Source organism: Sciurus carolinensis, chromosome 1 (genome assembly GCF_902686445.1).
Source record: "Sciurus carolinensis chromosome 1, mSciCar1.2, whole genome shotgun sequence".
Classification (NCBI taxonomy): Eukaryota; Metazoa; Chordata; class Mammalia; order Rodentia; family Sciuridae; genus Sciurus; species Sciurus carolinensis.
In genome coordinates this window covers 99,526,240-99,596,316 of record NC_062213.1, presented here as the reverse complement: position 1 = coordinate 99,596,316, position 70,077 = coordinate 99,526,240, and the positions used below count along the sequence as shown (strand labels likewise).

General features: G+C 41.2%; 9 protein-coding genes across 11 annotated transcripts in view; 5 read left to right on the top strand and 4 right to left on the bottom strand.

Annotated features, from left to right (window-relative positions):
• Fcgr1a (Fc gamma receptor Ia) overlaps positions 1-13,217 on the top strand; it is a 41,966-nt gene extending 28,749 nt beyond the window's left edge. Inside the window, exons 2-7 of one of the 3 annotated variants that reach the window (XM_047543361.1) lie at positions 5,040-5,101; positions 5,499-5,519; positions 6,297-6,551; positions 10,369-10,620; positions 11,550-11,834; positions 12,790-13,217. In XM_047543361.1, the coding sequence (XP_047399317.1) occupies positions 5,071-5,101; positions 5,499-5,519; positions 6,297-6,551; positions 10,369-10,620; positions 11,550-11,834; positions 12,790-13,055 (1,110 nt within the window). In that variant the 5' untranslated portion in view covers positions 5,040-5,070 and the 3' untranslated portion in view covers positions 13,056-13,217. Of the gene's footprint in view, positions 1-5,008; positions 5,102-5,498; positions 5,520-6,296; positions 6,552-10,368; positions 10,621-11,549; positions 11,835-12,789 lie in introns of all 3 variants that reach the window. The other 2 variants (XM_047543381.1, XM_047543372.1) reach the window with 2 other exon arrangements.
• Positions 13,218-32,872: 19,655 nt separating this feature from the next.
• LOC124979224 (histone H2B type 2-F) lies at positions 32,873-33,615 on the bottom strand. The gene has a single exon (XM_047543710.1). It carries the CDS (start codon positions 33,576-33,578, stop codon positions 33,198-33,200), a length of 381 nt encoding a protein of 126 aa, XP_047399666.1. The 5' UTR covers positions 33,579-33,615; the 3' UTR covers positions 32,873-33,197.
• Positions 33,616-33,619: 4 nt separating this feature from the next.
• LOC124989020 (uncharacterized) lies at positions 33,620-49,563 on the bottom strand. The gene is made up of 5 exons (XM_047558964.1): positions 49,021-49,563; positions 48,416-48,977; positions 40,266-40,388; positions 40,036-40,177; positions 33,620-34,879 (listed from the first exon to the last, which is right to left on the bottom strand). Exons 1-5 carry the CDS (start codon positions 49,426-49,428, stop codon positions 34,465-34,467), a joined length of 1,650 nt encoding a protein of 549 aa, XP_047414920.1. The 5' UTR covers positions 49,429-49,563; the 3' UTR covers positions 33,620-34,464.
• Positions 40,172-40,587, top strand: LOC124979237 (histone H4). The gene has a single exon (XM_047543752.1). The coding sequence runs from the start codon at positions 40,174-40,176 to the stop codon at positions 40,483-40,485; it is 312 nt and encodes a 103-aa protein (XP_047399708.1). The 5' UTR covers positions 40,172-40,173; the 3' UTR covers positions 40,486-40,587.
• Positions 49,564-49,810: 247 nt separating the features above from the next.
• Positions 49,811-51,080, bottom strand: LOC124979208 (histone H2A type 2-A). Its single transcript, XM_047543668.1, has one exon. The coding sequence runs from the start codon at positions 50,993-50,995 to the stop codon at positions 50,603-50,605; it is 393 nt and encodes a 130-aa protein (XP_047399624.1). The 5' UTR covers positions 50,996-51,080; the 3' UTR covers positions 49,811-50,602.
• Positions 51,081-51,310: 230 nt separating this feature from the next.
• On the top strand, positions 51,311-52,646 carry LOC124979222 (histone H2B type 2-E). Its single transcript, XM_047543694.1, has one exon. The coding sequence runs from the start codon at positions 51,355-51,357 to the stop codon at positions 51,733-51,735; it is 381 nt and encodes a 126-aa protein (XP_047399650.1). The 5' UTR covers positions 51,311-51,354; the 3' UTR covers positions 51,736-52,646.
• Positions 52,647-60,555: 7,909 nt separating this feature from the next.
• Positions 60,556-61,045, bottom strand: LOC124979226 (histone H2B type 2-E). The gene has a single exon (XM_047543725.1). The coding sequence runs from the start codon at positions 60,999-61,001 to the stop codon at positions 60,621-60,623; it is 381 nt and encodes a 126-aa protein (XP_047399681.1). The 5' UTR covers positions 61,002-61,045; the 3' UTR covers positions 60,556-60,620.
• Positions 61,046-61,276: 231 nt separating this feature from the next.
• On the top strand, positions 61,277-62,545 carry LOC124979213 (histone H2A type 2-A). Its single transcript, XM_047543681.1, has one exon. The coding sequence runs from the start codon at positions 61,361-61,363 to the stop codon at positions 61,751-61,753; it is 393 nt and encodes a 130-aa protein (XP_047399637.1). The 5' UTR covers positions 61,277-61,360; the 3' UTR covers positions 61,754-62,545.
• A 247-nt stretch (positions 62,546-62,792) lies between these two features.
• Positions 62,793-63,726, top strand: LOC124979254 (histone H3). The gene has a single exon (XM_047543777.1). The coding sequence runs from the start codon at positions 62,928-62,930 to the stop codon at positions 63,336-63,338; it is 411 nt and encodes a 136-aa protein (XP_047399733.1). The 5' UTR covers positions 62,793-62,927; the 3' UTR covers positions 63,339-63,726.
• Positions 63,727-70,077: the final 6,351 nt, after the last annotated feature.

The following is a 70,077-nucleotide window of genomic DNA, read 5'->3' as shown; positions in this document are numbered from 1 at the left end:
AAAAGATGTAGTATTAAGATGATGTAGTATTAGGACAGGGATAAGCAAATTGCTAGTGAAATAGCATAGACTATAGTCAGAATTATATACATATACATGTTTATACATGTATATATATATATAAATACACATGCATACACACATATATGTATATATACATATATACATACATATATATACATATATACATACATATATACATTTATACATACATATATACACACACAAATTGTATATGATATATATAATTACATTATGATAGATCTTATCAGAATTTCTAATTAAGTACTTTAAATGGTGCTGAGACAATTGGTTGTGTATATGAAAAGAAAAGAAATTGGAATCCTGCCTTACCACCATATATAGATATAATTTACAGACAGATTTGAGACTTAAGTGAAAAATAAAAACTTTGAAACTTTTAGGAGAAAATACTTTGACAAGGATTTTTTAAGCAAGACAAAAATACTATCCATAAAATAAAAGATTGATAAATTTGGCTACATCAAAACTAAGAACTTATTGTATATGAAAAGATAACATAAGAAAGTGAAAACAAAAGTTACAAATCAGAAAAAATAATTTCAGTGCAAATAGTCCACAGGGTTTGTATCTAGACTTAAATTTTAAAACTGCTACAAATCAGTATGAAAAAGGCAAAAGTGCACAAATTGAGCAGATAAAAGGTAAAGACATATTTCATTGAAAAAACTACACAGCTAGTGAATAAATATAGGAAAAATTGTTCAACTTCATTAGTAGTCAGGGCAATTAAAATTAAGAGTACTATGAGTCTGTTTTATAACAACAGATTTGGGGGGAGGAACTAAAAGTCTCACTATAATTTAGCAAAATAGAAATCCCTATATTTTCCAGGCACAATGGTGCATGCCTGTAATCCTAGTGAGCCTGAAGCAGGAGGATTGCAAGTCAAAGTTAGCCTCAGCAATTTAGCAAGGCCTGAACCAACTTAGCGAGGTGGTACCAAAAATGAATAAATAAATAAATAAAATTAATGTTAGATATAAATTTCCCTTTTACAATGGTAACTTCTACTTTGTTTTCAGAAATTTTGTGCTGTTTTTCAAAATAATTTTTATGTAAAAAAAAAAGGCATATATAAGAGTGGCATGTTCTGGTCTCCTAAAATAGTTTTCATCAAGTTTGGAAATTTTACACCTTTATTTCCTCCAATACTTTTTCTGTATACTACCCCTCTTTTTTAGGAACTCCAATTATATATATTATACTGTCACCATATGGGGGTTCAAGGAGGTCTCTGTAAGTGTAGAGGAGACCTTTACTCAGACCTTCCAGATTCTTGACACATCACAGAAAATAATTTAAAATGCGTCAGGTTTTAGCAAAGAGGAAGAGCTTTATTAGAAAGTAGAAGGTAAAGAAGATACGCATGCTCAGAGCAGAGGGCAGGATATCTTCACAGGTAGCAGCATTTTGGGATTCTCAGGCTCTCTTAAAGGAGACTTTGTGAGAAATGGCGTGGAAGATATGGGGAATGCTGTCAGCTGGGTGCACTTAATTCTTTGGTCATGGGTCACAAGACATTCATGGTGGTCTGGTCCTCCCCAGGATCTTCAGTTTGACATTATTTCCTCTATATAGATAATGTGTGTAATGTGCCTATGTTAAAATACATCACCTTTGTTTCATCTAATCTGAGAATACATTATATAGGCTAACAGTACACATACACTTTAATCAAACTGCAATTTTCACAAGTGAATTTATAGTAACTCTAAGATTTGTGGATTTTTCAAGAATTTGGGAGTGATTGACCTGGAGGAAAAAACAGGTCTGGGAAAAAAGTCTGATCATGGAGCTTTTGGATTTACACATATAGTCTCTTTTTTCTTCCCTTTTGTCTCCTTTCTATTTATCTTTATTTCTTCCATCCTACCTCAAGGCCAATAGAAGTTGTTCTTCCCCTCACTGATGTTCTTTTCATAATCTTTTTAATTCTGTTTTATTTTGAATAGTTTTGTTTGTTATGTCTTCATGTTCTCTAATTTTTTCATCAGCCTAATCTGCTCTTAATCCCAGCATATTGGTTTTCATCTCTAGAAGTTCTATTTTGGTCTTTTTGTATCTTCCCTGTTTTAATTGAGTTAAGATCCTTCTGTGTACTCTATCACATGCCTCATGAATTATGAGGTTTTCCTTTCCAGCTGTTGGAAATGGGGACTATTTCCAGGTCTCCGTGAGTGCTGGGTACTGTTCTATCTAATTGTTTTAGGTGGTTCTTTCCCAAATCTGAGGTAGCTTTCTCACACACGGACAGTGATCCCTACATTGCTGAATACTTGAGGGAGGCCCTCTATAGATCTCTGGAATTCTGTGTGACTGTTCTCCTTCCAGTTCTTCGGTCTGTGAACTCAAGCTACTTTGGTCTCTCTGGATTCTCAGCTCTGTCTCCTCAATTCCCCACTTGGTTCTGCCCAAATTCCCCTTTCTGTGCCACAACCTTATTTCACTTTTTTTTTTTTTTTCAAAGTAGCAGTTAGAATTTCAAGGAATGGGTTTGGCACTATTGGTGAGAATGTAAAATAAAACAAATTCCCTGGTTTTGAATCCTGCTTCTGTTTTTCTAACTTTGGATGACTTACTGCACTTATCATTGACTAGTTTTCTAATTTGTAAAATGGAGATAATAGTGTCTACTCAGGTTATTGTGAGGTTTAGTGAGAAAAAATATAAAGCATGAGTGCCTGACATATAGTATGTACTCTACAAATATGCAAAGATGATGATAATAATGATAATCTGACAGCATTTATCCAAAGAAAAAATTTATACTTTTTTTGACTGAGCAGTGCTGATTCTAGATATGTGTCCTAAGGAAATAATAAGTCAGATGTTTAAAGGTGTTACAGAGCTGGTCATAACAAAAAAGTTGGAAATATGCTCTATGTCCATGAAGAAATGTTGGTGAAAGAAATTATGGTACATCTACATAGTGGAAAACTTTGGACACAAAATAGTGTAAGAGTTATGAATGTCTTTGAAGGTAAATTTCATTGTTCTGAGGCTTCTCTCATCTCACTCGGAACATCTTGAGTTCCTCTCAGGTCTTCCTTGTTTTCCACTTTTGTCAGTCAGCTATCACTATGTAACACAGGGCCACATGTGCATTGGAGGGTTCTTGTCTCATGTCTCCAAAGAATGAAGTATTCAGACAATGGAGGGTGAGAATTTGGTAGCAGACTTACTAGAAGCAAGCAAGGAAAGCTCCCACAGCATGGGATGGGTACTGTCAGTGGCTCTTTATCTAGGGGTCTTAATATTGTTTTGATGAAGAACTAACCTTTCATTGGAGAGTCCCCCTTGATCTCTTTCTCTGATTCAATTGAAGATATACAATTTTAATTTCTTATCCCCATAATGGGATGATTTAATGTGTTTGCTAATCTGAATTTGTGCTGTGCTTGGTCCTTAAAACAAAATAATTGCTTGGGTTTAAAACAACTCCTTGGGATTGACTAATGTTAGGGTAGTGGGGCCTTCCAGACAGGCAGCTTAAAACCAAGAAAAACAAAAACAAAACAAAACAAAAAACAAACAAGCTTTAGCCAGATTAAAATTTAGGGTTTAATCCTAGGTGGTGGTCCTGTGTCAACTGTAATAATCTTAAATCTCAGTGGCATACAACAGTGAGCATTTATTTCTCACTTGCAAGTTTGCAGAGTAACTGGGGCATCTCTACTTTAGGCTACAATGGCTAGGACAGCTCACTTTACACTATGGGTGGCTAGCCAGAGAATGTTCTCATCATGACAATTCCAGAAGCACAAGGGAGTGAGAGATAATGTGTGAAGCTTCCTTAGAACTTCCAGTTCTTGCCCAGTATAGTGGCACTTGGTTGTGATCCCAGAAACTGAGGCAGTAGGATTCCAAGTTTGAGCAACTTATTGAGACTCTGTCTCAAAATAAAATATAAAAAAAGTCTGGGATGTAACTCAGTGGTAAAGTGCCCCTGAGTTCAATCCTTAGTACCAAAACAAAAATAAAAACAACAAAAAATTTTTTTCTGGTTCTAAGCTAATAGCACAATGTTGTTTCCATCCTCATTTCAGTCTAGTGAAAGTCACACAGATGAGCTCAATCAAGAGTCAGAGAGGTACCTCAGCCTCTCATGAGGCTATGAAGATAGTGTAGACTCAGGGAAAAGAAATCGAGGCTGAAATTAAATCTATAACATTACTTGTCATTATTTTTTATTCCCTGCCAGTGAGATTGCTACCCAAGTCCTTTTGCATTTATCAGCTCATTCTAGTTTCTTTTTATCTCCCTTTCTCTGTTGACAGAATGCCTAAAAACTTCTTTATATCTTTACAAACCTGCCTCAGGAACCAACTCACTTTGGAGGCACAGAGTTTTCTATATCTACTCTAAAGCTCCCTTCTTAGGGATATTTCCTAAGGGCTATAGAGAGGAGTTATTTGTCTTTGCTACAATGTTTACATTAAACATTTAATTTCTTTGAATTTTGCTAAGAGAAACAGTACAAACTCATAATGACTTTCAGAAGATGGCATTTTATGTTTTTTGTTAAAATGGAACATTAATCCTTCCTGTACTCCCCAGAGGAGCAAAAGCTGGCTTTGTGTTTGGGGAACCCTTGAAGATGAGTGACTCTTTGAATGCTTCATGAAAGTTGACATAGGATCTTCTGGGTTCAAATGATCAAAATTAGCGAGGCCTTGAACCATTTATGAAAGTGGAGTTTTTCCATAGTTTAATCCTAAGAAACAGAGGGAGAATAATCAGAATGAACTGTTATTGAAACTTTAGCCCTGGCCCTGGATTCTGAGAGTTCCTAACCCCAAAACCAGAACTTCACACTGAGAGAAATGGACTAAGGAACTTGAGAATGGGGAATGCATGCTTCAAGAATTAGGGACGTATTTACCAGAAAATGGTCATGATGAAAGTGACCATGATGAAAGGCAATTTCCTTCCTCTTTTCTAATCTTGACTCCAAATCCCCCAGTAGAGCCTCTTCAATGTTTGGCATGTTACAGATTTTACTGCTGACACCAGCTTGGAGGTGATATGTGGCTCTTGACAGCTCTGCTCCTTTGGGGTAAGTTGGGTTTAGAGAGGGTGGCTAGAAGCGTGTGGGTTCTGGCTTTGAAACAACATGTTTTGTCTTCCTTGGATAGATTAGGTGAGAACTCATGAGTATATGAAGATAACTTTATATGTGCTTTGATGTTTTATTGGTGCTTATTATATCAAAAAGGTGGGAAGGGGGACCCTGAGATACATTTAGACTGGAAACCCCATATCAAAATAAAGCTTCTTCAATAATCATCAGTTCTGCTGGTACTTGATTTTTGGAACAATGGATATAGAGAATCTCAAGAGACCTAAATTGCCGCCCCCACCCCCCCAATTTACATCAATTCTGTCTCTTCAATTCTTCTATCTCATCATCTCCCACTAACCAACTGATGTCTCTATTCTCTGGTTTCTTGCAGTTCCAGTTGGTGGGCGAGTGGGTAAGTGACCTCTAACTCAGATTCTCTTCTAATGCCACTTTCCTTCTTCCAAAGGATGAGTCCCATTAACCTAAAGAAGAGAGAATAGACAGAAGAAAGAGTTACAAATGGTGTAAAATCCCTGATATTCAGAGTGTAATATGAATAAGACCTTGATTTGTAAGGTTTCTTTCTAAGGTTTTCTGAATGAGCCCTAACTGTGGCACTAAATGCCTATATGGACTTAAAAGAACCGGAATGGCCCAGAATTGCAAAAACACAGATTCAACTATTCTGGGTTTTCCAACATCCCTCTAAGCAATCCGTGTTACAGGAAAGCTAACTCAGTTTCTTCTCCGAGAGAGAGCCAAGCGGGCACTGAAAGCTTCAAAGGGAGCCTTTCCAGTCTCCATTTCCAAAGCAGATGTGGATGAAGTTTTGTGCTTTACCCTCAGAAACAGTATAGCACTGAGGACAAGGAAACTGACTCCAGTCAGTTTGCACTAGTTTAGAAACTTGCTTCATTAGGAGAACTAGGGAGACCTAAATCAGTAATTCCATCCTCAGGAACCCAAAATCTCTAACAACCAGATTAGGATTTAACAATTAAAAAAAAAGCTCTCTCCAGCAGGGTCTGGACGTTCTTAAAGTTTGGCTTTTGTGGGTTCCTGCTTGTCTGTTTTTCTGACAATCTAAATACGCAGTTTTTCCTTGTGCTATCCACAAAACCTCACCAATCACTCAGAGCCCTTCCTTTTACTCCATTTTTTGCTTTGTTTTGGTTTTATCCCCAAACAGACCCCACAAAGGCAGTGATCACTTTGCAGCCTCCGTGGGTAAGTGTGTTCCAAGATGAAAAAGTCACCTTATTATGTGAGGGGCCTCAACAGTCTGGGGACAACTCCACACAGTGGTTTCTCAATGGTACAGCCATTCAGACCTCAACCTCCAGGTACAGCATCACTGCAGCAAGTATCAATGATAGTGGTGAATACAGGTGCCAGACAAGTCTCTCAATGCCAAGTGACCCTGTACAGCTGGACATCCACAGAGGTAAGTGTGGCATGGAACAGGAGGGATGGAAATCACAGGTCTTCCTCTGTGTTTTCTCCTCTGTGGATGCTGTGTGTGTGTGTGTGTGTGTGTGTGTGTGTGTGTGTCTTTATTTAAGTAAAAGTCTGACCTCTAAGCCAGGTGCAGTGTCGAATGCCTGTAATCCCAGCGTCTTGGGAGGCTGAGGCAGGAGTTCAAAGCCATCCTCAGCAAAAGTGAGGTGCTGAGCAACTCAGTGAGACCCTGTCTCTAAAAATTAAAATACAAAATAGGGCTGGGGATGTGGCTTGGTGGTCGAGTGCTGCTGAGTTCAAACCCTGGTACTCCCCCCTAAAAAAGTCTCAGCTCTAAATGCTTACTTACCCAGTGAAATTAAGTCAAATATATTTGAAGCATCACATCAAGATCCTATGCACCAACAGCTATCCAATGGGGCCACCTGTGAGTAGGGTGTCCAGAGAAAAATTCAGACTCTTTAAGATTTTATCATTGGTTGAAATTTATGCCAGCACATAGTAAATAATAATAGTTCAGACAAATGTATAATGATGAACAGTGAAAAACCTCCCTCCCACCCCAAAATCCTAGTCCCACAGTCACCTTCCACTAAAGCAAAACTACTAATATATATAAACTTTTTTTATATGGTACTAGGGATTGAACCCAGGACCTTGCACATGCTAGTCAGTGTACCATTGAGATACACCCTCAGCCCTATATCTAAACTTAAAATTAAAAACTGTGATTGTTAGAATACTCTATGTATTGTCTTATATCTTTTGTCACTTAAAAAGGAGGTCTATTTATATCAATAAAGATGTCTTTTATATGTCTGCTATATGACTGTAATATGATTAATTTAACCATTCTACCTATTAGTACTAAGGTTTTTCCATTCTTCTACTTCTATAAACATACTGTAATAAGCATCTTATCTTATACATATAGTCTGTGGCCCATTTCAAAGTGTAGTTCTACAATAATATTCTAGTCATGGAATTACATGAGACTTTAATGTATAGAAGCAGGAAAATAAACCTGCCACCCTTTTCCATCTATAACTAATTTCTATTTCCTAGAGATGGAGACTATAGTGTTCTTTTGGGAAAAATGTTTCATTACTCAGAACAAAACACTCAAATGTATTATTTAATTAAATCAAAAGCAATAAACTCAAACTTCTATGTAATTGATAATGCCAAAGGTAATACATGCTGGAGGCAGAATTACATTTATGTAGACTCAGTTGTTTTCAGAGGAAATATGATTTAGTTAAGGAAGTATTAAGAATGTCTAGGGTGGGCTGGGGAGATAACTCAGTTGATAGTGCTTTGCCTTGCAAGCACAAGGCCCTGGGTTCAATCCCCAGTACCGCAAAAAAAAAAAAAAAAAAAAAAAAAAGAATGTCTAGGGAAAGCTAGGTGTTCTTGTGTCCCTTAAGAATCCTAATAAGGGAATAAGTTCTTAGGATGCAGATATGAGGGGAGAAGCTAGGGTGCTGACAGAGACATTTTGACAGGAGATTGCAGGAGATTGTGTGTAGTTCAAGCAGAAGAAGTTTCTCCTGAATCAAGTGACCAAAAAAAAAAAAAAGCCTATTTTCTTTCTTTGTATGAAGAATATTCACATATAGCAAACCCTACTCACAGCTTGGCCCTACTGGGCTTCTGTTGGTACACAGGACCTAAGTATACCTTTCAATGAATGTTCACCCATGTAAATGCTGCCCAGAACAAGAAACAGAAAACATTTCCAGAACCAAAGAAACTTCTTCTTGCCCTTTTCTAGTCACTATTCCCCAACACTGACTTCTAACACCATAGTTTTTACCTGTTTTTGAACTTCACATAAATGGCTACATTATTGTACAGAATATACTCTTTTGTGTCTGGCTTCTCAACATAACTGTGAAATTCACACATGTTGTGAAGTTGAAGTTCACAGTTCTTATTACTCATATATTTTTCTAGTACTGATAGATTCTTGGGTTGTTTCCATTTTGGGCCTTTTACATATAGTACTAATGTGGACTTTTTTTTACACGTCTTTTAGTGCAAATAGTATATGTATCTGTTGGAAAATGCCTAATAGTTTATTTGCCGGTCACAAAATATGCACATATTCAATTTTAGTAGATATACTGCTAAAGAGGTTTTTAGAGTCCTTATACCAATTTTTGACTTTGAGAGTATGAGAAGTTTTGTTCCTCTGTCTTCATTGGCATTAGGAGTTTTCTATATATTTCTAAAAAATTTTGCCATCCTGGTGAATGTATAATAACATCACACTATGGTTTTAATTTGTATTTCCCTGATGACTATATATTGACTATTTTTTCACGTTTTTACTTATTTGAATATTCGCTTTTGTAAAGTACCTGATCAGGTCTTTTGCCAATTTTTATTTTGTCTATTTTTTCTTATTGCCTTATGTAGTTCTTTATATATTATGGATTTGAATCTTTCAAGTGTTGTAATTAATCTTCTACCACTCTGTGGCTTGCCTTTTCACTCTCTTTTTTTGTTTGTTTAGTGAACAAATGTTCTTAATTTTAATACCGTACAATACACCAAGTTTTTGGGCTATTGTTCCTTCTGCCTTTTTAGAAAATGTTTTAGCACAATTATTCAACAGTGGAAGATTCAATTACAGTTACATTGATGGTCAGTCACTTCAGTTTAATGTGTGGACACTGAGATCAAGAAAATACAGCTGGTTGGTGGACCCAGGTCCTAACCATGTGGCTTGGAATGAATGTCCTTTTTCTACTCCAAGGTCATCAAAGTGGGGGAATGGTGTTTGAGTAGGAAAATTAGTAGAATATGTCTGCTAAAAACTTCATCCCACAAATTTTTGGTGAAGTGTTCTCAATGTCATATAAGGTTAGAATTTAAAATTTTTCTACTGTGATTTCTTTCTTTTTGTTACTTCTAAATTATTTAGAAGATTTTGGAGGGTAACTTCTTTATTGATTTCCAACTGTATGGCATTTTGGTCAGATTTTGTGTAAAATGTAGGATCAATTCCTTGATATTTGTTGAAAATTGCTTGTTGGCTTAGCACATGCTCAATTTTTAAACTGTTGCATGTGTTTGAAAAGTATATGAATCTTCTCTTAGGTACAGAATTCCACAAAATCAAGTCTATTAATTGTGTCATTCAAGCATTTTCTATTATTACTAGTGTTTTGACAGTTTCTGATGGAGGTGTATCAAAATCTCCTACTATGCTCTGCATATATAAAGCAAAGATGTGTGTTTGGGTAGTGCAGTCATTCAGCACTTCTTAGTTGGGGACAGAAAAAGACAGGAAGAGTGTGATATATTTAGAAACAGTATGGCAGGATCCATGACTGTAATAATCATGCTACATATAGCATTGAAACACCTGCCTTCTATTCTTAGATAAGTTCTAGAGGGTGGAAAGTCCTATTGTCTTTCCTCCTTTGACCCTAAGAATTTCATCTTTATTGAGCCAAACCAACTGTCCTCGGGGAAGGAAAAAAGTAAAGGACGCATTTTTTGGTTATGTGCAGAGGTGTCATCTTAGAATTCTGCCTACTACATAGAATAAGCCGTTTTGTCAATTTCAGATCTGGAAAGGGAAGATAAGAAAGGGCTTTATGTACAACTTCTGGTAAATGTTACCTTTCTTTCTGCCAAAGCTATAGATGTTTGAGGAATGAGACATAAGTCTCAGATTTAGCAGAGGTCTGAAGTTGTAATGTTGCAAAGAGAAAATGATAGGTTCCCAGGGCGAAGATTTGGCCTTGTATCTCCTTCACTATATGCATATATTTGGGATCCACATTTTTCAGATTGGCTGCTACTCCAGACCTCTAGCAGAGTCTTCACCGAAGGAAAGCCTCTGACTCTGAGGTGTCATGCATGGAAGAATAAGCTGATATACAATGTGCTTTTCTACCAAAATGGCAAAACCTTTAAGTTTTCTCCTTGGAATTCTGAACTTACCATTCAGAAAACGAACATGAGTCACAATGGCATCTATCACTGCTCAGGCATGGGAAGACATCGCTACACATCAGCAGGAGTATCTGTCACTGTGAAAGGTACTGTATCTAAATAGTTACAGCAGTATAGTTGTAAGGACCAAAGAGACCATTAAAATCATCTAAAAGTCTCACTTAAATTTGTAAGTGAAAAAACTGAGTTCTAGAGAGGTAAACTGCATTACTGAAGGCCACCCAAGGACCAGTAGCATGGTTAGGACAAGAACTGAGCTCTCAAGGTCCCAGTTCATTGCTCTTTCCAGTATATCACAGTGCCCCATCAATAACTGCAGGAGTTAATGTCAAAGTCAGGGCATAATAAAGATTCATTTCATTAATTTTATTTTAGTTCACTCAAAGTAGCTAAGGGAATTATTAGAAAATAATGCAATGGATCTCATGAATGCTTCACAGAAATGGAAGAGGAAGACATTAGGTATTGGTTAACTTGCCATCTATCTCTCAGGGGCATTGTGGCCCTTCTGCCCCATTTCTCTCTAAACATCTGTAAATGAAACAGCTTCCTCTGTTCTAGTTTGCACATGGTCTTTTAGTATTCATGATCAGCAATAATCTTTCCTTCTGTCTGAAAAAAAAATAGTCCACTCCTGTAGGAAAGAAATTATTGTTCCATATTTTCTTTTGAGTCAGAAACACAAGTACAATTCACTAAACTGTCATGTGAGTGAGTTAGTATCAACCTGGATAGACCATTGCCAAAAGAGTGTGGTTATATTATAAATAAGATGACCATTCAGGGAAGTATGAACTGTGTAGAATATTCTCAACAAGATGTGAGCAAGCTGGCAACTCTAATTATGTATATTAGAAAACCCCAGAATGCCTCTCTGCTAGAAATGGAAAAAAATATGCCTTATGGATGCATTCTCTTGGGACAAGTTTCTCAAGGAGTTGGAGGGTATGTCTTTTGTGAAAAGAACCTTGATGCTGAAGCAGACATCCTTGTCCCCCACCAACCTTCTCTTTAGAGCTATTTTCAGTTCCTGTGCTGACAGCATCCTCATCATTCCCCCTCCTAGAGGGGGAACTGGTCACCCTGAGCTGTGAAACAAAGCTTCTCCCAGAGAGGGCTGACTTGCAGCTTTACTTCTCCTTCTACATGGGCAGCAAGACTCTGAGCGACAGGAACACATCCTCAGAGTACCAGATATTAACTGCTAGAAGAGAAGATTCTGGCTTATACTGGTGTGAGGCAGTCACAGAAGATGGAAACATACTTAAGCGCAGCCCTGAGTTGGAGCTTCAAGTGCTTGGTAAGTGAGAATGATGGAAAGATATTGACACAGGAGAAGGGGCTCCCTTTTCTCTCATGGGAATGAGGCTTATTCAAGGGTTTTTATGACCCAGTCAGAAGGAGGAAAAAGCCCATGGGGTGGGCCTTTCCATTCTTGATTCAGAACTTCACTATTCTCCTCACAAATTTCATTACATTTTCTTTTCTTTCTTTTTTCTTTCCTTCTTCCATTTCTTTCCTTCATCATCTTCTGTTGCCCTCCCTCCCCCTCTCACTCACCTCCGTCCTTCCCTTTTCTGCCCTCCCTTTCTCTATCCCTCATCAACAATATATTGAGTTCCTCCTGTGTACTGTCATAGGTCTGGGGATATAAAGACACTAGGTATGGTTTTTAAAATTTATTTTTGTGGATTGAACCTGGGGGTGCACTACCACTGAGCTACAACCCCAACACTTTTGTTTTTTGCTTTGTTTTGTTTTGTTGTGTTGTGCTGTGTTTTGAGACAGGGTCTTTCTAGGTTGCCCAGACTAGCCTCAAACCTGAGATCCTCTTTCCTGAGCCCACCTGAGTTGCTTTGATTGCAGGCATGTGCCACCACGCCCAGCTTGGAGTATAGTTTTTGAATCAAGGAACTCACATGGTGGATTTATGAAAGAGTGTTGTTTTCCACTGCACAAAACTACCTGTCCAAGTGTTTATTAAACCGAGGTAGAGGGATTGTGAGCTTCAGAACAAAGACTCTTTGGGGGAAAAGTTAATTTTCAAGCATTAAATGGCACAGAGATAGCAGTTGTCTCTGAAATTAAAAAGTAAGTCCACTGACAGGGTTCCTCCAGTTCCTTCCTTCCCCCTGAACTTATCAGTGCCTGTACTGGAGATAGATGTTCCAGGCCTCAGTCATTTTTTTCTTCCACACATAACTCACTCAGACCCCTTTGGTTTCTAAATAGTATCTTTTCTCTTTCTGTTTCAGGACTTCAGTCATCAACTCCTGTCTGGTTTAACATCCTTTTCTACCTCTCAGTGGGAATAATATTTTTGGTGAACACTGTTCTCTGTATAACAATTCATAAAGAACTGCAAAGAAAGAAAAAGTGGAATTTAGAAATTTCTTTGACTTCAGATTATAGGAAGAAAGTAAATTCCTACCTTCAAAAAGATAGAGATTTAGAAGAAGAGGTGAAGTGTCTGGAACAAGAAGAACAGCCTCAAGAAAGAGAACACCAAAAGAATCCCTAAGAAGGAGAGCAGTGGCAACTCAGTGATGGCCATACATCTGGACTGTCCCTGCCCCTTCCTCTCTATGGGAGCACTGAGGCACAAACTTTCAAAAGTTGAAGGACACTAGAACTGTGGGTCCCATAACATATTACTGTTAAATAAAGCAAATACATGAACTGACTTCAACTGAGACATATTTGGAACTTTGGTAATCAGGTGATTTGAATTGAGACCTATCTAAAGAAATCTTTAAATATTTGGAGGTTAAGTTCAATCTGGTTATCCTATGAGATAGTTTGAAAAATAGTATATTTCTGAGAACAAGATTAAAAAGTGAGGTTGTGCTTATGTGCAACAGATTAAGACAGAGAAGAAGATAGAATGAGATAAAGAGGGAAATAGATCACAGAGATGGGGGGTGCGGTTTCAGGGAGACTAGAGGGAATTGTGTAGACTAAAAAGAAGGAAATAGAACTTGCAAATGACTCTGAGGAGCTGTGAGAATGAGAAAGCTCACACCACTGTGTTTGGGATAGTTGCTTCATGGTTTTTTTCTTTTGGTTAGCTAATAGAGAATTTCCAATCATGTTATAGAGATAGAAGAGATGAACATGAAAGAGCTGCCCATGGTGAGAAATGGGTATGTTGTTCATCTGGAAGTTTCTCATAATCTCTTTAAATTCAGAAACACCAGAAGTCCTACCTATCTATTCCTGTCTCCTACCTTATAGGAAGGCAGAATGTAACTCCTACTTTCCTTAATAAATAAACACAGATCTCCAATCATAGTGCTGCAAGAAGTTTCAAAGAGGAAAATCAATGATATTATAAAGTATTGACTTTTGCTACCAGAGATTTATTTTCCCCTTCTGGTTTTCTGGATGATTACTAAAAATACACTGCTCTTCCACTTGGACTAAAGTTTGAAAACAAGACATTTCCCACTACTCATAGCTAACACAAAAATTGAAATATGTGAATAAGACTTTACTAGAAGCTGGGTGTTGGGGGAGTATAACAAGCATAGAAATGTGATTCTAGATCATTTGGTTTTAACAAAATATAGCTTATATGACAAATGCGGATCACCCCTGCCTAACCTCTATCCTGGCTTCACATGGTAGAATTCACCTCAATATCAACAACCTGGTAACATCCCTGTGTTTGCTTTCTGTCACTGGGACGAAATACCTGAGAAAAACAACTCAAGAGGAGGAAATATTTAATTTGGCTCATGGTTTCAGAAGTTTCAGTCCACAGTCAACTGGCTCCATTGCTATGGGCCTGTGCTGAGAAAGTATCATGGTGGAAGGGTGTGGCCAATGTTAGGTCGGGACTTAAGGGGCTACATGGGAGGGAACAGAACAGCTGAGGAAGCGGGCAGCGCACAGAAGAGCAAAGAGTGACCAATCAAACACAGACAGGTAAACTCCGCTGACTCTTACATCCACCTATCACTCAGCAGGACCCCCTGCCTATTCCGGCCTATAAAGACTCTGGGCAGCTGGGGCCACATGCAATTTTTTCTGGCTCCCCACCCTGACCTGTACCCCACAGGGCTGGGAATTTTTCCCGAGAGCCAAATTCCAATAAAGCTTTGCTTTGGCTGTTTCTGTCCACTTTTCTTTGGCTACCAGCCCTCGCCCTGGAGCTTACAGCCAAGAAGAGCTGCTCACCTCATGGCAGCTGAAAGTAAAGAGAGAGGCAGGGGATGGAGGGAAGGGGCTGAAGACAAGATATAGTCCCCAATGTCACATCCTCAAAGATCCACTCCCTTCAACTGGGTCCCACCTCCTGCAGTTTCCACCAGTTCCCAATAGTCCATTCGAATTATGAGTCCATTGGTGAATTTATCTACTGATTGAGGTTAAAGCCCTCATGAACCAATTATTTCCTAAAAGCCCCATCTCGGCACATTGCTGCATTGGGGACCAATCCTTCAGCATGTGAGCCAGATGCTAACCATCGACGATTCCCAAGCAAGTTGGTACTTGAAATAGATGCAACATCACCAGAACCCACTGCTGTAGGAAGCCATCCTTATCTAGCAGAATCAGACAGTTCCCTATCTAGTTTCCCTGAGAGAATGTCTCCCCTAACTCCATCCTAACCTGTCCATCACAGAAGAAGCTCCCCCTTTATCTGTGTGTCTATAAATAAAAGAAAGTTGTAGTACTCCATGTTGTTGTTGTTAAAGGCCAGAGTTGGTATGGCCAGACCCGTCACATCCCCTCTCATTTAAAAAGAGTATTGGCTCTTGTGTGTTTACTGAATAGATAAGATTTGGGGTAATAAACTGGAAAACAACCAACATCCTCCTCTGGCAATTAACCATTTCTTATCCATGCGGGACATGGCAGAGAGGCCCCCCTACACACTGTTTTCCACATCTGTAGACAAAAAGAATATTCTTCCCTTTACCTTCAAAAATATAATAATTATCTCAATAGAAGCACAGTAACTCCAACATTTGTATTAAGAAAATGGTTGCACCGGACACAGTGGTGCACACCTCTGATCTCAGTGGCTCAGGAGGCTGAGGCAGGAAGATTGCAAGTTTAAAGCCAGCCTCGGCAACTTAGCGAGGTGCTAGGCAACTCAGTGAGACCCTGTCTCTAAGTAAAATACAAAAAGTAGCTAGGGATGTGGCTCAGTTGTTAAGTGCCCCTACATTAAATCCCTGGTACCAAAAAAAGAAATGGTTACCTGTCATAGCAGGAGTTTTTTTGGTTGCACATAATATTTGATCTTATGGACTGAGAAAGCAGGAAATTAGAAAAACTGTAGGGAATGAGCACCATAGGAAAGAGTCCCGAAGACTGGCATAGGAACATTCTGCAGGAAACTCTTGCCTGAGAAATTGAGAACTAAAGGGGAACATGATATTCACATGCAGAGGGAGACCCTCTGTCTACCCCCACAGGATGGATAAAATTTCAGAGTAAGAATGGGGGAGGGACAGACCTGAATATAGACAGAGCACTATGACCTGGGGTAAAGCGGGAAGAAGGCCAGTCATTGCAAAATTATAAAGTGCTTTCTCTTTCCCACTCTCTTCTTTTGTGCTTCCTGTCCCAATTTTTCCACACTTCTTTGTTACATTTGTTTTTTGTGATAATTTACTGCTTAAATAGTTTATTTGGTTAAACCAATTTCTATTTTTAAAAAAATATTTTTTAGTTGTAGATGGACATAATACCTTTATTTTATTTATTCATTTTTATGTGGTGCTGAGGATTGAACCCGTGCCTCATGCATGCCAGGCAAGCACTTCTACCACTGAGCCACAACCCCAGCCCTAAACTGATTTCTTAATTGAAAAATTGCTTTCCCGTCTACCCCCTCATTTCTGTCTTACATCTCTATCAGGAATAGCTTCATAGAGTCCCTCATATTAGGACCAATATGCCCATTCCCCAAAACTCAGGACTTGTACCATTTCACATTCTCCAAGTAGGTTCCCAGTCTATCAACTTCCCTACAAGGATTGGATGCCCTCTCATGGCATGCACCCCTCTCTATCTAAGAGCTCGCTTCTCTTTTCTATATTTACTTCATTCACTACTGGAAACATCCATGTCAACTCTATTGGGGAGAAAGACTGAAAGGATCCCGAATTCCTTCTTACTTAACATCTTCCACCTTGGGCAAAGCCTATATATGAGCAAGGGGCTGGTGGTGGTTAACTCCATTTGGGAATATGGAAATCATGGGAAAGAAAGTGGAAGTTTATCTAGGTTTGCTCTAGAGACAGATTAATAAGCACCTGTAGGGAAATTTTACCTTAGGATGTCAATTTTGGAATCACTAAATCTATTTTGTTTCAGATATAAAGACAAGTGCACTGATCAATTGGATTATTCACACCAGTTTTTCAGAGAGAGATGGAAAAATCAGAGGTTGTGCTCACCTGAGCCTTTGGAGTGGGATTCTTGGCATTGTCACTGAGGAAGAGCCAGAGTATTTTGTGATTTGTATGCCACTACTGGTCAGTGCCATATTTCCTCTGCACACACCAGAGGTTGACCAAAAGCCATTTAAAGACCCAGGATGAGTCCTCCAACCAACAAAAAATAGAAGTTAGCAGATAAATATCACCTATTATGTCACCCCTCAATGGAAGCCTAGTGTGTTCCACCCATTCTCTCAGAGGGTCCCCCACAGGAATAAGCCTCAATTCTCAGAGTGTCAGCCTACTTATTAGTGCCTCTTTTACTGACTTCCCTCCCATCCTGTCTCATTTCTCTACTTCTATCATGGTCCATCTTGATTTATTTGCACCCAAATCCTGGTCTTGGTCCTGTTTGAGGGGAACCTAAATTATGACAACTTGGTCCTTTAATTGAACCCATTCAGCAACACCAATGACTGGTTTTTAAGTAATTTTTGTTGATTGTTTTCATGTAATTTCAGTTTGTTTGGTAAAATGAGAAAAAAGGGAGGTCATCTTTAGCTAGTTCCTGGACCTTCTTTCAAGATTTGCTGGACCTTCCATGAAAAAATATTCTCTGAAATTATGTTAAAAATTAATTGGGCAGTCACTACCTTTTCTTTGTCCATGATGTCTGTAAGGGAGAAAAATATGTGACCTCATTATGATTGACTCACAAAACTTAAAAGGATTAATATTGAGAGTGTATAGGTGTTATTTTTGATATTTTTTCTGAGTCAATAAATTATCTATTACAAATTTGAATTTCACATTCTCTTTAAAGGTGATTTTCTATGGTAGACAAAAAGATCCACTGCCTCCATTCCCCAAAGAAAGATCTACTATCAACTAAGGACTACGGTCAGCAGACAGTCTCCAGTCCTCTTTTTTGGCTACTTCAGCTGTGGAAAGCTGCTTCACCCAAGTGTCATTTCTAGGTAGCCTGCATGCATTACCTAAACAGGACAGGGGTTCAAAGGCATTCTAGCCAGATGTGGGATATTCTGGAAAGCAATCCTCACTCAAAAATACCTCACAGGGTTGGCTAAGGCTGTCTTTATCCAACCTGCACTATCCAGAAGTCTGAGTCTAGTAGAGGGCTGGAGTGACTGGCTCAAGTCACAGCTGGAAGTTACAATTAAGGTGCCATTCCCCAGGATGCCATATATTAACTGTCTCCATCAGGAAGACTGCGTGAGTCCAAGAACCAAGGAGTAGATGGTATTCCCATTTACTGTCACTCCTAATGACCCACTGAGGGATTTGTGGATTCCCCATCTCTGCAACTCCTGACTGCAGGGTTAGAGATTCTAATCCCCTAAATGGGTATGACGCAGCCTGGATCCAGTGGAATTATAATCCTTAGCTGATGCCTGAGTACTTTAGGTTTCTTTTATCTAGTGAGCAGAAGGCAAGAGGAGTAGTCACTGTCTTGATAGGGATGATTGATCCTGATCAGCTGGAGGAGACAGACCGCTGTATATAATAGGGATAGAGAGGAATATGTATGCAACCCAAATAATCTACTTGGTGCCTTATATTACTCCCTTGCCCAGTGGTGACTTTAAGTAGACAGGTGCAGCAAATGCAGACTTAGAAGGGCTTAGTGACCAGATACTCAGGCCCCTTAGGGTCTGGGTCATGATACCAGGTTAGCCTCTGAGGCAATAAGTAGCCATTGTGACCCTGAATCCTAGTGCTACAACAGGTGCTGTAGTTTATTGCACTAACCTATTTTCCATCAGGAAGAAAATCCCAGCGGAATTCAGAAAGAGGATCTTCCCAACCATCTGTGAAGTGGATCCAGATGGCACAGGAGTACACAGTGGTCAATGTAGAAATATATTGCCCAAACCCTTCTAAGAAAGGATTTGCTGACTGCTTTAGGAGACAGCCTACAGCTGTTAGCACCTTCAGAGTCTGCCTCAGCTTTCTCTCTGTAAGTCCCACCCTTTGTGGAGCACCCTGTATCTCCTGCCTCAACAAAGCAGCACATTCCTGGGGGCAATAGTTCTTAGAGTTCTTTACCAGGTCGATCAAAGTTTCTTTGGGCTACACTGCATTCTGATTCTCCCTCTTGCCAGTCCTACATCCTTACTCTTCCTTTCACAGGTGTTCATCCCTAGTAAATTCCTTGTGCTCCCAAACTCTTAGCATCTAATTCCAGAGAGTCCAACCTGAAATAGTTCATTTACCACAACAGCAACTTATAGTCTTTGGAGTCTTATAAGACCTCTATGATCAAATAATACTTTGAGACACATTTATTTTAACATAGTACATAAATTGGTTACAGAAAAAAAATGCACACATGGTGCTATTTGGTGTAGGAGAGCAAGCCTGATATTCCTGTAATTCCAGTTTAATATCCTATCAAATCAGATTTTTTTTTTTTTGTACTGGGGATTGAAGCCAGGGGTGCTTTATCACAGATCCACATCCCCAGATCTTTTAATTTTTTTTTTTTTGAGACAGTGTCTCACTAAGTTGCTGAGGATATTGCTAAATTGCTGAGGTTGGTCTTGAATTTGCAGCACTCCTGTCTCAGCCTCCCAAATTGCTGGAATTACAGGCATGTGTCACTGTGCCCAAAGCTTCAAATCAGACCTTTAAAAGTTGGTGTATGATGTAAAATATTTTCCCTCCTTCTAACTGGAAGGGAAAGGGAAACTTTCATTTGCTTCTGATTGTATTTCTGTGAATAACAGACTTGCTTTTTGAAGTCAGGATTTGGAATTTCACTGGTTATCATTTGAAGCAAAATGCAAGACGCTAATTTTACTGACAGAAATCAATAAATGAAGCCCTATAAACTAGAATTAAGTCCTATGGGTTTTCCCATCTTATATTTAGGGACAAAGATAGGTATTAGAAAAGAATATGTTGGCCCATGTTGAGATGTACTGAATGCTAGTGTATTGCAGACATGTGGGACAGAATTCATGACCATTTTAAAGATCTTGACTTTTATTATTAAAAAAAGAAAAAAACCCAACCAAACAAAAACCCACTTGGCTTCCAAGGGAGAGTCTCATGAAAGCAAGGCAAAGATAATGTAAATAAGAAATATTAATACAATTGCACTTTATTTCATCTAAGCAACAAGCTTATCCACAGTCCACTACCTGCTCTATTCACTTGTGAATCAAGCTGTGCCAGGATAGGCTGGGTTATGTTAAGGTAATAAACAACTCCTTAGTCTCAGAAACTTCTGAAAATTGTTTCATTTTATTTTTTCATGCATTATATTTATACATAACAATGGGATTCATTTAGATATATTCACAAATGCATATAAATAGTTTCTCCATTTTCATCTCCAGTACAACCCCCTTCCCTCCCTTCCTCCCTTCGTCCTTTCCTCCCTTCCTCCCTTCCCCTGATCCCTTTCCTCAGCATCTTAAAACATGTTTGTTATTTATTCCTGTTACATCAGAGTCAGCTGAGAGGGCTGATGAAGGCACCATGGTCTGGAACATAGCCAGCTGTATCAGAGAACATCTCAAATCAGGAATTCAATGTTTCGTCCCAGAAGTGACACACAATATTTCACTTTTGACTCATTAGTTAGACTAAGTTACATAACTCAACCTAACCACAAAGAGGATGTAAAATCCTACAGTAGGCATAAAGTAAGAGCTGGAAATACTGTGTGAATGGCATAAATACTATCTCAAGAAACATTTGAGATATGTAAAAGCATGGTGGGAAATATCAGTTGGCTTCAAAAAAGCAGACTCCCTGTTCCTTTCAAAAAAGTGATAGGAGACAGATGCGAATGGTAGGAATATGAGGTTAAGGGAATAATTCTATAAAAGGGGTCCAATATACTGACCCCCATATGATTTCTTTTCCAACAAGCAATTTACCTGCAGCCCTGCCTGGCTTAAGTGGACAGGATATGTCACATTTCTCAGCAAACTACCTGTTATTTGTAGGAGAAATGCAGGCCCAAAATAATATTGATAAGATGAACCCAAGTTACCCTGAAGGGAGAGACTTCTGTGACCTTCTCACAGACCAGATCCCTGAACTCAGGGAGATAAGGATAAGTCCTCCTAACCACAAAACCTACAAGAATTTATGGATAAGAATCCGATTAGAACCAGTTAGGCCACAGTGACCTAGAGTTATCATGGCAGTGGGGACTTGAAAGTCTGATGTCATCCTGCTATCTGTCAAAAGTCAAGAGGTGGACCTGGGTGGGACTTTTTTTTTTTTTTTTCAATTTTTTATTTATTTTTAAAATTTTTTTATTATTGTAAACAAATGGGATACATGTTGTTTTTCTATTTGTACATTGGGTGGGACTTTTTGGAAACTTTTCTGGGACCCCCAATAAAATGAGAGTTGGGGAGAGGCATACATCCTTCTCCTGAGAGGACTCACTCCCGTGAAAGTGTCCCTTTCCCTGTTCCTTCAATAAACTCATGCTTGTAAATCTGAGCAACATGTCTGAAATCTTTCTGACTTGATGACAAGAATCCAGGTTTGAAGAGGGATCTTCACGTTGCCTGGGTTGCGGAAGGTCACAGGCCTGTAACACCGAAATTTTCACCATTCTCTGTAGAGGGAGAATTGGCGTCTCATCCTCACCCATGATTCTATTTCTCTGTTGTATATCCAAGGAGAAGAAAAGATCTTTCAACAGTATAAGTAAAAGGAATGTACTGAAGGTGTTTCATGTTTTCTTATATAATTTAGGAAAAATTGTTTTTTAAAAAAGCACTGGATACTGTAAATCCATATTCATATTTTTTTACTTGTTTGCAGCTGTCATTTACCAATCATTTTTATGTTCCTAAGAAAGATGTGTTAATAGATTCTATTGTAAATAACCTATTTAACGGTCATTAATACACTATTTTGAGTTCAACACTGAGCTAGTGGCTAGAATCCTACTCTGGGAGGGACACATCACTGCCAGGATGCTTCTGTACCAGAAATGGTGCTCAGAACGTGTCACGGAGAGGACCGCTGGTGCCACCTTGTGGTTGCATGTGTACATATGACCTTCACCCATTGCTGGGGCCGAGGTAGCCAGTGCACCAGGACACAGCTGATGGGAAAGCTGACAGGCGATTCTTTTCTACAAACTCTCCCTTAAGCCCCATGAGAAATTTGCTTTCCCAGAACCAGTAGGAGAGAGAAATGAGTGGGTCAGCTGCAGCGGCGGCAGGTGGGTGCAAGACGGCAAAAGGTCATGTGTATCCGACTCGCCTCAGTACCGGGGAGCAGTACCAACTCATGGGTATCACCCAGAACCCAGCACAATATTCATTCGGGGAGGGAAGGTGTGGAAACTAAACCGCAGGGTGCATATATCACCAGAAGCCGGAATGCAGATGGAACCGCAGCTCCCCAAGCATGTGCCTGGCCGATTGATTCCAACTTACTAACCCCCAGCGGCCCAGTGCGGCGCCCCTTGGCGGTCGCCTGTAGAGTTCGCAGCCTCGGCTGCTCCCGGAGCAAGTGCGCCTGCCTGGTGTCGGCTCTGAAGAGGCCTCTGCGAAGACAAGGACTGGAAGATCGGAAGCCACAGGAAGGAGAGAAAGGCTGTGGCAGGCGCTCTAGCTACTCAGCCTACTGAGAGAGACTCAAGAAAAAGGCAGCTGGAGGCAGAGGCGGCAGTGGCAGGGAGGGTGCTGGTAGAGAATGCGAGGCAGCCGCCATCTTCCCAGTCCAGGAACCTCCCTTCTGACTCCATCACCGTCAGAGCCTGGGGGGCACAACCAGCAAGCCGGTATGCAGGGAGCCCCCAGGATCAAGGGTTGCCCCAACATGAATTCGGAAACTGTGAGGTTAGTCCATAAAGATTCAAGATCTATCCTATCCCGCAGAGGGGTTTTCCCGGATTGAGAACCAGTTCCCAAAGGGATCGGATGTAGGACCGGTGTTTTTTGTTTTTTTTTTGGCAGGAGGGGGAGGTAAATGGTGTCTTTCTTCTTTCCAGACTCCCAGAGGCAACACCCAGGGCCACTTGGACCTATGGAAGCTTCACCTGTGAGGGTCTTGGACCTATCCTGTAATCCCTGGATCTTCCAAGCCTATACACAATGTCCCAGAGTGGACAGATGGGGAACAGAACAAGCAACTGGTTAAGAGGAGGTGGGTCAATTAAGGTTAGTTTCTCACCTTCCGGACTTGGTATGGAGAGCTCCAAATTCAAAGACCACGGGAATTTCTGCTACAGGAGTCCAGACACATTTCAGAACACTCTGAGGTTCCTAGCCTGAGAAGTGGACCAACTGGTTTGGGGTAAAACAAATAGATGGGTCCATTCTGGGTCTTCCCTGGCTCAGTGCCTTTAGAATTTAGGGATTTTCCCAGAAAGACGAAGGATTAGCCCAGAGCTATCTAGTGGATCTAGACCTGAGAACAGACAAAATGAAGATACCGCTGGCAGATGCCTAGGAGGGGGCTGACAATCCTCACTGCCATAGGCTTAACTGTAGACAGACCCAGGGGCTACAGAGGAACAACAGTGGAAGCAAGGAAACTATTTAGAAATCCAGGTGAGAGATAATGGCAGCTTGGACTAGCATGAGAGCCTCTAGCAGTGGACCTATTGAGAAGTCACATTTAAAATATGTTTCATAGGAAGTGTCAACAAAACTTTCTGATTAATTAGAGGTAGGGTACATGAGAAAGAGAAGAATGGGGAACAACTCAGATTTTGACCCAGAGCAATAAACATTCCATTGACTGAAATGGGAAGGAGCAAGTTGGTGGAGCAGGGGGGAAAGGTGGAACAAGTTGCAAAAGGTCTGTATTGGACCTATTGTTTAAGATTCCTATTATAGCCCTGCACAGTGGCACAGGCCTATAATCTCAGTGGCTGGGGAGGCTGAGGCAGGAGGATGAAGAGTTCAAGACCAGCTTCCACAACTTAGTGAGACCATAAGCAATTTAACAAGACCTTGTCTCTAAATAAAAAACATAAAAAGGGCCGGGGATGTGGCTCAGTGGTTAAGCCCCTGGGGTTCAATCCCTGGCACACACACACACACACACACACACACACACAAATTCCTTTTAGACATATGAGTAACTGTTAAAGCAATGGCTTATTCTCTAGGGAAGAACACTGGAGCAGAGAGAAAAAACTGACTGACCTCATATATCTATATGTAGATATATATAGAATTTAGAGCCATGAGACTAGAAATGACAGTGTAAAGCACAGATAGAAAAACAAAAAGGGTCTAAGGCTCTAAATTAGAGGCAGAAGTGGTAGCAATGGATGTTGCCAAGAAGTAGCCAGGGAGGTAGGAGGAAAACACAAAAATTGTTTCAAGAAGGAAAAAGCAACCAACTATGTCAAATTCTCATGAGACTATTTGATTTGAAAAGGGATTGAAAATCTGTAGATCTTTTGTTTTTGTGGAGGGAAAGGGAGGGAGAATTGATGTCATCACAACATAGACTTTTCCAATCCAGGAAAAAAGTATAACTTTCTGTTTATTTACGTCCTTGTTAATGTCTCAAAATGGTGTTATAATTTTCTCTCTAGAAGTATTGTTAGATTTATTCCTATATCCTTCATTTTTGTGAGTTATCCTAAAAGGTATAGTTAGAATCTTAAGAAGTGATTATTACCAGTTTCATAACAATAAGAATATAAAAAGTAGCCCTAAAAAAAAATCTGTATATTAGCTGGGCATGGTGGTGTACACCTGTAATCCCAGTGGCTCAGGAGGCTGAGGCAGGAGGATTATGAGTTCAAATCCAGCTTCAGCAATTTATTGAGGCCCTAAGCAACTCAGTGAGACCCTGTCTCTAAATAAAATATTATAAAGGGCTGGGATCTGGCTCAGTGGTTAAGCAGCCCTGGTTTTAAAAAAATATAAAACCCTGTATATTATACTTAGCAAGGAAAGTAGGATATTGTTCTCTCCCAATCCCCACAAAAACAAACAAACAAACAAACAAAAACCTTAATAGGTTGAAAATCTGGGACTCCCTGAAGTCTTTCAGGTGTTTGGGGTATAGACTTGCTAATGCACATTTGCAGTAAAATAGGAGCCAATAAAATTGCTGTCTTCTTTATTACCCATTTCTTGTTTTGTTTCTAAATACGGAATCAGAACCCCCAAAGGGTAAGAAACTCATCTTCCAGTCTTCCTTTTTCATTTCCATATCATCTTCCAGTTTTCCTTTTTCATTTCTATATCACACTAAGCACATACTACTCCTTAGCCCTTAAGACTTAAAAAGGATAAAAAAGAATAAATTGTGGAGAGGCTGCATTGTTAAAGGGAAAGATTGTAGGACATGATGTGGGAGTTAATGGACAAGGAAAATCTCTCTAAGAAAAGCTAGAAATAATTGATTTAAGCCTTCTGGAAAAATAAAGTTCCTTAAATGTGATATTTGCTAAAAATACAATTTAACTTCAAGGAAGCAATTAAGGTTTCAAACAGCACTTATCTGAACCTAGTTGTGACTTTGAAGTCCATTTTTAGAAGGGCAGAGAAAGACCTCCAGTAGAAGAAACAGGCATTTACATAGGCTTACAAGTACCACATTTATTTTGGGAAATAATCGTTTCCTAACTTTAATTCAACCACACAAGCTTAAAATTTCACAAGCTTTGATTATAATAAACTAGTTTTTGTTTTGTTTTGTTTTTGTACCGAGCACTGAACCCAGGGGCACTTGACCACTGAGCCACATTCCCAGCCCTTTTTGTATGTACTTAGAGACAGGATCTCACTGAGTTGCTTAGGACCTCACTAAATCGCCAAGACTGGCTTTGAACTGGTGATCATCCTGCCTCAGTCTCCCAAGCTGCTGGGATTACAGGCATGTATCACCTCACCCAGCTAGAATTCAAATCTTAAACCTATACTTACTAGCTGCTTGAATTGCGATTTCATATCTTTCCTTCTTCTGTGAAATCTATATTATGTATATAATAAAAAATAAACCTTGTTTTTTCAATCCATTAATTGTTTGTCTTACATGGATTATTTCACTTAACCTTCCATGCTGCTGTCATTACCTCACAATATCAGTGGAGATTTTAATCTTTTACTTGATCATTATCTTGATTAATTTGCACAATACATTCTCTTCCCTCAGTGTTTGATAAAACTGTCTGGGCTGGTCCTGTATTTAAGAGTAGATCTTTGATTACCTTTTTAATTCCTCTAATAGTTATAGTTCATTAGTGTGTTCTGTTCTTCTAGGAGCAACTGTGTTAATCTGTAGGGAAGTTAAAACTTTGCTTACATTTGCAAATAAATTCACATAAAAAATATGTATGTTAGCCATGTACACTTGTAATCCCAGTTACTCAGGAGGCTGAGGCAGGAGGATCCCAAGTTTGAGGTCAGCCTCGGCAACTCAATTAGACCCTATCTAAAAACATTGTTTTTAATTTCTTCCATATTTAATGTTACTTGTTATGTGCCTTTTCTCTTTCAATGTTAAATTTACCAGAGAACCCTTTATTTTTCTGAGCTTTTGGTTTTATTAACTTGGTGGAATAGGGAAGTATGACCTATCTCATTGATTCTGCTTTTATTTAAATTTATTCCTCCCACTTTCGTCATGTTTTGTTATTGTTCCTTTATTCGTTTAATTCTTTTTGGGTTTTTTCCTTTTTTTTTTTTTTTTTTAATCAGGGATTGAACCCAGGAGCGCTTAACCACTAACCAATATCCTCAGTCCTCCTCCCCACTTCTTAAACATTTTTTATTTCAAGACAAGGTCTTGCTATGTTGCTAGGGCCTCACTAAGTTGCTGAGGCTGGCTTTGAACTTTCAATCCTCCTGTTTCAGTCTTTAGTTACTTTTTAGTAGTTCTTATTTTCTCTTAAACACATTCTAAAACTATGAATTTTTTCTGCTCATACAGATTGTTACTTATAAAATATAATTTTTATTTTGACATCCCTTTAACCTATGTACTTTCTCTTAAGAGTATAGATTAGGGAGAATATGCTTAGTTGTTTTATTGCTTTATAATCAGTGAATATACCCTACATGGTTTCAGAATTTTGAAATGTGTTGAGATTTAATTTGCCCTCTTGCTCATGGTCAATTTTTGTTAAAATTCCATGTAAATTTGAAAATAGTGCAACTCTCCCTTTTTGAAAACAAAATCACATAGATATGTAAAATTATATCAATCTTATTAACCACATGTATCTGTCAACGTGTATTAAAAGTAATTACTGTGATTTTTGACCTAAAAAATTCTGGTATCCCAGCAGCTTGGGAGACTGAGGCAGGAGGATCTTGAGTTCAAAGCCAGCCTCTGCAAAAGCAAGGTGCTAAGCAACTCAGGGAGACCCTATCTCTAAATAAAATACAAAATAGGGCTGGGGATGTGGCTCAGAGATCCAGTGCCCCTGAGCTCAATCCTCAGTACCAAAATAAATAAATACATAAAATAAAATAAAAATATCCTTGTAACCAGGAGAGTGGTGCATACCTGTAATCCCAGCTACTCTGGAGGCTCAGGCAGGAATATCGTAAGTTTGAGATCAGCCTTAGCAACTTAGCAAGACTCTGTCTCCAAATAAAATAATAAAGTCCTTGTGTGCATATTTGTATGGGTAGATACATGTGTGTGTACTTGTGTTAAAAAGCAAACAATTCATGATCATTCCTTAATGGATTACAGTTTTTATGAATATGAAATACCTTTCTTCTAGCCATATATATATATCTATGTATATATATATATATATATATATATATATATATATATACAATCTACTTTTTTCTAACTTCCATATAATAACATCTCTATCCTTCTGAATACAGCATAAATCTTGCTTTGCCTGTTTCACTTCTCTTCACTCTTGCCCTCCCTGCTGCTTCCCATGTTAATGTCATCTGGAATTTAAATTCCAGGTTTTCTTAATTTTTTTAAAGACTCTAATAGCAATATGTTTTATTAGGTACATGGTCACCTTTACTTCTTGTATACATCATTCCTTGGAATCTTTTAAAAAATTCTTATTGGAGGCTAGAGATGTGGTTCAGTGGTAGAATGCTTGCTTCACATGCATAAGACCCTGGGTTCAATCCCCTGCACTGCAAAAGAAAAAAAAATTTAGTGGACAACAATTCTAGTAATTCTCTTGATGGTCTGAAAAGTTTTTCACACCTAAACAAAATTCTTTTCCCTGTTTGTTTGTTTGTTTGTTTGTTTTTTAAAGATAATGCTTCATTGTCTTATATCCAGTACTGCCCACATATATCTGATATCTTTAGACCTTTCTCTTCAACTTTTTGTTCTGAAATGTTATTACCATGTATCTAAGTAAGGGTCATTTTCATTTCATACTTGTATCTTCAGAATTTAATGGAAACTTGTAGTATAAAGATGTATGTCTATGAATTTAGATCCTGTGAAATATCCTCCTTGACAATCAAAGTCAGGGAAAAGGTAGGGGACGTCACTGGCAAAGATTATAATTTAATTGGTGTTCTGAAGTTGTGCAGTCTACAATCACCAAACCTTATTCGGTATGTCTATATTTTGTTTCTTAAATTTCCTCAATTTCCTCCTTATCAAACTTCTCATTCTATTGGATGAATTTACAGGTATCCGAATCTATTTTTCATGTCGTTTAACTTTTCTTTCATATTTTTCATCATTGTAACTTTTTTTATGGTTTTGAGGGGGCAATTTCTAACTTGATCTTTTATTTTTTCTCATCCATGGAGGGGTATAGGTATGGAGTTTGATTCTGGCTTTGGACCTTAAGTTTTTTTCAATAGTCAAATCTTAAATTTCTAAGATCTTTAGTTAATTTTCTTATGTTATCTTCTCCTACATCTGAGGGTATTAAATATACTTATTTTGAGCTCTCTTCTGTTAACTATTTCTTTGGGTTTTACTCTTTAATGTCTCTGATTTAATAACATAATTCAGATCCATAGTAGCTCAATTTTACTTAGACTCAAGACATTGGATACTACAGCAATATTCCCTTCAAAGTTCTCAATCTACCATTTTATCAGAGACAGGTTTATGATGCAGAAAAACCTCTGCTTTTTTTCAGCTGAAGGAGAGAGGATATTTTACCTTTTAAAATTTATGATGACTCTTGGTTATGTACACATCTTTGTATTGGGGGATTCTTTTTGCTGAAATGTATCTGTGTGTAAAAGATGGCATATGATAATATTGTGTGCTTCCAGAAGCAAGTCTGTTCATGATGGGAACTCCCAGTAACCTGATATATTTTTCTGTCTGTCTGAACCAAGTTTGACTACACTCACTGATGGAACCACTTTTGTGGCTTATTATATTCCCTAGGAAAGGGTAGATATGATAAACCTTACCTGCTATTCCTGCTGTGATACCCAAATGATCATCCTATCAGTTGTCCCAAGACCAACTCTTGTTTCTGGTATGTTTGTTCCAAACAGTGTGGATCATTCTTGGTCCACTCCTATCATCTGCAGAACTCTTGACTTGAATACCATCTGCCATGTCAATTTTCTATCAGTTCTATCAATTTTATGTCAATTTTCTATCGTTTCTAGGAATTTGAAGTGAAAGATGATGTGCTAAAGATGGTGTGTTACTCATCTTTTCATCACTATGACCAAAATACCTGACAAGAACAACTCAGAGGAGGAAAGTTTATTTTGGCTAATGCTTTTAGAGTTTAGTCCGTCTTCAACTACGACAATTATGCTGGGCCTAAGGTGAGGTAGAATATCATGGCAGAAAGGAGGGGTGGAGTGCTGCCTACCTCACAGAGAGCAAGGGGAAAGGGCCATATATGGAAGAACAACCCTTCCAGGGTATGTTCCCAGTGACCCACTTTCTCCAGCCATGCCCCAACTGCCTACAGTCACCATCCAGTCAGTAGGATGGATTGATTAGGTCACAGCTCTCAAAATCCAACCATTTCACCTCTGAACATTCCTGCATTAATGCAGCTTTTTGGGGACACCTCATATTCAAACCACAACAGATAGGAGGAATGCAACATACCTTCAGTACATTATCTAAAATTAGTAGTCATATTCACTTGTGTGTTACAGATGAGAAACTTGCATGACATTCAATAAAACTTCCTTACTGCCAACCTCAACTACCACTAGTTGACATGCTTATTAAGTGTCAAATGTTAGCATTGTTATATATAATTACTCACTTATCCTTCATAAAACATTATGCAGTAAGCATTACTATTACTCCCAGTTTTTAGATGAGGAAACAGATTAAGAAACATGCCCCTGTCATACAATTGAGAAAAAGCCAGGCTGTACACCAGCTAGTTTCTCAATAGCCTGCACCTCTTACTAAAACATTATACAATATCATGCCCAGAAATTTTTAGGAACACATTATCTTCCCATACTGCGAATACTTACTATCAATATAGATATACTTACTATCAATGTAGATGTCACTATATTTCCATCTATCAGTTCCATCTCAATGACTCAATCAATGCTTATAATCATATGTTATTTTCTCATGTCAGGAAAAATAGTCTTTTTTGTTTGTTTGTTTACTTTCCTTTGCTTTTAAAATCTTTCAACTCTACTCCAGCCCCCCCATATAAAAGATTTGCATATACTAATCCAGAAAGATTTCTCAATTATACCTCATTCCCTCTCAAAAACATCTCCACAATCATAAACAACATGAAATAAACTTTCCTTAAACTTTTTCTTACCTTTGTTTTTTTCCTTGAGGCTAAAGATTGGAGTTCAAGTTTTACCTTCGGTAACTCTCCTGCTAAAATTGTATTCTTCTCTACACATACTTGCTATTTCAGCACAGTGGTAGGAGGAATGTCACTTAAGAATACTTCTACTAATACCTAATATGAAAATCAGATATCAAAACTGAAAAAGACAGAAAAAACTATCAACAATAAAACTTAGAGAAACAAAACATTCAATTTTTTATAATGTAGCAGGGAAAAGAGTTAAGAAACCTCAGGAAATAAGCTTGTTTCCTTACTGGACCCAATTCTGTGGTCCAGTAAGCATACTGGATATGTATGCAAGTTAATCATTGTAACTTTCGCCTGTTTTTTAACTATAATATGGATCTTGAATAAGGAGACATGCCAAACTAGATGAAATATAGTTCCATAGATATATTATCTGAGATAAATTTTCATCCTGAGAGCGACACTAATGAAATACTTACCATGTTCCAGCCACTGTGCCAAGTGGATTATATTAGAAGAAAGCTTGAAGATCAATAATTATAATACCTTCATTTCACAGGAAACTAAGAGTCAAATAAATTAAGAAGTCCCAGTGGTCAGTGAATTTAGCACTAAGTTCCTGTAATTATTTAAAGTACTTCAGGGTTCAGCAGCACTGAGTACTCTTTTCACCATTACAGAGGCTAATATAATCTAATCTTCATTGGTTCTGACAAGGTCTCAGTTGAGTCATCTTTCCCTGGCCTCTTGTCTGGAAGTCTTCAGAAAAAGGTCAAGGAATTCTCAAGTGAGAATCTAAAATTTGCAGTGAAAGAAGTCATTACATATGGCACATTTTATGTGACTTTTAATTAGATGTAAATTTGAACTACATTATAAGGTTATTAATAAAATTTACTGTAAGTAGAGAGTTATCCTGAGGAGGACTTATGAAGAATGGCTTAATTTTGCCCTTTCAGTAAATTATAAACTAAGGTTTTCCTATTTTATTTAGTTCAAAAAAAAAAAAAATCCACTAGCTTTTGTCAGGATGTCTTGAGTTATGCAAATTTTTGACTGAGTCTTCAGAGATTCATTCTACATATTAACTATGGCCTTTTGTGTACCATAAATTTCTTCTCCATTCATTCTGAAATTCTTTCCTTTCTCAGAACACTAGTGGACTGGGGATGTAGCTTAGAGGTTGAGTACTTGCCCAACCTGTACAGACCCTGGGTTTGATGCCCACTACTGTGCAAAACAACAAAAACAAAGACCACACACAAGGGCTCTAACATACCCACAGCTTGATTTTAACATTTGAGCACCAATTTTAATATTTGGTGCCAAAACATATTAAAATGCACACACTTGAGAACACTTAAAATCACCTCACCACATCCAACCTGACTGAAATGGGCAAACTGCCAGAGGCACCCGGAAATATGCTTAATGGGCAAGCCATTTTGCAGTTCTTACAATCAGAAATTTGTTACAGAAACCAGCACAGGGTCCTTGTCCTGGAAGTTTTCCTGTGAAAATGATCTGTAAATAGTCAGAGTAAGCCTATAGAATGTTCTGCTTTCAGTAAGTAAAGAGCAGTAACATAGGTTGAGTGGGGTTGAGGGATATATTGTATGACAGAGGTTTTTGGGCCATGGCTTTCAATCTCTGCATAAGAATCAACATTATGGATCAAGTAATTCTTTATTGTGGGGGACTCTCCGTGATTATAATGCACAGCATCATTTTTGGCCTCTTCCCATTAAATACCAGTAACACCCCTCTCATATCATGAAATAAAAAATATCTCCTGATGTTATCTTATGTGAGTGGGTGGCAAACTCCCTGATTGAAGTCAGGGGAGGACGGCAAGGTCAGAATTTATAGATAGGCCAACACACTAAAGCTTATACCTACGTTTCGGAAAGTCTGTGACATGCCTAAAAGGATAAAGACAAATAGGTTAAAAAACTGAAGAACAGTGGAGTAGGGAGTTGGGAAACTTCGCATCTACACAGTAGAGAACAAACCCAGCTTGTTCATTACTCTCAAAAACACGATGCCGGGCGTGGTGGCACACCTAATTCCAGCCACTTGGGAGACCAAGGCCAGACTCTGCAACTTTGATGCGACCTCAAAAAGTATTGTAAGGGGTAGGGATATATCAGTGGTAGAGTGCCCCTGAGTTCAATTCCCAGAAAAAAGAAAAAAAAAAAAAAAAAAAAGAAGAAAAAAGAAAAAGAAAGAAAAAAAGCCCCCCAAACTAGTGAAGACTAAAAACACACTCTTTTGACATTTCTCCGCCTCTTCCCAAAGACTCTTCCAAAGGGTAACCAAACCTTATTTCCCCAGCTATTATACCAAAGCTTCCATCTAGGACTTGGTAGGGACTTTACTGAGACATTCATTTGGGTAATACTAGTTTCCTAATCCTAAACCCAAATGTATTCGTGACTACTGTCACATCGCACCTAAACAAAAGCTAACAACCCCTTTGTGTTTACAGCCATTTTCTCCGATAACTGAAGTGGCTCTGAAAAGAGCCTTTGGGGTAAAGTAGTTGATCTATCGCATTCTTTGTGCACTCTTACTTCGAGCTGGTGTACTTGGTGACGGCCTTGGTACCCTCGGACACTGCGTGCTTGGCCAGCTCGCCCGGCAGCAGCAGGCGCACTGCCGTCTGGATCTCCCGAGAAGTGATGGTGGAGCGCTTGTTGTAATGCGCCAGGCGAGAAGCTTCACCAGCGATGCGCTCAAAGATGTCGTTGACGAAGGAGTTCATGATGCCCATGGCCTTGGACGAGATGCCAGTGTCAGGGTGGACCTGCTTCAACACCTTGTACACGTAAACGGAATAGCTCTCCTTTCGGCTGCGCTTACGCTTCTTGCCGTCCTTCTTCTGTACTTTTGTAACAGCCTTTTTCGACCCCTTCTTGGGAGCAGGAGCAGATTTCGCTGGATCTGGCATTGTTTCTGTCCGCAAAGAAACAACGCACTGGAAAAGAGGTAATCAGCGACTACAACAGAACCAGCTGGTTACGCGCTACTTATAGAGAGGGTATGCAAATGAAGACTCCCACAGTACTGCATTTTTTATTGGTTAATTTACAATAATGTCGTCATAGAGGGGCGGAGTCCATGTAAATAATAGATTCTGGTTGCCCTTCCTTAGTGGTCATTAGAACAAAAGTCTTAACAACCAATCAAAATATTCCATTTCAAATTAACCAGTAAATTACGTACAGCGGTAGTTTCACTTCTTTGGGGTATTTTCAGCTAGTGAATTTTCACTAAACCGTGTATTTCTATGCGGAATTTTCAGAGCACTAGATGAAGTTAACTACCCCTTGCTTTTGCATCGTTTATATTTCGTAGGTCTTAACGATACACTCAACCCCTTCGTTTTTAAAAACCGGCAGGTATTCCTTTCCCAAATTGCTGTTCTGGTTTGCATAGCTTGTATTATACAACAAAGAACCTATCACGTTACAAACCAGCTTCATATAATTCCTAAACACAAATTAAAGAACTCGCTTCCGGTCTTGACCTCAATATTATCAGGCCTCAGGGCATCCCTTGTTTTCGCTCAAAGACTTTCCCTCACACAATAGGAAAAGCTACACCAGCAAGTAAAGGAGGCTTGACCGGTACCAAGATAAACTCCTGTACCCAAAGAACCAGATTACAGGTTGGGTGTTGGGATTCCTCATCCACCACGAGGGAGTTTTCCCTGACTTTACTACTCAAAATATTGGTGTACAGGCGTGGACAGCTTAAAGGCTGGTACAGCTGCTCTTGCTGAAAACGTAGGTGGCTCTGAAAAGAGCCTTTATATTGGCTACTCAGCACATCATTTAAGCCCGCTCCCCGCGAATGCGGCGGGCCAGCTGGATATCCTTGGGCATGATGGTCACGCGCTTGGCGTGGATGGCACAAAGGTTGGTGTCCTCGAACAAGCCCACCAGGTAGGCCTCGCTCGCCTCCTGCAGCGCCATTACCGCCGAGCTCTGGAAACGCAGGTCTGTCTTGAAGTCCTGCGCGATCTCGCGCACCAACCGCTGGAATGGCAGCTTGCGGATCAGCAGCTCGGTGGACTTCTGATAGCGCCGGATCTCGCGCAGGGCCACGGTGCCCGGCCGGTAGCGGTGCGGCTTCTTGACGCCGCCGGTGGCCGGTGCGCTCTTGCGGGCCGCCTTAGTGGCCAGCTGCTTCCGCGGGGCCTTGCCACCGGTCGATTTGCGGGCAGTCTGCTTGGTTCGGGCCATGCTTCACCGGTTTTAGGGAAACAAGGAAGAAGTGTTAGGCAGTCATATTTGTAGACACAGCCGGGCCTTGATTGGGCTGGAAGAGAGGAATTTCTAGACTTGTGATCTCATTGGCTAGAATTCAATCCTGCTTACTGAGAGAAGATTGTTAAACTAACCATTCTTCCCTTATTCCTTCCCTCTTCCTCTACAATTTGTCGACCACGAATATCTTTTTTTTTAATGACCCTTACTTTAAGTTGATGTAACTTTGTAACAATAATTTTTAAAATATTTTGCTCACTTTATATTTAACAGGTTTCTTGCAAAAAAAAAAAAAAAAAAAAAAAAAAAAAAGCATGGGACCAGGTTTCTGCTTGTATCAAGTTACCTGTTACTGTAACTCTCCTCCCATAGCATTTATTTAGCGTTTTTTACTATGTTCAGTACTTAGATGCATTATATCATGATGCTTAACAATTTGTAGTGGAAAGAATAAACAATTATATTTATCTGACTTCTAAACTCGACCAAAGCCTTGTTGATCTTCAGTATGCTGACCAATGTTATATTAAAACTTCCTCCTTCCTTTACTTTTTACCTCCTGGGGATTCTGTCTCCATCCCCACATCAAAGGCCAATTAAGTCCTGCAGATGAAACGCTTTTTGGTCAAAGATAGATAAGACCAGACATATTAGTTTCTCCTTTACAATAGGGAACAGTTTCTAATCAAGTCCTAATCAGCTAGATGACAATTTAAAGTTTCAAAACATTTTATTCATTGATTACTGAGTTGTGAACATTTTCTTCAATGAAGATAAAATGTTTTCTAACCCTTAAAAGTTTAATATTTCCTATAGTCTCTACAAGGACAGTGAAGATCCTTTGCCTTTAGTTAACTCATATGCTTTTAAACTGTTGTTCAGGAAAGTGCATGTCATAAGACAATGCATAAAGGTTACTACCGATAAGGTAAAAGTTGTTAACTAGGTAATACAAAACTTTTAATCTCTTGTTTTATTGAAAAAGCATTACATAAAACTTTATAAAAGCTCAAACCTAACAACAAAAGCAGGTCCAAGATGCTTAAAACTTACCTTAATGGTGTCAGTATGAATTATTTTGTCCCTACTGATATCAAAGTCAAAGTGATTTTAAGGGGGTTTTCTGAATGTTACACACAATGTACAACTTGTTGGTTTAATCTCTTCATGAATCCCTCATAGGTAGCAACCTCCTTAGGGAGATCTAAAATGACATCCCAAAGTGTGACTAATGCGAATAAATGTTATTCCTGTGGTGATTTTGTAATGACTTACAATACAGTGAGTGCTACTCCATGTTTAAAAATTATTCTATCTATACTATATTATTTAAACTCAACTGTGAAATAACACAGAGTTCAATGGACACTTTTAAGATACACTGGATGGTTTGATTGCATGAGGATAAGAGGGAACTTATTTTGAAATACAGAATCCAAGAGTCATGGGATTTAGTTTACTTTTTGCGGGGGTGGTACCAGGGATTGAAGTAAGGGGCACTTGACCACTGAGCCACATCCCCAGCCCTATTTTGTATTTTTTTAGAGATAGGGTCTCACTGAGTTGCTTAGCACCTCACTTTTGCTGAGGCTGGTTTGAACTAACCATCCTCCAGTCTTAGCCCCTGGGAGCTGCTGGGATTACAGGCCTGTCCAACTGCACCCGATACTTTCCGATATTTTACTTTTATAACTCAGAGAATAAGAAAATTTAAAGTCTTCCTCTGGTTTAATTTTTTTTTTTAAAGCAAACTTCTAAGAATTTCTACTTCTCAAATAAAACAGAGATATCACTTTAAATACTAATTCTAAGGTAACAAATTAAATAAAACAATCAGAATCAGCATGGTGAACTTTCAAGGGCTAGGGATAAACTTTCTCAGAATACAATAATCTCTGATGTAACTATACCCTTAGAAATCACCTTTAATACAGAATTCAGATACATGTTAGTTCAATATCACCTACTCCCCATATTGAACACTAGAGTGACATTCCTATGAAAGTTCTATCATTTTATCAGAAGCAGGCTGATGATGATGAACCTCTGATTTTCTTCAACTGTGGGAGAGAAAGAATATTCCTCCTTCTGAAATTTTTTCATCAGGAAAGATTTTTTTAAAAAATTTTTTTCCTCATTTTTCAGGATTACATCTAGAGACACTCTACAACTGATCTATAATACATCCCCAATCCTTTTAATTTTTTTTTCTATTTGGAGCGGGGACAGAGTCTAGGTTACCCAGTCTGGCCTTGAACTTACAATATTCCTCCCTCAGTCTCCTTAGTCACTAGGAATTACAGGTATGTGCCACCATGCCCAGCTTTTCATCAGAAATTCTTAATGCCTATAGTTTGAAGGTCAAGAACTTGAGTTACATTATTATTTAGCATGGGTTGTGATGGGGGTGTGGGAAGCAGACATGAGGAACTTAAATTTTTCCATACAGGAAATAAGCAAGCAAAGAAAATTTTAATAATGATTAGGCATGTAATGTTTTGTATATATCTATGTTTATTTTTAATACAAAAGTAAAGGACTAAGTTAAAATAGATATTATGAGAAAACAGCTTATGTTTGATTTTTGTCTTCAAGTACCCTCAGAGTTATAAGCATTCCAAACTGAGACCATTTGAATCATAGATTTGTGGATTGGTTAGGCCTCATTTGCTTTCATCTTGATTATTATTCAGTCCTGAACCAAATTGCGAAGACATATGATTTTAAGCTTCCTTCTTTATTCCATTCTGAAATAAACTCACTCCTTCAATATCCTGCCATTGAATAAAAATTCACCAACATTCTCCATTCTACGGGTCCTTAACATTTACTGATCATACTGTACAACTTAGAATTTATATGATTTCTAGCTTTATTATATAATATATCCTACTGAAATGTAGTAGAATCAAGTAATTTTTTTAGAATCAAGAAATGTTTCAAAGCTATATATATGTAAAGAGATTTTATTTCACTAACCATCCTCATGATATCTAAGCTACATTTTGCAGAGAGGTTAAGAACCATATATTTTGAGGACTTTCTTTTTTATTAGAATTGTGGGGGAAGAAGAATTTTTTTTTTCAACTCCCCATAGGTTCTTAGTTGGAACTGACCCCATAACAAAGACAGAGCAATAAAAGAAAAACAAAAGTTTGTAAATATTGAGCATACACATGGCAGCATTCCCAAGATGGATAACTCAGAAAGGTGGTTAGAATTTGGGGCCTGTGTACTTAATAGGGGAAAGGAAGAGGAGAGAAAGGACACTTAGGGGAAAGCAAATGACTTTTTTGAAAAATAAATAGCACTTAGGAGAGTAGAAGACAGAATATTATGGTTCTATGACAATGTCTGTTTGGGTGTGGAACCAACTTCTCATGTATGAGAAAATTAGAGTTGCCTCCATGAAAGAAATTTACAACTGAGTTAAACAAAATGTTGAGTTCTTTTGGGATACTCGGATTTAAACAGATAAGTGATTTCAGGAACTCAAATGCCTTCAGGTCAAAATGATTCTTGTGCCAAAGTGGCAATTTTGGGGTAGCATATCCTTATCGCTTCAGAAGGGAAATGTATACACATCTTTTACTCTGCCTAGGGTCCTTTCCCCCTTTGACACCAAAATTATCATTTCTGTGAGCCTTGGCTTATATTTATCATGTTGCAATTTAGTAATGTCTTTCTTACTAGTATTTAAAAGTCATTAAATTAGAAACTATTTTTTCTATAAATGATTACTGAGCATATACTGAATACTGAACTACAGAACTACATGTCGGTTTACAAAAAGTAAACAAAAACCACTTCCAGGAAGGAACACAAAATCAAGAGGGGAGTATGTAAGATAAAAAGGGATGTAAAATAATGTGATAATCTGCAAGAGTTGCTAATGGGTCAGAAAAGAGAAAGTGTTTTTCTGCCTAGAAGCAGACAAGGGAGAAGAGATCTATTTGAATTCTAGGGTTTTGGTTTAGGCATGTAGGAATATGGATGTAGTGATGCATCCATTCAATGGACAAAAAAAGCGTGATTATTGGAAGGAGGTTGAATCCCCTCACCCCCTAGGAATCATACCTTGGAGGTTTTGAATTGAAGCATGTGATTTTGGGAGATTTTCAGCTTTGGGTTTAAAATGATTGAATCTATATGTCTGGAGCCTAGAAGTCTGAATAGATTTTTTAAAACTAGGATTCATCAGAATATTAAAAGTAGTCAGAGCCAAGAGATGAAACAAAGCATCTAACTTTTAAAAAGAAATAGTAATCATAAACATTTTTCAGGAAACAAAAACCTTTCTGGTACAGAAATCAAAACATTTTTGCATGGGTGGTCCTACAGAGGGCCCTGGTAATGAACATGCTAACACTAAGGCCCCAGTCAATTTTTAGGGCAGTTTCTGGTAATGACTCTGGGCATAAAGCCCCCTTGCAAAACCTAATTCAACAAAGATTGTTAGCTCCTGAGGAGGGGGGTGGGTGTCTTAACCCAGACAGTTTGGACGCTTAAATCCTGGCTGAAAACAAGGGTTGATTTTAGAAGATCTGTAAATAGATGTGCAGCCTCAGTCTCCTCTATTTTTCATATACCCTGCAGAGCTTTGGATGACAGTGCATTGGGGTTCACTAACCTCCAAGAGAAGGCTTGGCAGTATCCTGAGACCAGTTTTCCTAGGATCTGACTTCTGGTTGAATTGGAATATTGTGCCTACCAACCAACAAAATAGTGCAAAGACTAGAAAATTAAAACAAACTTCTCCCTCCCCTTGCCCTTCTACACATATCCCCAGTGCTGCTAACCTGGAGTCCGTCAACAAAATTTCTGGAACCGTTTTAGTTGCTGTTTTATGCAGTCAGAGGGTTTGAAACCATGGTTAAAATTGGATCCGGCACATCTCTGAACCCCATGTGCTCTTCCTCCAGGCTTCTCCCACCAGATCTTTCCACTTAGACTGAATTTAATGCCTTCCAGAAATCCACAGACGGAAAAACAGAAGCATAAAGACTGCGGAATCTGGAAACTTTATGTTGGGATCTGAATTTTCCCGGGAACTATGGAGTATTGATTTTTTTTTTAAAAAGCAAAACAAAAAGAAGGAGGGCTTTGTAGAAGGCAGAAGAGAACAAAGGAAATAACGAAATGCTCAGAGAGCTGGAACAATTAGAAATCTTCCCGCCGGCGCGCTTTCGGTTTTCAATCTGGTCCGATCCTCTTGTATAACAATGGCAAGCCGCCCTCAACGCTGGCAAAGGCTGTTCTCGAACTGCACTGGTCATGTCTGGAAGGGGGAAAGGCGGAAAAGGCTTAGGCAAAGGCGGTGCTAAGCGCCATCGTAAGGTCTTGAGAGATAACATCCAAGGCATCACCAAGCCCGCAATCCGGCGGCTTGCTAGGCGTGGGGGTGTCAAGCGTATCTCCGGCCTCATTTACGAGGAGACCCGCGGTGTGCTGAAGGTATTTCTGGAGAACGTCATTCGGGACGCAGTCACCTACACCGAGCATGCCAAACGGAAGACCGTCACTGCTATGGACGTGGTCTACGCCCTCAAGCGCCAAGGGCGCACCCTGTACGGCTTCGGAGGTTAAGCTTGCTAAACCGTTGTCTTAGCTTTGCGTTTTCACTTCCAAAGGCCCTTTTTAGGGCCAACCATGTCCTCCACAAAAGAGTTGAGCACTTAGCAAAGTGTAACAAGCAACGAAATCGGAAGGTGGTTTTAAGTCCACAATCTGAACTGACATGTGAAGATAGTGTTGCCTAAAAGGTTAAAATCCCTGAGGGCTCAACTTGGTAGCCAAGGATGGCTTGTCATTTGTTCCGGCTTTTTTTTCTCCCCCCTTACTATTCATTGGGAATGAACGTGCTTTAGACCTAAGCACTACTTTTGAAGCTTGTTTTTATGTAGAGCTGGTTTTGGGGGGCCTCATTTTCCATCACTTCACAAGGGAGGGGGTTCAAGTCCTTTAGAGACCATTCACACTGTATAGGTTTTTTTGTAACATGTATACAGTTCACTTGTACAATGTGTATTGTAGCTAGCAAAGCCCAATCCAGTCATCAACCATTTGAAACCATAGTTATTAGGGCAGAGATGAGCTCTTTGGAGGTTTAAAAATGAGTGTTTGAAAAGTATTCTTTGATTCTTGTGTTCAACAAAAAGACCCCTTAATTTAGTCAAGAGCCTATGAGATAATCGACTTTCAGTGTGACATTGAAAGTTATACAGTTGGCAGACATTTTAAGGTGATACTCTAAAAGTTGAGCAAACTATATAACTTGTTGAAAACAAGTCTTCAAGAAACAGGTGATTCAGATATGTGACTTACTTGTTAGGACCTGTTTTAGCTTAGAATGGGGCATCTGCAGGAACATGCTCACCATCAATATACATGGTGCAGTTTAATTTTGACAAGGCAAAAACAAATTATTCTGTCTATGGGGCAAAGTACAGTAAGCCATTCTCTATACTTCTTTGTCCTAAACTTTCCTGATTTGGATTAAGCATTGCAGCTATTAACATATGCATGTAAAGTTGTGGGGTTTTGTTTTGTTGTGTGTTTGCTTTTCGTATTATGGACTTAGGATTTTACAGCAAAATTTGGCCTATGTAATTTAGAGAAGAAATTCCGTCAGAGCCCAAAAGATTAACTATTACTTTATTGGCTGCTCTTATCAGCAACAAACTCTTGAGGGTAAACTAGGTTTAAAACATGGTGCTTAGCAATGGAGATGCCAGCAAGGCAAGGGATACAAGATTTGTCCTTCAGGAACTTCCCAAAAGAACAGGGAAGGAAAAAATAAATACACAATACATAAATATATACATACTTATATACACATAAGAAGTTCAATATAGACAATAATAGCTATAGGAATTCTAATGCTATAGAAGTCACTTGGTGCTGGGAAACGGGAAAGTTTGGACATAGGGGGGTGTTGGGGGGGTTGTTTCACTTTTTGAAAAAAGAATGCCTGGCATCCTACTGGAGAAGACAGTAAATGGGGGTGGGGGCGGGAATGGGATGGCAAAAATAACATTTTCGAAGATGTCCTGCTAAGAAATAAGAGGCTTCTATGTTCAAGATATCTCATTTTTCCTTTTAAAATCTCACCAACAACTAACTTATATAGTATCTATATTTCAAATATAACTTTTTTTTTTTTTTAACTTTAAAGTCAATGCAGAATACATACAATCCTCACTGAGATGCTCTAAAGTAGTACACAACATTCTGAAATCAAAGAATTAAAAAAGGTGAGGGGAGTGGAATTGTGTCTCTTGTTGAAGTTAGAGGTTTGGAAAATGTAGTCTCTAACTTAGCAACACAGATCACTTGGGAATCTTTAGAAATACAAAATCCTTGGCCCCAACCCAGACCTACTGAATGAAAAACGCTGGGGCAGAGTAATTTGCATTTTAATAAGCCATGCACTCCAGGTGATTTTGATAGACATTAACAGTTTTTCTTTAAAACATAAGTAGAATCTGAATATGTTGTTCCAATTTCTTTACCATAATGTTAAATTTTGCTTTCTTTGATGAAAAAGAAAACAAGTGGATGATCCTAATACATTTTACGTAGTAAAAAACATAGTCCGGCTCGGTGGCCAAGCCTATAATCCCAGCAGCTTTAGGAGGCTGAGGCTGGAGGATCACAGTTCAAAGTCAGCCTCAGCGAAAGTGAGGCACCGAGAAACTCAGTGAGACCCTGTCTCTAAATAAAATACAAAATAGGGCTGGGGATGTGGCCTAGCTGTCGAGTGCCCCTGAATTCAATCCCCAGTACCTCCCCAAAAAGAATTATAGTTAGAATAAAGTAAAATAGCCTTCTTTGCCAAAACACTTGGAGAAAACACAAAAGATGAATGTGAAACATAGTTTGTTTTACTATTATTGGTTTATACTTTCAATCATACAGAATTGACTTTTGTAATCAATAGATATGTTTTTTTTTCTTCTTTCTCCAAGTCCCAAGTTTTTTTTTTAAAGCCATTATTTTTATTTATTTATTTATTTATTTATTTATTTATTTATTTAGCTTTAGTACTAGGGATTGAACCCAGGGGCATTTTACCACTGACCTATGTTCCCAGTCCTTTTGTGTTTTGAGACAGGGTCTAAATTGCTGAGACCTCCAACCTGTAATCCTCCTTCCTCAGCCTCCCAAATTGCTGGGATTATAGGCATGTACCACTATACCTGGCACCACTATACATCTTTTTATATACCTTCTTTAAAATGATTTTAATAGTGACCTCAGCTTTCACTTTATCAATTCCACTAATGACTATTATGATATGGCATGACTGAATCCTTTGTTAGCTGTATTAAGCCCCTGAATATTGCCAAGTTACAGAACATGTAATTATGCATCTTTTTGCATTAATAAATGCCTTTTCTCTTATCTCAACTATCTGTAACAGCAAGGATTATAGTGCTATTTTTTAACTATTTGTAACAGTGAAGAACATAAATCTATTTATTTGGTTTGCTAACAAATAATTTCTACCCAAGTGCTCTCTGTGAGCCAGCCTGTACCTACTCTTTCCCTTCCTGGAGGAATTAAGGACTTCCACCAGAATATATAAAAACAAATGATTATGGAGTTTTTTCTATGGGACTACTTTCTTTACAGTGGTCATAGTGGCACTTGAATGTTCCACTTATTAATAAAATATCACTATTCCAGTTTGAAGGCTTACTTTCCCTTTCTGGGTTCTCTCCTCTGACTAGCAGCAGTATCCTCCCAGACTCGCAGGCTAGATAGCTACCCTAAGTCATCTTTCACTATGTTCTTAGTTTCTTCCCTTTAAACTTCTCACTCTGTACTTTTCATTCTAGCTACTAGTGTATTTGTTATTTCTCTACTTGAGCCAAAAGAACTAAACTGGCATTTATGTACGTATGGATGTATAGAGGAAGAATGTTCACAAAAATTTAAGAATGATTATGGGTGTGGTTTTTTGCTGTCTCCATTGAACATTCTAAATTGTTGGCTTTTTAAAAATAAACACAAATATAATCTCCTGCCCCTAAATAATCAGATGGTAGTCTGGATTACATAAATCATGACAAATATCTTTGCTATAGTTGAATTTTCTTATCTATAATGTTACTGAGAAATCCTGCCTTTCTCATAAGAATATTTAAGGATCAAATGAAAAGATCTATGTGGAAAGAACTGAGGTGAGGCCATGAAGTGACATAGAAACCAAAGGTAATATATTTATTGTCTATTTCACCAATCTAATTCTTACATGCTATACAATCACTGAGAAAGGGAGAGAGTCACTAGAGCTAGAATTTAGAGAGCAAAGCAGACAGTTGGGTGAAGATGGGGTATTGAACAAGTTTGCAAGGTTAGACATTTTAGTATTAAACCAAATATGCATGAAGTTATGAAGAATCCAATAGATTCCCAGCAGACTTGACTATATTTATGAATATTCAGATCCTCAAAACAGCACAAGGTAAATAAATATTGCCCTCATTTAACAAAGGAAGAAACTAATATTTATGTGGGTTATATAAGTTAGCACTCTCTGATATACCCTGATGCTCCTGATTTTTACTAAAATATTTATCTATTAATAGACTTGCGATATGGATTTAATAGAACTATAAAATATTAGTGCTTAAAAGGACCTAAGAAATCATCTGGTTCAGTTTTCTCAGCACATTTTTCCTCTGGTTTCAGGATAAAACTCTTCTCTACCTTCCCATCAGATCCCTTAGTGGTACAAGATGTTCCCCAGAGGCCTGTCCTTGGACTATTACTTCTTATGAAGCTACTCGTTGACAGTTCTACCCTCTTGTGTCCTGAAGTGAACTCTTCAGCAACTCCTCCTTCCAGATTGTCCACCCCTCCCTCTCAGTCTTCTTCCCAGGCACTCAGGGAGGTCTGGAATCATCTTTGATTACTTTTTGCCCCAACAACTCTTTTCTACCCTTTTCCCCATCTGGTTCAGGCAAACTTCAACATGCAATAAAGTTGTTTTCCTCCTGTCCTTTTTTGTGGCTGGTTCCCTTGACCTCATGTTTTCTGATAAATCTGTGTGAGAATTTATTCTAGATAAATACCCAGGAGCAGAATTTCTGGTTCCTATGATCTGTGTAGAATTAATGGGCCTAAGAAGTACCAGGTTGTCCTTCAGAATGGCTTCCCTAGTCCACATTCCACAAGCAAGATGCCAAGCATCTAAGTCCTCTTGGCCATCCGTTGGCATTATTGAACTTTCCAATATTTGCTGGACTATTTATTATAAAGTAATGTCATTATTATTTTAACTTACCTATCCGATTATTAATTTTATAATCATCTCAACATATATATATATATATATATATATTAGATTTTGTGCTTTCTCTTCTATAATCCACCTGCTATTCATATCCTTTCTCCTATAATGCTTATAGAGTAAGAGCTATCCCCTTCCCAGCTTAGCGTCAAGACTCTAAATAAGCTAGCCTCAAAGTCCCCACTACTGAAAACTGATTTATTACTGGTCTTGACCTGTCTTGTGAACTTCTTGCCTCTCATACTTCTCTTTATCTTTCTGGCTTCTCTGCCTCCATTAGACTTCCCCAGTCCAAAGTTTTCTTACAAGAAGAGCTCCAGAATTGTTTCCCTCGGAATTCCAGATAATTCAGTCCTTCTTCACCACTTACCACAGATTGCCATCAATTAATACATTTCTTCTTCTCATAGAACCCAAAGATCTGGTTTCCATTTCTGCAAACTTATATGCCTTCCAGTATGAAGAGATGCTGGAATTACTACTAAACAAAATAATCTATATCTGAGTGATGATTTCATTTTGTTCTTGGTAATTTCTATAGTGCAGTGGTTTATAGATGCAAATTGTAACCATTAACAGGTGAGAAAATCAATTTAGTAGAGGGAGTTAGCATCTTTTTTATTTCCCCCATTAAACAGAATAGGATTGAATATATCAAAGTATGGCAGGAAAAAAAAGCATTCTGTACAACTTGTTTCAATTTTAGGTGTGTATGAATGTGCAATAATATTAATATAAAATGTATCTCACTGTAACTTGGAGTCAGCAGAAATCGGTTACTGTAAGATGTACAGTATCTCTGTGTAACTCTTGTACATATAGTTTTCTGAAACAATCAAATGCAGTTTTTAAAAAAAGCAAAGCTCAAGACCGAGGTTCAAGTTCTACCTCTGCCATCTTTTAGCTTTGTAATCCACATTCTCTCCCTTGCTACATTTAGTTTCTTCATCTGTTCAACACAGTGAAAAAAAAGACTTCCTCTCAGTTATTGTGAAACCAAATGAGAGAAAGTGAGTGAAAGATGAGCTATAAGCCACCTAGGAAAACAGGACTCCTTATATCTAGGTTACATGGTCTACAAGAGACTGATCATATGTTTATAAAAGTATTCACCAATTTAAAAAGATATATATATATATATATATATATATATATATATATATATATATTTTGGTATAAGGAATTGAACCTAGGAAAGCTTAACCACTGAGCAACATCCCCAGTCCCCCACCCTTTTTTTTGAGACAGGGTCTCCCTAAGTTATTTAGGACTTCGCTAAATTGCTGAAGCTGGCCTGAAACTTGTGATCCTCCTGCCTCAGCCTCCTGAATTGCTGGTATGACAGGCATCTGCTACCATCCCTGGCAACACCAATTGTTTCTGTGTCATTCTTTTTTCCCATGACATGATGGTAATTGAGACATAGATCAATTAATATTGATGTCACTAATATTAATATCAATGTTAATTATGCCATCAGTGCCTATATATTAAAACATGTGGAGCTCTGTTCTAAGCATTTGTGTGAACTTCTATCTCTTTTTATCCTCACTGCAATTCTGTGGGTGCAATTGTTATCCAGTTTTACAATGAGGAAACTGAGATCCCAGACTTTTCTCTTTGGAAGCTTTTTCTAAACCGAAGGGGTCTCAGATCTCAGGTCTCAATTCATAGCAGTGAAATCCTCAAGTTTGTGTTTCCTAACCCCTTTCTCTCCCCTGCCATCTGTGTAGGTTGGTCTCCCAAATATGCAGATTTGAAAGATATCCATGAGTACAGGCTTTCAGTAACAGAACACAAAATACCATTCTATTCCTGACTGCATATCAACAATCCCATTATGTTTTCCTTTGAGATTCAGTCAGTGAGACTTCCCATTTTCAGAGGTGCCTAGACCCGTGAGTTAAAGCAGTGCCATCATAGGGGCAGGTAGAGGATATAGAAGACTGGCACTGACATTCTCAGGTTCCAATGTCTGCTCAGCTTCTCCTGAGATGCTGAGTCCAAAGGTGCACCCAAGTCAGCTCTGAAAGTCACTACTTCTTTAAACTCAAGAGTACAGACACTATCTTGAAGTTCTAAGCAGGGAATGAGGGCATGTAGTCAGGGAACCAGAGGTAGGCTCTAGAAATGGCTGTAATTCTGAAGTAGAAATTTGTGACAATGCATATCAGAGAAGGCTACAATGCCTACCTACACTGCTTTCCCCTTTCTGACATATTTGAGACAAAAGAGCAACTTTACAAAATTAAGTTTCTCTGATGCCCTTTCTCTCATCTATTGTACCTCACTGACTGATGATTGCTTTTGACCTGTCAACTGTGCTGAGACAAAATATATGATATATATTATACATCTTATATATATAATATATATTATACACACACACACACACACACACACACATATATATGCACATATATATATACACCCACATTCTTCCAGGTGCAATAAGGGAAGAAGATTAAGAAGAGTTGTCATTTCTTTAAATGACAAAAAGAAACTGATTATGCCTAGGTGGATGGATTTAAGATTAGTGGACTTTGAAACCTTTCTTACTTTTAAAATTATTTTAAAAACATGGATAATTTTAATTAAAAATTTTTTTAAATACCAAAACAAAACAGTGTCATATAAGACCACAGGCCTGTGTAGAGTGGACTCTGCAAGCCCCATACACATACCCAACCCAGGCTGTGGATTCCCACTTCTCAAATCATCCCTTAGACTGAAGAAAGCCATCCCTAAGACTGAAGGAGGCTTTTCCTAAGGCAGAGAAATACATCCAGCTACCTAAGGACCCTGTTCTGCCCGTTTTCTCTCTCGCAAAAACTTGAGCTTGGGGCTACTTTTCTGCACTTAACTGGGGGGAAAAAATCTCTTAAAACCCTGAAACTAGGTTGTCAAATATCTCTGAAGGAAACATGTAACGGAAATACTGAGTCCAGGAGGAGAATCTAGGCACATCTCAGGTTTCAGAGAACGAAGATAGCTCAGTGGACCTGGGTAGGAAATCTTCCAGTTAAAGACAGGCTTGAGTTAGGTCACATTCCTTGCCAAGCTGATATTGGCTTAGAAGTGGGTAAAGGTACGGTAGACCTGCCAGGGTCTCAAGCAACCCGTAGCTCTCTCTCATCAGGACCTCCAACTCACTCAGGCAGAAGGCGGGCTATTTCCGGGAGAGGACCGGCGGTCCAGGACTGCGCCCGCTGAGGCCACTTCCGGCTGAGGGGCCGAGAGGTCGCCGGCTAGGGCCAGTAGAGGGCGGCGCTTCCCTCGCCGCTGCGTTAAGGTCAGGCCAGCCCAACCCCGCCCAGTGGCCGAAGGCTGCGGACCGCGAATCCCGAGCGTCCCCTAGTGACTCAATCGCGGGATAAGGTTGTCCGGGACCCCGCCCCCGCCCCCGCCCCCGCCCCGCCGCGGCCCTGGGCAACTTGCCATCATTCCGGGTGGCTACCGATAGCGTAGAGGGTTCCCGGGGAGGGGCGAGTCGCGTAAAACGGACAGAGCAGGGCTGCGGCTGTGGCTGCGACAGGGCGGTGGGGAGCCGCACCAAGAGCTGAACCGCGTGTCCCCGATGACCAGGCGAGCGGCAAGCCCGCTGGACTCTCCGCCCGCTCTGCGACCTTCTTTGCAAAGCTAAAGTAACGCCTTCCCACGGCCTGACATCCTGCCCTCCCCACTCCCCTCGCGCGGGAATACCAGACCGCCCCCGGGAGAGGGCGGAGGGCAAGCGGTGCGGCTCCTTCTGAGTGCTGCTGTGGGTGGCTCTGAAAAGAGCCTTTGGATGCGATGGAACCCGGAGCCTAGCCAGCGCGTACTTAAGCCCGCTCCCCGCGGATGCGGCGGGCCAGCTGGATGTCCTTGGGCATGATGGTCACGCGCTTGGCGTGGATGGCACAAAGGTTGGTGTCCTCGAACAAGCCCACCAGGTAGGCCTCGCTCGCCTCCTGCAGCGCCATTACCGCCGAGCTTTGGAAACGCAGGTCTGTCTTGAAGTCCTGCGCGATCTCGCGCACCAACCGCTGGAACGGCAGCTTGCGGATCAGCAGCTCGGTGGACTTCTGGTAGCGCCGGATCTCGCGCAGGGCCACGGTGCCCGGCCGGTAGCGGTGCGGCTTCTTGACGCCGCCGGTGGCCGGTGCGCTCTTGCGGGCCGCCTTGGTGGCCAACTGTTTCCGCGGGGCCTTGCCACCGGTCGATTTGCGGGCAGTCTGCTTCGTCCGGGCCATAGCGAAGAGGCACAAATTCTCCGGCGCAGCGGCAGGGACAGTAACCTGGTGCCCGCCCGGCTCAGCAGTCTTTATAGGCACAGTCTTTTCCCGATTGGGCGGAAGAAAATTGAAAAGTCCCGCGCTGGCTGTCCGTTGGCTGTGACGTCATCAGCACCAGCTTCACTGATTGGCTCGGGCAGAATCCTGCCTACCACGCACCCCCCACCCCCCTCCACCCTCCTCCACGGCCTCACTTTCTCCCTTCCACTTGGCCCGCGGTTTTCCTACCTTGTTTTCTTTCTATCGTTCTCTCTGGGTGACATTCATCTTCGGTCTCTGCTCGGTCAGATGGCTCCTGCACTCTTTGGTCGTTCATTCCCTTGGGACAGGTTACCCGCAACGTCCTCTTCCTTAGGCTATGTGGCTGCCGAGTGGAGCCTCAACTTTTATTTGACCCCCGCCCCCCCGAACGCCTTGTCCCGCCTCCACCCCGCTCCCGGGTGGCTTCGTGGAGGATCACTCGTCCCCGAGTTCGCGCTTCTCGGGTGGGAGAGTTGTCTGTCTGCCCCAGGGGTGCAGGATTCCGCCTCTGGAAGCCTAGGCGGGTACCCGTAGCTCTGTCGCTACTTAAAAAACAAGCAACAACAAACGAAGCCAGCTCAGTGAGGCCAAGACGACCCAGGCCCGCCACGCTTCCCTACAGCAGACAGGGCCTGGGCTAGCGACTACGTCCCCCTAGGAACTACTGGTCCTCCTTCAGGGGTCCCGCAAAAGCCTGCGAGAATGTGTGTGTGGCGTGGGGGGCGGTGTCACTGGGAACTGACGCTCGGCAGAGGGCCGTGGCGTTAGCGTTATCGATCGAGTTGCCCGTAGCGCGCGGTGTTTGGTGCCTGCCGTGCTAGGTTCCAAGACTCGGCCCACCGGGCAAGGGCGGGTAGAGATGATACGCTCCAGCCTCGAGGAGCGGAACGGTTGGGGAGTAGTGTGCACATGCCTCTTTTCCGCGCCCACCTCCCGTCCTCTCCGGACTCACCGCTTACTACGCTACCGGGGTGGGGGTGCGGGATCGGTTACTGTAACAACTCTTTTTACTTGAAAGTGTGGGTGGCTCTGAAAAGAGCCTTTGATTTCACAGGCACCCCCTTCGGGGCGCCAGGGCTGGGGTGGGCGGCTACCGGGCGCCGGCCTCACTTCACTTTCCCTTTGCCTTGTGGTGACTCTCCGTCTTCTTCGGGAGCAACACGGCCTGGATATTGGGCAGGACGCCGCCCTGGGCGATGGTGACTTTGCCCAACAGCTTGTTCAGCTCCTCGTCGTTGCGGATGGCCAGCTGGAGGTGACGGGGGATGATGCGAGTCTTCTTGTTGTCGCGGGCCGCGTTGCCAGCCAGCTCCAGTATTTCCGCGGTGAGGTACTCCAGCACCGCCGCCATGTAGACTGGCGCGCCGGCCCCCACCCGCTCGGCGTAGTTGCCCTTGCGCAGCAGACGGTGCACCCGCCCCACCGGGAACTGGAGACCAGCGCGGGAGGAGCGCGACTTGGCCTTAGCGCGGGCCTTGCCTCCCTGTTTGCCACGACCGGACATGACAGCGACAGTCAGCGCGACCAGCTCCCGCCTGACCACCCGGAAAGTCTCCGCAACCGGCGCCGCTTCTCCCTTTTATAGGCAGAACGGCGATTGTCCACCGAGCGCTCTCATTGGCCAAAGCATAGTTTTGTCCCGATGACCAATAGCATAGCTCAGTCAGAATCCACTCATTTACATAATCTCGTCCCCCTCGCACTGCCGCCGCTGTGAGCCGGCGAATCACAGCGTGGCGCGATCGCGACCTTAATTTGCGTACAGCCTCTATAAGTACGAGGTCGTTTCCGGTGCGCCCCTGCGCTTCTGTGGTGCTTTTGCCTTCCAGGTCCTCTGGCTGCTTGCGCTTCTTGCTTCTCGCCATGCCCGAGCCGGCCAAGTCTGCTCCGGCTCCCAAGAAAGGCTCTAAGAAAGCCGTCACCAAGGCCCAGAAGAAGGATGGCAAGAAGCGGAAGCGCAGCCGCAAGGAGAGCTACTCCATCTACGTGTACAAGGTGCTGAAGCAGGTCCACCCCGACACCGGCATCTCCTCCAAGGCCATGGGCATCATGAACTCCTTCGTCAACGACATCTTTGAGCGCATCGCCGGCGAAGCGTCTCGCCTGGCGCATTACAACAAGCGCTCCACCATCACTTCTCGGGAGATCCAGACGGCAGTGCGCCTGCTGCTGCCCGGCGAGCTGGCCAAACACGCAGTGTCCGAGGGTACCAAGGCCGTCACCAAGTACACCAGTTCCAAGTGAGTCCCCTCTTGGGACGCGCTTGCTTCTAAAGGCTCTTTTCAGAGCCACCCCACCTTCTCAGTGAAAGAAGCTGCCCTAAATATCGTTTTTTGCCTTGTGGCAAAAGAAATTTTACCGTTATCCCTCCGTGAAATAGTTGGTTAGTTGTGGAGGAATTTCAGTGTGGGTTTTTTCAATCAGTGTGGAAAGTTATTGTGGAATATGTTCTTGAAACTTCTTTCCTTGACCTTGTGTCTTAAATTGTGCCAACCTAGTGAAATGCTCTTGACAAGCCTGCCTACGCAAGGCTGCTGAGGTGTGTACCACAAAAGTAATTTCAATTTCTATGTATAGTAAGATTCTTTGAGTATGTGTTTTGTTGACAAGCACATACTTAACTCCATTTAGGAGGAGGTTCCCTAGTGAGGAAGATGAAAGCTTGATTTTGACAACTAGGAAGTAACTGGAAATGTTAGTGACATCTTTCTCTCTTGATATCCTGTAAAACCTATCTCATACAGTTACATCTATGATGATAGTGTTTTCCCCAACTACCACTTTGAAAAGTTTTTGGAGCGAAAGGTTAATTCTATGTAATGGCAACAAAATATGCTAGATTTCACAATTGAGAGTTTGGAACACTTGAAGAGAAAGGTCAAATATTGTGCAAAGGAAGTTGGTTGGTTTGACAGTTTATTCTAGTCCTTTGAGAACCCTTGAACTATTTTAGGCCTGGAATGAAATAATAGAATTTAGCCTTTAAAAAAAAAAAAAAAAAAAAAAAAAAAAAAAAAAAAAAGCTGGTTACTTTGGAGATTATTGGTTGATCATAGTAGAAGAAGGAAGCAAGTTAGGAACTTGTTGATGTGTTTGGGACTAGAGAAGTCTGGTTTCCTGACGAACGGCATCAGCATTATTAAAAGTGAACATTCTCTGGTCTCAATAGGTTTTTTTTTGGGGGGGGGGGGGGCGGGGGGATGGGTACAAGGAATTAAACCCAGGGAGTGCTTAACCACTGAGCCATGTACCCATCCCTTTGTACTTTTAATTTTTGAGCCAGGTTCTCACTAAGTTGCTTAGGATCTCACCAAATTACTGAGGCTGGACTTGAACTTGTGATCATCCTGCCTTAACCTCCTGCGTTGCTGGGATTATAGGCATGTACCACCATATTCAGCTGACCTTAGTGTTTTTTTAATAACAAACTCTCTTAATGATCCTGATTCATGTCAAACTGAGAACCACTAAGCAGACTAGAGTGTTGACTAGGAGTACAGTGGTAATAATGGAAAGAGAAATATTGGAAGTAAGACTTTATTTTAGAGACTGGGGTTGTAGATCAGTGGTAGAGCTCTTGCCTGGTGTGTGTGAAGCACTGGGTTCAGTTCTCAGCACCACATATACATAACTAAAAAAAAACTAAAAAATTATGTCATCAACAACTGAAAAAAATTTTTTTAAGATTTTATTTTATAGGTAAAATAGGTTTTGCTTGGGGGAATAGATAAAGAGTGAAATTCCTTGGATTTGGGCTTGAAAAACTGGCTAAGTAATGGTGCTATTAGGATGGAATACTGGGAGGAGGTATGGGTTGGAGCACAGAAGGGAAATCCAGAATTCTGATTTAGATTTGAGAAGCTGCTTGTTATTCAGGAGTTGCACATTTGGGACACTGAGAGGTGCATCTAGGACTCAGCAAAAATAAAGTAATTGCCTCTGAACACAGTGGAAGGAATGAGTATCACTTTCAAGCATTCTTCTAGATCTTATTTCTTCTTATCTGTTTGTCATGTACTATAATTCAGGAGATGATAGGCCTATAAGGTATGTTATTTGTTTTAATTAGCTAAAACAGTCACTGTGACCAAAACACCCAATAAGAACAACTTAGAGGAGGAAAAGTTTATTTGGGGCAGTGGCCAACTCCATTGCTGTGGGCCTAAGGTGAGGCAGCAGATCATGGGGGGAAGGGCCCCGCAGAAAAAAATTGCTCAACTCATGGTAGGATCAGGAAGCACAGAGAAAGAGCACATAGGGGGCAGGAACCATTGGAAAGATGCACCCTTCCAGGGCAGGACCTCAGTGACCCATCTCCTCCCAGCGATGTCCCACCTGTATAGAGTTGCCACCCAGTCAGTCCATTCAAACTAGGATGGACTGATTAGGTTATAGCTCTCTCATAATCCTATTGTTTTACCTCTGCATTAACAGGATCTTTGGGGGGAATACCTAATATCCAAACCATAACAGTTATTCACTTTCGTGCAGCATTTAGTTTTCTAATTGTTTCTGTGATAATACTGTCGTGTGTTTCCCAGAAAGCAGATTTTACCCACAGTTGTTTGAATTGGCCTAATTGATTTAAATGTCCAGTCCCCTTTCCCATTGCAATTATTCACCCATCTAACTAGTATTTAACATTTAGAAATTAACTAACAGGTGAATAACTCTAGGAAACTGAAGAATGCTGCTATCTTTTGGGAAGAAGTTTTGCTTTCAAGAGGCAGCAGAATATAAGGGTTTGAAGGCAAGAATGATTACAGACAATATGCATTGGAGGGCCCAATGTGGGGAATCAGAGAACTGAGTCACTCAGAGAGCTCAGCCAACCCTAGAGCCCTGCTATAACTTCAGACTTCCAATTAAGCCAGCTTGTTTGATAATCTCTTACTTAGTTTTAATCTTGAAATATTTTAGGAATAATAACAATTTCCCAGAATATTTTTTAAAATGATGCTAGGACATTTATGTTGACAGGTCTCATAGATATCAAATAGGGGAGATAAGGAAAAACACATACTATAAGTAAACATTTGGATCAAGCATCCAAGTGTTCAGAATCACTATTTGACCAAAGATTAATATTATAATCATGGAATTTATTTTAAAAATAAATCTGAAATTTAAAAATTTTAAATTCTACAAAAAATAATAGCACTTATAATAAATGCCTATGTCTGCCATAACGAAGTACTACAAACTAGATGGCCTAAAGTGACAGAAATTTGTTCTTTCATAGTTCTGGAGGCTAGAAGTCCAAAATCAAGCTGTTGGCAGGACCCTGCTCCTTTCAAAGTCATTAGGAGAGGATCTTTTCTTGTCTTTCAGTGTCTGATAGTCCCAGGTTTTCCTTGATTTGTGGCAGCATAACTCCAATCTCTACCTCAGCCTTCTTCTTGTGTGTCTCAATATCTTCTGATAAGGATACCAGTCAAAATGGATTGGGTCTCACCCCAATAACCTCATTATAACTTGATTACATCTGCCAAGACCCTATTTACAAATAAGGCAACATTCTAAAACACTGTGGGTTAGACTCAGCGTATCTTTTGCGGGGACACAGTTCAACCCATAATAGTAGTTGAAGCTATGGTAAGGATCAGTATGGCCCTCAAATATGTCCATACCCTAATCCTTAGAACCTATGAATATTACCTTACAGGACCAAAGGAATTTTGTAGATATGACTCTAAGACTGAGAGATTATTCTGGATTCTCTGAGTAGGCCCCAAATGTAATCACCAGATTCCTTATAAGGGACAGGAAGGTCAAGGGAGGAAGGAAGTGTTGGAAGCTGAGAGAGATCTGAAGATGCTATGATCCTGAATTTGAAGATAGCACAGCCAAGAAATACCCCTCTATAAGATGCAAAAGGCATGGAATAGGGTCTCCTTTATGTATAGTCTCTGGAGGGCGCACAGCCTTGATTTCTACCTAGTGACTTCTAGAACTGTAAGAAAAATGAATGTGTATTGTTTGAAGCCGCCAACTTTGCAGTAACTTGTTACAGTCATCTCAGGAAACTAATATAACAGCTATATAGGTTTTATTTCATTTTTCTTTTGTCTCTCTCCTTCCCAATTGGAAAGGCTATGTGGGGATGTAGCTCAGTGGCAGAGCATTTGCCTACCATGCATGAGGCCTTGAATTCAATCCCTAATACTGCAAAAGAAGAAAAGAAAAAAATATGCTGCGGTTATAACTTAGTGGTAGAGGGCTCGCTTGAATTGTATGAGGCCCTGGGTTTGATCCCCAGCATTGAAAAATAAACAAGTGAAGAAATTCACATATGAATTGTATATTGGTTAATATTATTGAATCAATACTAAATTTGTTGGGTGTAATGATGATAATGTGGATGATAATGTAGGGTATAGATGATAATGTACGAGAATGTCTCTTTTAAGAAAGACATGCCACAGTATTTAGAAGTGCCAGCAATTTGCAGGTTATTTTCAAATGGTTCAGGGTTTGTGTGTGTATATACCCATAAGATATTTGATATTTCCACTTGGAGTCCTAGCAGGAGTCTAAAAATTTATTTCAAAATAGTACTCTTGGTTTTTTCTCTCCAAACCTGTTCTGTATTCATATCAAGTAAACAGAAACTCTTTCCAAACACTTGGTCCCAAAACCTGCAATAAATCCTTGATTCCTTGCTTTTTGTCATAACCTATACTCAGTTAATCAATTTAATTTAAAATATGTCTTGAAAGAATGAAATTTTGTCATTGCTGGTAAATGGAGAACATCATGCTAAAGTGAAATAAGCCACTGAGAAAGTCAAGGTCAAATGTATTCTCTCACATGTGGAAGCTACAGAGAGAGAAGAAAAAATAAGGGATCTCATGAAAATAAAACTGAAACTGAAAATGGCTTAGATATGAAGTGTCCCCCAAAATCTCATGTGAGAAAATGCAAGAATTTTCAGAGGTGAAATGATTGTGAGAACTAATCAGTGGCTTAATCCACTGATACAGATTAACTGGGCAGGTAACTATAGGCAGGTAGGGTATAACTGGAGGAAGTAGATCACTAGGGGAATGCTTTCAGAGTTTATATTTTGTCCCTGGTGAATGGAGCTCTGTTTCATCATTGCCATGTCCTTGGCTGCTTTCCTCAGCCACACCCTTCTGCCGTGATTATGTGCCTTACCATGTGGCCCAGGTCTATAGAGTCAGCTGACCATGGATTGAATCTCTGAAACAGTAAACCAAAATAAACTCCCACCACCACGTTTTTCTTGTCAGGTCTTTTCACAGCAATAAGAAGCTAACTAAAACAAAGGGAGACCAATAGAGTAGATCAAGAAGGCGGGAGAAGGCAAGGATAAGGGAAAGTACTAGGGAACAAAATCTACCAAATTATGCTATGTCCATGTACAAATATATCATAATGAATACAACTTTTACATATAATGCACTAATTAAATAATAATTCAAATAGAAGGGCATTAGTACAGTAGAGTAAGAAGACCGGAGGGAGTAAGGAAGGGAAGGAAAGGAAAGGTACAGAGGGGAATGAAATTGATCAAATTATGTTACGTGCATGTAAAAATATGGCATGATTCCCATTGTTGTATATAATTATCATGTATCAATATAAAATAAACGAAGTATATCATGAGTACTTCTTTCTTTTGAAATATTACTGTTAAGTTCTCCATGCCTCTATGTTTGCTTTCTGTGGTCTGTTTTTAAAAAGAGCATCCAGACAGTTTTAGAAACATAACTCATGTCATGATTCCAGTCCAAAAGCAGTCCATCTCATTGAAAATAAAAGACAAAAAATTTACAGTGGCCTATGAGACTTGTCAATGGCCTGTAATAATCTGGCCCTCAACTACCTCTCTGATGTCATTTCCCACAATTTTTGCTCACTGTGCTTCAGCCATGTTGCTTACCTTGCTTGTTTTTGAATCCAAACTTATGCCTTTCTTATGGTCTTTGTACTTGCTGTTTGCTGTTCTTAGAAAACTTTTTCCCAAAATATTCTATAGTCCACTCCCTTACTTTACTTTTGGGTCTCTTCTGTGATACTAACTGATCAGACTTGCCAGTCCCATGTTAGGGAACAGACAGATGAGGATAGTGGGAACACAAGGTTAAGAGAATAATTCCATAAAATGGGCCCACTGTGCTGATCCCCACATGCTTTTCTAAGAAGCAGTTTACCTGCAACCCTGCCTGGCCTAAGTGAATAGGATATGTCACATTCATCAGCAAACTACCTGTTCACTGTAGGAGAAATGCAGGCCCTAAATAATGTTGTTAATAGGAATCAAAGTTACCCTGAAGGGGAGACTTTTGTGACCAGATTCTGAAACTCTGGGAGATATGGATAGTTCCTCCTAACCATAAAATCTGTAAGAATGTATGGGTCAGCATCCAATTAGAACCAGTCAGCCATGGGCCAAGGTGACCTAGAATTGCCATGGCAGTGGATTCTTGAAAGTCTGATGTCACCCTGCTGTCAGTCAAAAGTCAAGAAGTGGACTTGGGTGGAACTCTCTGGAATATTCTCTGGGATTCCCAATAAAACAGGAGTGCAAGAGAGGCATGTTGTCCCTCTCCTCTCTGAGACGCTCCATTCTCTCCCTTGAGATTGTCTCCTTTCCCTTTTCCTATCTCTTCAACAAACTCATTCCTGTTACTTTGAGTGACATGTCTGTAATCTTTCTGACTTGATCCCACGAATCACACTTCCTCAGTTTCACAGAAGGTCCCAGGTCCATAACATCCATTACACTTCAAATTCTCTTTTATGTCATAGTACGTATCACCCCTTGATTATTATATATTTCTTTGCTTATTTTCATTTGTCCATCAACTAGAATGTAGTTCTATGGAGAGTAATATTTTTCTACTCTGCTTGCTGCTGTATTCCTGTTTTATGTCAATGTGCAAAGAGTTTTTTTTTTTTTTTTTTCTCTTCTCCCTTGTGGAAAATAATGTGCACAAATATTCTTAACAGAGTGTGAACCAAATGCTAGTTCTGCTTTTACAACTCTATGAATTTTGGTGAGAACAGGAAACTATAGTGTTTAGATGGGTAATATAATTACATTAAGTCCCTCTCTACCTTTCAAGATTAACTCTTTTTTGTTATCTTACCCATATTCTGTGTCCCCAGAACTAAAAGTTGACCACTCTTTAATATATTAGATTTTTAACCCCAAATCGTGTGAGTTCCTCTTAAAATGAATATATTTCCTACTCTGAGAGCTCAGACTATCCTATTGCCTTTCCTCCTCACTTCCATGTCCATGCTTTCACCAAAAATTTCAGGTTTCAGCAATCTGTCTCATCACTCAGGATAGCCACATAAGGCACAATCAAGGACTGGGGGTATAGTTCAGTGGTACAGTATGTGCAGCATACTGGAGGTTGTGGGTTCAGTCTCTAGCTTTGGGGGGGAAAAAGACACCAGCAAAAGCAGGAAGTATTTCCTGGGGACTAAGAGTTGGGATTTTTGTTTGTTTGTTTTGTTTTGTTTCAATAAAGGTAGGTGGATTTTGCACAATAACTAGGAAATAAGTTATCTGTTTTTAGTTAAGTGGGGCAGAGAGGAAGTGTATCATGCCTGAAGATAGATAACATTTGAGATTTTATGTAGATAAAAAAAAAATGAGCAAAAGCAAGAGGATGAATCTAGGCCACTGCTGCATTATGCTAACAGATTTATCTAGGAAGTTTTATGCCTTTATTTTAGAACTTCATCTTCTGTTCTTATGTGGCTGCTTTTTAAAATGTATTTTAAAATTAAAAAACATGCTATATTTGGTACTCTGAATTAAGATATTAAATGAAGTTAATTTTGTATTTAGTGTAAGAAACATTTCTGGGGAAAGGATCTAGTGTGGTGACTGAGAAGTGTTAACTTCTTACCAAGGACTTTGGCAACTATATAACCAAATATATTAGTTATCAAACATATGAATCACCTCATATGCTCCTTTAGGTTGTTCATCTTTCTTGCCACAAGTGACTTGAGTTCAATGGAACTATGTGGGGTTTAAAGAATATATAATGTATATTGTGCATTTCAAAAGATTCAGGGATCAAGAGCCTTTGAAATGTTTTAGGAAACAAGATAGCCAGTCTCAGATATGAAAAGGGCATCTTCTCCCCACCCCCTCCACCACACCCCCCACTGGAGATTAAACCCAAGATGCTCTACCAGTGGGCTACATTCCCATTCCCAGTTCTTTTTTAAAAAGTTTGAGCCATGTTCCTGCTAAATTGTTGAGGCTGGTCTCAAATTTGCAAATCCTTTGCTTTCCTCAATCTGCAAACTCACTGAAATTACATGCATGCTCCACCACGTGCAGGCAAGTGGGTCTCCCTTTTTTTAACATCTAATTTTTAGTGCCACTCCTATTTTTGGTAATGAAGAGAATGATTTCAGAAAGGCACAAGTGTTTTTAAGATTTAGTTTTAACTATGGAAGTGTTATGGAGATGACTATCATCAGGCTCCGGGTTCCTGAAATCCTTCCTCTTCCTTTTTTACCCTTATTCGATGATTGTAAAATGCCAAACCATTACTATGGGGAATTGTGTATATATCAACATCTTAGAAAAATGTCCACTATCCTTAACAGAAACCTTGTGTTATTCTGTGTTTTACGTCTTGCTTATGAGCAATAAATTCCTATTGATTCTATTTACCTAAAATACCAAACTTAGACAAGGGGGATGTTTACAATTAGCTCCAATCACAACCAAGGTACCGAGGGCACACACCTCTAATACCAGGGGCTTGGGAGGCTGAGGCAGGATAATCACAAATTCAAATCCCGTCTCAGCAACTTAAAAGCACTGCTTAACACTCCCGCTTCTATTCCTTAAGTATACTAAAATTGGTCTGATCAGTAAGCATCAAAAACTATTTCACTTTGGAAGAGGCTCATCTGTGTGTAAACCATGTGTAAAAACTAAAACTTTGGTCCCACTAGGTCCTTCTTTCTGAGGCAGAAATAGGTAATGACAAGGGAACTGGAATGATAGTCTGGGTAAGAGCTGTTATAAAAATCTGAGAAATCAGCCAAATAACAGCTTCTTTCACTGAGAAGGTGGGGTGGCTCTGAAAAGAGCCTTTAGAAGCAAGCGCGTCCCAAGAGGGGACTCACTTGGAACTGGTGTACTTGGTGACGGCCTTGGTACCCTCGGACACTGCGTGTTTGGCCAGCTCGCCGGGCAGCAGCAGGCGCACTGCCGTCTGGATCTCCCGAGAAGTGATGGTGGAGCGCTTGTTGTAATGCGCCAGGCGAGACGCTTCGCCGGCGATGCGCTCAAAGATGTCGTTGACGAAGGAGTTCATGATGCCCATGGCCTTGGAGGAGATGCCGGTGTCGGGGTGGACCTGCTTCAGCACCTTGTACACGTAGATGGAGTAGCTCTCCTTGCGGCTGCGCTTCCGCTTCTTGCCATCCTTCTTCTGGGCCTTGGTGACGGCTTTCTTAGAGCCTTTCTTGGGAGCCGGAGCAGACTTGGCCGGCTCGGGCATGGCGAGAAGCAAGAAGCGCAAGCAGCCAGAGGACCTGGAAGGCAAAAGCACCACAGAAGCGCAGGGGCGCACCGGAAACGACCTCGTACTTATAGAGGCTGTACGCAAATTAAGGTCGCGATCGCGCCACGCTGTGATTCGCCGGCTCACAGCGGCGGCAGTGCGAGGGGGACGAGATTATGTAAATGAGTGGATTCTGACTGAGCTATGCTATTGGTCATCGGGACAAAACTATGCTTTGGCCAATGAGAGCGCTCGGTGGACAATCGCCGTTCTGCCTATAAAAGGGAGAAGCGGCGCCGGTTGCGGAGACTTTCCGGGTGGTCAGGCGGGAGCTGGTCGCGCTGACTGTCGCTGTCATGTCCGGTCGTGGCAAACAGGGAGGCAAGGCCCGCGCTAAGGCCAAGTCGCGCTCCTCCCGCGCTGGTCTCCAGTTCCCGGTGGGGCGGGTGCACCGTCTGCTGCGCAAGGGCAACTACGCCGAGCGGGTGGGGGCCGGCGCGCCAGTCTACATGGCGGCGGTGCTGGAGTACCTCACCGCGGAAATACTGGAGCTGGCTGGCAACGCGGCCCGCGACAACAAGAAGACTCGCATCATCCCCCGTCACCTCCAGCTGGCCATCCGCAACGACGAGGAGCTGAACAAGCTGTTGGGCAAAGTCACCATCGCCCAGGGCGGCGTCCTGCCCAATATCCAGGCCGTGTTGCTCCCGAAGAAGACGGAGAGTCACCACAAGGCAAAGGGAAAGTGAAGTGAGGCCGGCGCCCGGTAGCCGCCCACCCCAGCCCTGGCGCCCCGAAGGGGGTGCCTGTGAAATCAAAGGCTCTTTTCAGAGCCACCCACACTTTCAAGTAAAAAGAGTTGTTACAGTAACCGATCCCGCACCCCCACCCCGGTAGCGTAGTAAGCGGTGAGTCCGGAGAGGACGGGAGGTGGGCGCGGAAAAGAGGCATGTGCACACTACTCCCCAACCGTTCCGCTCCTCGAGGCTGGAGCGTATCATCTCTACCCGCCCTTGCCCGGTGGGCCGAGTCTTGGAACCTAGCACGGCAGGCACCAAACACCGCGCGCTACGGGCAACTCGATCGATAACGCTAACGCCACGGCCCTCTGCCGAGCGTCAGTTCCCAGTGACACCGCCCCCCACGCCACACACACATTCTCGCAGGCTTTTGCGGGACCCCTGAAGGAGGACCAGTAGTTCCTAGGGGGACGTAGTCGCTAGCCCAGGCCCTGTCTGCTGTAGGGAAGCGTGGCGGGCCTGGGTCGTCTTGGCCTCACTGAGCTGGCTTCGTTTGTTGTTGCTTGTTTTTTAAGTAGCGACAGAGCTACGGGTACCCGCCTAGGCTTCCAGAGGCGGAATCCTGCACCCCTGGGGCAGACAGACAACTCTCCCACCCGAGAAGCGCGAACTCGGGGACGAGTGATCCTCCACGAAGCCACCCGGGAGCGGGGTGGAGGCGGGACAAGGCGTTCGGGGGGGCGGGGGTCAAATAAAAGTTGAGGCTCCACTCGGCAGCCACATAGCCTAAGGAAGAGGACGTTGCGGGTAACCTGTCCCAAGGGAATGAACGACCAAAGAGTGCAGGAGCCATCTGACCGAGCAGAGACCGAAGATGAATGTCACCCAGAGAGAACGATAGAAAGAAAACAAGGTAGGAAAACCGCGGGCCAAGTGGAAGGGAGAAAGTGAGGCCGTGGAGGAGGGTGGAGGGGGGTGGGGGGTGCGTGGTAGGCAGGATTCTGCCCGAGCCAATCAGTGAAGCTGGTGCTGATGACGTCACAGCCAACGGACAGCCAGCGCGGGACTTTTCAATTTTCTTCCGCCCAATCGGGAAAAGACTGTGCCTATAAAGACTGCTGAGCCGGGCGGGCACCAGGTTACTGTCCCTGCCGCTGCGCCGGAGAATTTGTGCCTCTTCGCTATGGCCCGGACGAAGCAGACTGCCCGCAAATCGACCGGTGGCAAGGCCCCGCGGAAACAGTTGGCCACCAAGGCGGCCCGCAAGAGCGCACCGGCCACCGGCGGCGTCAAGAAGCCGCACCGCTACCGGCCGGGCACCGTGGCCCTGCGCGAGATCCGGCGCTACCAGAAGTCCACCGAGCTGCTGATCCGCAAGCTGCCGTTCCAGCGGTTGGTGCGCGAGATCGCGCAGGACTTCAAGACAGACCTGCGTTTCCAAAGCTCGGCGGTAATGGCGCTGCAGGAGGCGAGCGAGGCCTACCTGGTGGGCTTGTTCGAGGACACCAACCTTTGTGCCATCCACGCCAAGCGCGTGACCATCATGCCCAAGGACATCCAGCTGGCCCGCCGCATCCGCGGGGAGCGGGCTTAAGTACGCGCTGGCTAGGCTCCGGGTTCCATCGCATCCAAAGGCTCTTTTCAGAGCCACCCACAGCAGCACTCAGAAGGAGCCGCACCGCTTGCCCTCCGCCCTCTCCCGGGGGCGGTCTGGTATTCCCGCGCGAGGGGAGTGGGGAGGGCAGGATGTCAGGCCGTGGGAAGGCGTTACTTTAGCTTTGCAAAGAAGGTCGCAGAGCGGGCGGAGAGTCCAGCGGGCTTGCCGCTCGCCTGGTCATCGGGGACACGCGGTTCAGCTCTTGGTGCGGCTCCCCACCGCCCTGTCGCAGCCACAGCCGCAGCCCTGCTCTGTCCGTTTTACGCGACTCGCCCCTCCCCGGGAACCCTCTACGCTATCGGTAGCCACCCGGAATGATGGCAAGTTGCCCAGGGCCGCGGCGGGGCGGGGGCGGGGGCGGGGGCGGGGTCCCGGACAACCTTATCCCGCGATTGAGTCACTAGGGGACGCTCGGGATTCGCGGTCCGCAGCCTTCGGCCACTGGGCGGGGTTGGGCTGGCCTGACCTTAACGCAGCGGCGAGGGAAGCGCCGCCCTCTACTGGCCCTAGCCGGCGACCTCTCGGCCCCTCAGCCGGAAGTGGCCTCAGCGGGCGCAGTCCTGGACCGCCGGTCCTCTCCCGGAAATAGCCCGCCTTCTGCCTGAGTGAGTTGGAGGTCCTGATGCTTCGCCTGTAGATGGTATTTGATAGGTTAGTTAGTGCTGTCTGTTACCTCTCATTATCTCCGACACCCAAGTCTTCTGTTAATTGTTCCTGGGCACACGGATTTTTTTTCATACATCAGTTGATCTGTCGCGTATCTTAATTTTCTTTGAGATTGCAATGTGGGTTCGGTGAGCCCCTCCTCGAGCCAGGGCCTTATGCCAGCCTGGCTCTGCCAAGCTGAGGTCTGCTGCTTGCAGTGTGGGAAGCATGTGCAAAGCTGGTGTTAGCTGTCTCACGAATCAGCAGATCTATGAACTTTGATAAGGACCCTGTTTGCCTGCCCAAGTCACCTGCTTTGGAACTCCGCGCCTAATCGCTTGAGCCGGCCATTGCAGCCCGAGAGTTGCACCCATAGGAGCAAGGGGCTCTGGCCGTTCTCAGAAACCAGCAGCGGTGCGGTTTAAATTTGATTACAAATTAAATCTTTCTTAATTTGTAATCAGAACTTTATGCTGCAGTTTCACTCAGGAAAGGACCAGGAAGAAAAGAGCATTGTCTTCCAGGAATCCTGCACTGGAGAAACAAGGAAATTCTTCCAAGGATGGTCTCCCACTTTCAGTTCATCTGATGCAATATGTTGATTTGTTTTGGTACCAGGGATTGAACATGGGTGCTTAACCACTGAGCCACATCCCTTTTATTTTTTACTTTACATACGGTCTCCTAAGTTGCTCGGGGCCTTCCTAATTGCTGAGGTTAGCCTTGAATTCACAATACTCCTGCCTCAGCCTCTCGAGCCCCTGCAATCGCGCTGGCTGATAAAGTATGTTTTGATGTTAATATCTCAGTCGTCAAAGAAGAAGAAATGGAGCTGACCAAATTCTGTGGAGTTGAGCATCAGACATGACACAACAAGCCATGGGTGGGATAGTGTCTTTCAGAACTGTTCTCACTGAGCACTTAGCACTGATCTAGCTCTCCAGGAAGCAGGTGCAAAGGCTCTTACAGCAGCACCACAGCCCCACCTGAGACACACACACACACACACACCCCAATAAGGGAGATGGTAGGTCGCCTACAAAAGCGAGATGTTCAGATTTTCCTAATATCTGATGACTTAGAATATTGTAGAGCATGTTGCTTCAGAGCTCAATATCCCAGCAACCAAAATTGCTGCCAAAAGACTGAATTCTACTTTAATGGTGAATACATAGTTTTTTTTTGTTTTTTTATTTTAATTTATTTTTATTGTAAACAAATGGGATACATGTTGTTTCTATTTGTATATGGAGTAACAGCATACCATTTGGGTAATCATACATTTACATAGGGTAATGATGTTGATTCATTGTTATTTTTTCCTACCCCCCACCCCTCCCACCCCTCTTTTCCCTCTATACAGTCCCACTTTCCTCCATTCTTGCCCCCCTCCCAGCCCCCATTATGTGTCATCATCCACTTATCAGTGAGATTATTCATCCTTTGGTTTTTTGAGATTGGCTTATCTCACTTAGCATGATATTCTCCAATTTCATCCATTTGCCTGTAAATGCCATAATTTTATTATTCTTTATAGCTGAGTAATATTCCATTGTTTTGTGTGTGTGTGTGTGTGTATACTGTGATATATATATCACAGTTTCTTTATCCATTCATCAATTGAAGGACATCTAGGTTGGTTCCCAGTCTGGCTATTGTGAATTGGGCAGCTATGAACATTGACGTGGCTGTATCTCCGTAGTATGCTGATTTTTAAGTCCTTTGGGTATAGGCCGAGGAGTAGGATAGCTGGGTCAAATGGTGGGTCCATTCCAAGTTTTCTAAGGAATCTCCACACTGCTTTCCAGAGTGGCTGCACTAATTTGCAGCCCCACCAGCAATGTATGAGTGTACCTTTTTCCCCACATCCTCTCCAACACCTATTCTTGCTTGTATTCTTGATAATCGCCATTCTAATTGGAGTGAGATGGAATCTTAGTGTAGTTTTGATTTGCATTTCTCTTATTACTAAAGATGGTAAACATTTTTTCATATGTTTGTTGATTGCTTGTAGATCTTCTGTGAAGTGTATGTTCATATCCTTAGCCCATTTGTTGGTTGGGTTATTTGTAATACATAGGTTTTGATGAGACACAGTTAACAGCCCAATCTGGTGAGAAAGGAAAATTATTAAATTTCTAAAAGAAAATTTTTACTTCAAGAAAATAATTATGATGAATCTACAGATATGGAAAGCTGTCCTCCTGCTGATGTTTTCACTGAATTTAGAGAAAATGTGATCTGACAACAAGGACAATGTCAAATGGTACGTTACTGATTTTTGTAGAGCTTTTGGGAGAACTGGAAGAAAATTTCAATTTTTATACAGTTTGTTACAACTTCAGATTAATTTTTAAAAGTTATACAAATTGATACTATTTGCTTACAATTGCCTATAACAACTTAATAAAGTTGGTACTGATTTTCTGTATGTTGAAGTACATTATAGTCAGGACACCTAGAAGATTGCTTTTAAAAAAAAAAAAGATTTGTTACAGTATTATTAATCTGAATTCCTTATATGTATTCCTGTCTATGTTTTACTTGATGCCTTTTAAAGGTATAGAGTAAAATAAACACATTCACTCTGGGAAATGTGGATTCAGCAGACTTAGGTGAATATTGGTTTTCCCTTTGGTATATAAATAAAATTTTAGCCATCTATCGGGGGGAAAAAAAGATCCCAATGCTACTAGGCCAAATAATGACACAGGCAATTCTAGCTAGGAATGAACCAGAGGTAAAGGAAGGCTCTGATGTCTCTGGTTCAGCATCCTGCAAAATCACGCAGTGCTGTTTTCCTGGCCTAGGTATAATTGTGTGGCAGCAACATGGATGGTAGGCCTGGGCTTCAATGGCCTCCATAACCCAGGCCACTCTCTGAGAGCTAGATCCTAGTGGTATGGCTCCTTGCTTTTGTCCACAGCATTAGAAGACATCTTAAGAAACAGATGAGTTCTGTGTAGATATTTGAGAAGTTAGCCAGCCCAAAACCCTCAAAGTTCAAGTTACCGGGTAGCATTGAACCAATGGAAGTCTGTATGTGTCCCTCTCCCCTCCCCTGATGGCAACTGCACACCCCAGAAGCTGTAAGGACAAGAAAGCTAAGGGAGATTTAATTCAGGAAAGAAATCCTGCACCAAGTGAATGGCAGTCAAGGACTAATCCTGTTCAACTAGGGCAGTGAGACAGGACTTTGCAGATCATGTACCATACACTATTCTTAACCCTCTCGATCACTGTTTATTTGTATAAAGCCAGTGTTTCTCTTTTGTCTCAACACAGTTAATAGGTAAAAAGCATTGTAAAATTGACAAGACTTCACAGAGGAGAGTAGAAACAAGCAAAAATATTTTTGAAAAATTTTTGCCCTTTAAAGGAGTGTGAAAACAAAGGAAGTAGAGCCCGTGGCCAGCTCCTTAGTGGCGGTTCCCAGTTTTCAGTCCTTAGTCTTGCAGGGATTTTCAGAACAGGCTCTGTCATAGGCTGAATTATACACCCACCTACTCACCCTTCCATCATTTATATCTTGAAGCTCCAACCCCAGTACCTCAAAATATGACTATAGTTGGAGATAGGGCCTTTAAAGAAATGGTTAAATTTAAATGTGGCCATTAGGGTAGGGCCAACACAGACTGACTTATGTCTTTATAGGAAGAAAGGATTGGAACACAAAGGGGGGATAACCAGTTATGTGAGGTGACCATCTGCAAGACAAGGAGAGAGGCTAAGAAGCAACCAAACCTCCCTATACACTGTGACTTTGGACTTCTAACCTTCAGAATAGGGGGAAAATAAATTTCTATTATTTAAGCCACCTAGCCTGTGGTTTTGTTATGGTAACCTGCTATGGCTTGGATATCATTTGAGATGTGTCTCCCAAAATTTCATGGACTAGAAGTTGTGTCCTCCAAAGGTTCATATTGGACCCAGTATGGACATGTTGAGAGGGGGTGGAACCTTTAAGGGGTGGAGCCTAGTATAGGATAATTAGTTTGTTAGTTATCCTCTCAGTGAGCTGGTTATTATAAGAGTGAGGCCACCTCACACAAATTAGCCCTTCTGCATGTGGTTGATTCCTTTCTGTTTCTCCACAATATTATGACACAGCCAGGATACCAGCACCAGGATGTTTGGACCCTCCAACCACCAGAATTGTGAATCAAATAAAAATCTTTATAAAGTACCCAACCCCAGGTATTTTGTTATAGCAACAGAAAATGAACGAATATATAACCGTACTTTAGCCCCCATGGTCTCTTTCTAGAGCCTCATTGTCTAAAGGCTTAGACTCAATGAATGATGGATCTTTGGGACCTGTACTCAATTATAGGCAAAAGCAGCAACTTAGAGCTGTGTGGGGATAGCATCTCATTCAACGAAATTTGCTTTCAAAGGTGCAGCCCAAAGTTCTCAGAGGGTGAGTAACTTTCCAGTGTGTTAGAGCCATTAGTGGCTAAGCAGACCCCCTGAACATTCCATGTCAGGGCCTTTCCACCCCAAGGATCATTCACTCTGAACCAAAACTAAAGCAGATTTAAAAGCAATATGCACAAATGCATTCTGTCATGTACAACAAATTAGAACAAATTTTAAAATTTTTTAAAAAAGCAAGATGCCAACCAACTTAAACTACTAAAGATATCCAAGACCCCCTGTGGTTCTGGGTTTTGAGGACAGCCTGTACATGTCATGGCTAAGACAGTTCAAAGGTCCCTAACTTAGTGGAAAGAAATATGCCTTTCCTTTACCCTTCTCACTTTTCTGGCTACTGCTGCCCTCTCTGCTGTGACAGTTGAGTGCTCACTCAGGAGAATCAAACATCACAGGGTCTATAAGGAGCATGATGAAAGAAGTCAGAGAGGGAGGAGCACTGGGTAGTCCCAAGCCTATCCTCTCTTGGCTGGGATGAGACGATGGAGCCCTTCATGCTTAATTTTTTTGGCTTCCTGTCAAAGGTGAGCCTTTGAGGACAGGGCCTTTGCCTCATGTTCTTTCTTCCGTGTGTTATGCTACATAACACAGGCTCTGGGCTTTGGTCATGGAAGAGTTCTACGGGTTCTCCACTTGGCTTCACAGGAAGAGGAAACAACAAGACAGTGTAGGTAACTGCATGTACACTCTCACTTCTGAGGAAGTGCGGCTTAACAGACCCATTCCCTCTCACCCAGCCTGGGGCCAGGCCTTGTCAGGAAGGACACTGCTGGCTTTACCTATCAGCAGCCATCTTGGGGATTTACCCCACAGTGCCAGGGCAACTGAATCTAGTTCTCACTAGGGTCTGGGAGGAATTCACCAGTGCCTTTCATTGGCAGTTTAATGACAGCATTGACTAGCTTTTTGGTAATAGGACAAAGATGACATTCCTACTACTGTTCTTTGAGGGACAAACTTACTAATAAGAAAACTTTTGGAATGTTTTTATTGGTTTGAGAATCTAGGGCAAAGTATTACCCAATCTTTTTAATGTCAAAAAAAAGTTTGGATAAAAATTCAAACATTTCAGGTACATAAGGAGTTTCCTACTCTCAGAATAGTCTTAAAATCAAGCAAAAAGCAATTCACAGCCTCTTGAAAATTTTCATGCTATTAGGCCTGCTTCCAGAAAATCTGCCATAGAATTGGTATTGTTAATTGAATTATAAGCTGGTTCTTTTAATAGAGCTGATGGTGGCCTCAGCTAAGGTAGTGGTAGTAGTAGACAGATGAAGTGATGGATGTGAAGGAGATACAGAAGATAGATTTAATAAGATTTGATGATTTAGGCATTTGGAGAAGATGAGAGGAAGGAGCTTATGACCTTAGCAGCTAGGAGATAATGGTAGATTTTATGAAGGTAGGGAATGTAGGGAAAAGAGGCTGCTTTTTAAAATCAAGAAGGTGAATAAAGAGCTGGATGCTGTGGCACACACCTGTAATCCCAGGGGCTTGGGAGGCTGACACAGGAGGATTCCAAGTTCAAAGCCAGCCTCAGCAATTTAGCAAGGTCCTAAGCAATTTAGTGAGACCCTGTCTCTAAATAAAATATAAA

What these genes read in the sequence shown, in the direction of transcription:
- LOC124979224 (XM_047543710.1), bottom strand. Translation starts at nt 33,578, where the DNA reads ATGCCAGATCCAGCGAAATCTGCTCCTGCTCCCAAGAAGGGGTCGAAA.
- LOC124979237 (XM_047543752.1), top strand. Translation starts at nt 40,174, where the DNA reads ATGTCTGGAAGGGGGAAAGGCGGAAAAGGCTTAGGCAAAGGCGGTGCT.
- LOC124979226 (XM_047543725.1), bottom strand. Translation starts at nt 61,001, where the DNA reads ATGCCCGAGCCGGCCAAGTCTGCTCCGGCTCCCAAGAAAGGCTCTAAG.
- LOC124979208 (XM_047543668.1), bottom strand. Translation starts at nt 50,995, where the DNA reads ATGTCCGGTCGTGGCAAACAGGGAGGCAAGGCCCGCGCTAAGGCCAAG.
- LOC124979213 (XM_047543681.1), top strand. Translation starts at nt 61,361, where the DNA reads ATGTCCGGTCGTGGCAAACAGGGAGGCAAGGCCCGCGCTAAGGCCAAG.
- LOC124979254 (XM_047543777.1), top strand. Translation starts at nt 62,928, where the DNA reads ATGGCCCGGACGAAGCAGACTGCCCGCAAATCGACCGGTGGCAAGGCC.
- LOC124979222 (XM_047543694.1), top strand. Translation starts at nt 51,355, where the DNA reads ATGCCCGAGCCGGCCAAGTCTGCTCCGGCTCCCAAGAAAGGCTCTAAG.
- LOC124989020 (XM_047558964.1), bottom strand. Translation starts at nt 49,428, where the DNA reads ATGGCCCGGACGAAGCAGACTGCCCGCAAATCGACCGGTGGCAAGGCC. An exon ending in GCATCCGCGGGGAGCGGGCT is followed by an intron (nt 48,978 to 49,020) that starts TAAGTACGCGCT and finishes TCGCATCCAAAG; the next exon opens with GCTCTTTTCAGAGCCACCCA. An exon ending in TCTCGGCCCCTCAGCCGGAA is followed by an intron (nt 40,389 to 48,415) that starts GTGGCCTCAGCG and finishes TGCTCGGTGTAG; the next exon opens with GTGACTGCGTCCCGAATGAC.